Below are 72089 nucleotides of genomic sequence, written 5' to 3' on the forward strand. Positions count from 1 at the left end.
TTCAAATGCAGACACTTATAACAGTGAATTGGAATGTAACTTACGTGGTTTCTTTCAAAGAATGAACAGTCTTCAGACTCACTTCTAGGATATGTCTCAGGGCAGATCTAGACTACGTGCGGCTTCCAAAAGATATGCAAATTTGGCTCAAATTTGCATATCGTCTTCCTCCCCCCCCCAAAAGAGGCTTTTCTGATATTTGGCCTGTCTACACAGGGGCCTATTATCGGAAAAAACGCCTCTTCGAAAGCCCCCTTATTTCTCCTATAAGGAGGTTTAAGGGGGCTTTCGAAAGAGGGTTTTTCCCCCCCGATATTTGGCCCCGTGTAGACAGGCCAAATATCAGAAAAGCCTCTTCCAGGAAAAATACCCAGAAGGTATGCAAATTCGAGACAAATTTGCATATCTTCTTTCAGAAGCTGCAGGTAGTCTAGACATGCCCAGAGTGAGAGGAATGTAAACCAGTCATTAACTATGTGATAGATTAGTGATGGACAACCTAGGCTAGTGAGTGTGCCACATGAGTGACAATGTTCTACTTCAGATGCTCGGCTAGCCAGACTCTGTTCTCAGGTTTGGTGGGTAACCAAGAAGACACAAATCGCTGAATGCGAATAAATGCAAGGTTTATTAGCTATTACAGAAGCTATCTCTGTGCTAAAGCAGAAACCAAAACAGCCCCTGCCTGGGAGAAGTTTCCCACGGACAGGCTCTGGTTACCATGGAGCCTATGTCAAATACGCCAACACATGCATACTAGGCACAGCCTCTCTCTCTCTCTCTCTCACAAGCTAGACATGGGGAATTTTCTCTTCTAATATTAGGCCAAAGCCTGTTTTCTAGTTTGCAAACATGAGAACTGGGAAGATTCACTAACTCCTCGCCATACAATGGTCTTCTGGTTTTCCAACCACAACAGACCCTCCTACATCTCTATTGGCTGCAAGACTGTCATAACCAAGACAGTCTCCCAAGAGAAGGTAGTTTTGCTAACTGCATGTGCATACCTACAATTTGCAGGGAGTGCTGACTGAACCGTAGCAGAGTTTTGATTAGATGCAGAGGGAACTCACAGCTCTTATAGTCAATATTGAGTGCAACCAGCACTCATCTCACATGACTCTGCTTTACAAACCTGTCACTTTAGTAACACTGATAGGAAAAATAGACTACATGGATGGAAACCAGTGTAATCTGGCAACTCTATGCATGAATGGTAGTAAACAAAATGGCCCCCAGGCCACACAATATGAAGCTCATGGGCTGCAGTTTGCCCACCACTGACAGAGAATAAAAATTTCCTGAAGCAAAACTGAACGTGGAAACTCCAATGCATATGGCATCAAGAAGCTAATATCTTACATGCTAGCAGATAGCATTTATATTAAAGCCAATTTAAGGAGAGAACGGACCACTACATCTAGTAGTCTGACTTTGGGCATATCACTACCCACCCCCTCCCACCCCAGCACCAACATGCTAATTAACTGAAATTAGCCCAAGTATTACAAATTAGCCTAGAAGAGGTGAAACAAAAATGTAGACTAGACACTCAAGTATAGAAGTGTTCTTACTCTGCTGATGGTAAAAGAAAAAAAAAAGATTAAGGCTAGATAAAACTTAAGACTATTACTGATACCATGGTGAGGGGTGGCACATAAGGACCCATAGATACTCAACTGCTTCCCTACAAGCAAAAATATTAAAAGCTTAAATTTACAAATTAAAAGAAATGTCACCAATGAGATTCCAACTAAATGCTTTCAAAATATATGGCAGGAGTGATAGTAAAGAATTGTCACAACCATGCTAGTCAGAAAAATATCAACTATTGGTTTCCTTTTTAGTTACAACTCAAATATTATTGCTCAGACTGAGTGCAGGCCAAAAGGAGAGGAGGAAAATGTGATATTAGCTAGTTTCTAATAGTCTGTAAGTCTCTGCCACGTCTGCCAAAGAGGCAATGAAATACCGAGTCCAAATCAACAAAGCTTTTCGGAATGTAAAAATCACTTGAGGTATCATAGAACCCTAGCACTGGAAGGGACCTCGAGAGGTCATTGATTCCAGTCCCCAGCCCTCACAGCAGGACCCAGTATCATCTAGACCATCCCTGATAGATGTCTATCCAACCCACTCTTAAATATCTCTAGTGATGGAGATTCCACAACCCCCCTAGGCAATTTATTCCAGTGTTTAACCCACCGACAGGAAGTTTTTCCTGAAGTCTAGCCTAAACCTCCCTCACTCTAATTTAAGCCCATTGCTGCTTCTCCTATCATCAGAGGCCAAGACGGACCTTTTTTTGCCCTCCTCCTTTGTAACACCCTTTTAGATACTTGAAAACTGCTATCCATCTTTCTTGAAATGTGGTGCCCAGGACTGGGTACAGTACTCCAAATGGGGTCTACTCAGAGTACAGAGAAAGAATGACTTCTTGTGTCTTGCTCACAACACTGCTGCTAATGCATCCCAGAATCATGTTTGCTTTTTTTTGCAACAGTGTCACACTGACTCATGTTTAATTTGAGGTCCACTATGACCCCTAAATCCTTTTCAGCAATACTCCTTCCTAGATAATCACTTCCATTCTGTATGTGTGAAACTGATTGCTCCTTCTTAAGTGGAGTTCTTTGCACTTGTCCTTATTAAACTTCATCTTGTTTACCTCAGACCATTTCTATAGTTTGTACAGATCATTTTGAATATTGACCCTATCCCTCCAGAGCACTTGCAACTCCTCCCAGCTCAGTGTCATCTGCAAACTTAACAAGCGTGCTCTCTATGCTGTCACCTAAATCATTGATGAAGATACTGAACAGAACCAGTCCCAAAGAGACCATTGCACAACCTCACTTGTTATGCCCTTCCAGCATGACTGAACGGTTAAGAACTACTGTTTGAGATGGATTATCCAGCCAGTTAGGCACCCACCTTATAGTAGCCACATGGACCTGTAAGCCCAGCCACACCTACTCTGGGGCAGTTGACTCGGGCTTGCTAGCCTACACAATTACAGTGTAATATTGAGGTTTATTAAGGGTATGTCTACACTGTGATCAAAAACTTGTGGCACCAGTTCTCAGAACTCAGGCTCAAGCCCAAACCAGAATGTTTAACCCTGCAGCCAGAGCCCCTCAAGCTAGAATTTGCTGACCTGAGCTTTAAGACTTGTTTTTTAAATTGCAGTGGAGAGATACTGTTTGTAAACCCACATTACTTCCATACAACTCTAGAAAGTAGCAAGTGTTGTTGCCAACTGATTATTTTATGTGAAACAAATCAGAATTTCATCCACATGGGCCACAAACTGTAACCCTCAAACTCCCTTTTCAAGAATTTGGTCAATTCACATAGAAGACTAGAGTTAGAGACAGGCACCAATCAGGACCACCTATATGGTAAAGAGAGTAGCAAATTCTTGGGACACCATTCAAAGGGAGAGGGAAATCTGTTTGTCACCTTGCAACATGCAATAGTTTGATACCAAAGAAACCACTGCTTGACACTAATAATATGGCTAACTAATGCATAGAGTCCAACTTTTTCTAAGTAAACTAACAGACAATCTAAGTACTCTATCTTCAACTCTTGCCCGCTTCTATCTGAAACTGGACAGGAGATTGTTCCCTATTAGTCTCAGAACTACCCAAGTCATTTAAACGATTATGAAATCCAGGCTTCAGGATTACAATTCCTAGTTAGGTATAACCATAACTCTTCAAAATACGTCATTTGGTACAAAATGCAACAGTCCTAATGCTTAGCAACACAGACTGCCATGAGCACATAATTGTGCTCCACTGTGTTTCACTCTATTCACTGGCTTCCCACTAAGGCCAGTCCAATTCAAAATTTGTCCAGATTTATGGAAGCCCTCAGTAGCACAAGAAACACAAGAGTACTTCTCCCTCTAACCAAATCGCTTATCTTCTACTGGAACATGAGGGTTGCACTCAATAGAACTTTGTAGGGGCTGGATCTAGTGGAATTCATTCTTGCAAGAACTGAAAGCGAGCGGAAGTTTCACTTCATTTAGAATTAAGGATGAGATCCGAACCCAGGCATGCAAATGGAAATCTTTCCATTGACTTAACTGGTCTCTGGACCAGTCCTATTGCAAATTCACCTCTGGGCTTGGCTTTTTCTTAGATTTTACCCAAACACATAAGTGAACTAGTCAGCTATTTTTCCTGTAGGCTGAAAAGGGGAGGAGGGGAAAAAAGCACAAGATACAGATATGGTAGTTGACACCAGAGAAATACCTTTTACTCCGGAGGGAATTGTGTGCCACTGCACATGTGCAGGGTTCATGGCCCCTGCAGGTTTCTTTGATTCCCTGCAGAAAAATGACTTGCCACGGGTGGGGGAAGGGGGAGGAGTAAAGGGAAGATACAAGAGTGGTTATGAATCCCTCTCAGCAGTGCAGGCATGTTGGCCTGGGCACTCAAGAGTAGCTGTTAGAGAAGTAAAAATCAATGTTGGAATGGAGGCATGGGTGGGTAGTCGGACCTGAGACACACACATTCTGTACTTACAGTACACGCAGCATGGAGGGGCTGGGCTTTGGGATGTTTGAGGAGATAGATGTGGAAGAGACTCCATTCCCCTTGAACGAAGCAGCCTGCCCACCTAGTGAGTTCCTCCAGAAGTATAAAATGGGTATAATAATTGTAAGGCTCCTTTAGATTGCAGAGTGGTGTAAAGGAATGTTAGTATAAAGGACAGCAAGGCTTTATAAATACTTATGGTACTTTAGTGATTAGAATTGGTCTAAATTTTTGGACTGAAAAATATTTCCTATCAAAATGTGCTCAGAGAACTATTTGTTACTGTCCTTTCTGGAGATGGTCAGTAGCCAGCATACATTTTGAATCTGAATCCCCAGCACTCATTTCTGCTTCAATTGTCTGATGTAGCACTGAACATTTGGATGCATATATTTGTTGACTAATAGCTGGAAGTAAAGGGTCGATACTAGTTATTAGAAGGGATTTCCTCCAGTGTTCCCTACTGCCAGTCTCACTCCATTGTACTGTAGTTTAAATAGAATTTCCAAAATAAATGAAACCAGCATGAATGTATAGTGTTACGTTAAGAAATAAAATATGCAGAATCTTGCAGAGTTTTAAAATATTGCGCACAGAAATCTTTAATTTTTGGTATAGAATTTCTCCAGGACCAACCTTTTTTCCAAGGGCCCCATCAGTGGTGTGTTTTAATTCACCGATTTCTATAGAAATTAACTCTAGTTTTCCTTGATTGCGAGTGTTCATGTCAGTGAAAGATATAACTTTACACTTATTGTTCTTGGTGACGTTTATTAATGGTTCCCCATTAAAAATTCAGTTTGCTCCAAAGTAGAAAGATTGAGTATTTCAAACGAAATATCTCTACACATTGTTCCTTAAACTTTTTAAGACCGAGGAACACCGAACAATTTTTTTTTTTTTTTTAAAAACAGGGAACACTTTTTGTTGAGGAAAAATTAAAATGCCCCCAGGGAAAAGCTGTTGAACGCGCGCGCACACACACACACGCACAAAGAGGGTTGCCCTTTCAAGGGTGGCCATTCCCCAGGGAAAATTTGTTGATAACTCCCCACCAAAAAAGGCACTTATTCCTTTAAGGGCAGTCATTTTGAATTCTGTCCTCTCCGTGACACACCTCCAACTGCCTTCTTTGAGAAAAGCCGCTCTGCACAATGCACCCATGAAATAAAGATGAATGTTAGCATCAAAATTATACATTTCCAGACTTTTGCTTTATTTGGATCCCTTTTAAAAAGCTTCTGGCAAAACAATAAGATCTACAGGGGACATTACATTTAGATTGCAATCGTCAAGCCTTTAGAAGCTTTTTTATAGTAATAAAGACTTGAGATATAAAACCTAAACATTCTAGCTTCAATTTGATAGCTTTATGCTTCAGAGATCCAGCAGGGGATCTAATTAATTACACCAAATTATATACAACAACAACAAAAAATCTGTTCTCTCAAGATGATTAAAAAGATGCTATTAAATTAATATTTTCAATTTATAAAAATAACTACATTTTCTATCAAAATGCAATGGAAAGTTTGGCAATCCACATTTCTTCTAAGCATTTTTATCTTTATTCTTTAAAAGAAAAAGTGTTAAATATTTTTTTCAGAAAATAAGATGTGATTACACAACACAGCATCAGTATAGAAAATATGGATAAAGCTTAAGCACACGTGATAACAGTTTAAAAACATGTAAATGTACATAATATGGGTATTCTGAAGGAGTGGCATATGATTTTGCAATTAGTGTAGTTGTACACATTTATGCTCCACCATGCAAAAGCACTTCTAGTTCCAGAACATGCTCCAATCGTATCTGTTCTTGGTCACATACAAAACACATATGATGTATAGAGGATTCTTCAATACACTATTGGGAAGATACTGGAGAATCCTTCCTTCAATATAAAGATTTTTCTTTAATAGCCTAAAAGAATATGTCGAAGGCAAACCATCATGTGATTTAATGTGAGGCAATCTGACTAAATATTCTTGCTACATCTTCACAGTAACAAAGGGAAGAACTCCATTTTCACAGTGGCAGAAGGGATTTTGAAAAGGAAATCTAATAGCCGATTTGCATTTTTTGGAGCCTTTATATTCAGAGAAATGCTCTCCATACCTATGATAGTTTCCATTTGAATTCTCTTCAATTTCAGGATTCTGCTCTAAGAAGTCACACTGGTAATCCCATTAAGATGCTGATACTTTGAAACGACTGTGCTGTGGACACCAAAAGGGACTCCCTGAGTCTTCAATAATTCTCTTCCTGACTCAGGCCCTTCATCAGTATGTCTATATGCAATCACAGATTCCTCTTCATCAGCATCTATGAGATCCAACAGTACGTGAGGTTTGTCATAACCAGAAAACATGCTGCAGCTCTTTAGGACATTGGACTGTTGCACCTCAGTATTGGATGGCTCTGAGCTTGACTGAATACTACATAACTCTGTTTGGCTACTATTAGAATGAAAATAATTCTCTTTCACTTTTGGGCTTTGTTCATCATCAGGCGTTATTTCAGCAATGCTTTCTTGGATAGACATCTCTTCTGTTTTGTTTGATATCTCCTGGAAGATGACATCGTCTGTTTCTTCACTGCAGTCTTCAGAATTAGGGGTCTCTATTTCTTGAACTTGGTCTACTTGTTCCATCAAGTTTACCTTGTCACTTTCTGACAATACAGGCTTGGATGATGATGCGGTTATGACAGAGATATATTTTGCTTCTGGTTTTGTTTCTAAAATGTTGTGCGAGTTCAGGTTTCGTACCACAGTGACCTTAAGAGTAAAGAGGAGGTACTTTTAGTTGTACATAAATCACATGTTTAAGGTAATAATCTAGTTTATTGTGTCTCTAAATCAAAGTTTAGAAGCAAGACAAAATAGCACTTTAAAGGAATACATATGGTTATTTAACTACATTTCCTTTCAGTAATTCAATAGGAGTTAAGTGGAAGTCAGCAGCTGACATCAGTGTATAGCTGACACCAACAAACTTGTTGAATTTTAGGCGAGATGCCACAAACGTGCTAAGTCTACAACCACACGTGAGGGATCTAAAAAGCTTCCTCATTCAGATTAAAGAGGTAGTGGTATGTAAGGAGAAGAGGAAGGGAAAAAAAGCAGGGAATTCCTCTTACTCCTGTTATTTAAGCAATCTTACAAGCTTCACCTACAAAGGAAGTCAAATCCTGAAATTAGCCATTTACCTTCACCCACTTTTAGCCTAGCTACTTTGCTTGCAGAGAGCTGGTTTCTTTAGATTATTTAGGATTTGTCTACCCTACCACTTGTCAGCAAAACTTGTGTCAGTCAGGAGTGTGAAAAACCCCCCCACATCCTTGAGCAACATACATTTCCTTGGCAAAGTGTTGATATGGACAGCGCTATGTGGGCAGGAGAGGACCTCCTGTCAATTTAGCTAATGCTGATTATTGGAAGTGGCTTAATTATGACTGCAGGAGAGCTCTCTTCTGCAGGCAAAGAGCAGCTACATAGTAAATCTCAAAGCAGCATAGCAGTGCCACTAAGTTCCATAGGTAAACAGTCTCAGTTTTACCAACAACAGCAGAGCCCTAAAAGCATCCCCTTTATTTTGTTTAGGTATGTTAACCTTTCAGGCCCTTCTCACATACTGCTAAGCACCTGTTCTGAGCCAGAAAGTGGTATTTCTCCTTGAAAATTAATCCACAAGAAGAGCACCTGTGCTTTGTCTGATTTTTAACTTTCTGAAAACAATGAATTGAGAGGTGCTTTAAGGCTCTCAAATTAATTTCTTGGGACTAGAAACTGAAGAAAATAATGTAATGTTAAACTGTCATGAACCCTGCTGCCTTTCTGGCAGCAATAAACATTTGCCATTTCTTTGGAAATAGGTGTTCAAGGATTTTTGTTGTTTGTTTTGCACATGCACGTTCTAAGTGTTCTGAAAGTGGCCACTGGGTAAAAAGTTGCTAAAGGACAGTCACATAAAATATGTGAAGAGAGGCACAAGAGATAGGAGTGTTCATGTACATCAAAGTATTTATGAACTGCTGCGGTTAATCCCAAATGTATTGTACCAGAGTGAAGGATAGAGAAAAGAATCTTAGATTGCTACTTCTAGGACACAAAATAACTAAAGGTACAACATGTCAAAAGTATCGTGGTCCTGGAGTGAACATAGACTCAACTCAACTTCTGGAATCAAATTACAGTTAACTCCTTTCAGGCACTGGATGTTAAGATCTAGATATACACTACGCAGAAATAAGAACCACAAAGCTCCTCTCTTTACTCCTAAAATAATTTTATGCTTTGACATGTATTTAGTTCCTTGAAGTAGCTACAAATCCAACTCCAACAGCTCTTTTAATTGGTGGGTAAAGAGAAAATTCCATATATAAGCCTGAATATGAACTACAGGAATTAAACTGAAAGGATATTCTATAAAAGCTGTTAGCAACAAAGAACAAAAGGTAAATTTGTGATAGGTAAAACAGCTATACTACAGCTTCCAACATTTTATCATACAAGCAAAGAACTCTGCAATTTTTTTCTAACAGTAGAATGTGCCGATGAGTGAAGAAGAGAACCTTAATCATGGTGGTAGTGAGACGGGGCGTCTACCCCGCACTGGCCCTTTAAAGGGTTAAAACCCACCCCTGAGTGAGGGATGGAGTCATGGAGCAAGCATCTGCAGCAGACAGCAGCCAATTAGGGCCCAGCTGTGGGCTGTATAAATAAGGGCTCCAGGAGGGAGGAAGGGAGAGACATTGTTGCTCTGACTGGGGAGCAGGAGGGACCTAGTTGCCAGGGAAGCTAGAGGCTTCTTGATTTAGAGCAGAGCTGGGCTGGGGAAAGACTGGCCAGGCAAGCTCTTAGGCTGCAGAACCTGAAGCAAGGCCTCAGAGTAGTAGGGCTGCGGAGAGGCAGCCAGGATAGGCAAAAGCATCCATCGCTTTGCCAATGATGAGTGGCCATTTCAGACTGCAGTTTGCCCCTGTGGCAGGAGCTAGATGAAGACTGGCAGCGGGTCACTGAGGCAAGGTGGGCATAGGGGAATTGAGGGTCCCCAGGGGGCAGGACTCCAGAGTGTGGGGGCCACTACGGTAGGGCAGTACCCCGGTAGGAGGGTGCCACAGTCTGGGAGAGATGTGAGCCCTGACCTAGAGTAGTGGAGAACAACCAGTAACAGCGGGTGAGACATCAGCTAGAAGGAGGTGCTCCAGCACCAAAAAAATGCTAATTCCCTGAATGACCAGTAGGGAGCACTCTTGGTGGTGAGGCCTGCCCTGTTACAGGTGTTAACAGATGTTCAGGCCAGAAGGGACCATTATCATCCATCTAATCTAATCTTGACTTACTTTGAGTTTTCAGTGTTGTGTTATGCTGCCTTGACATTAGTGTTATATTAGCAGTGGATATTATGACGATAGAGACTTTGTTTAGTAACACAGAGATTCTTAGAGCTTAGGCTTTTGTAATTGACAGTGGAACAGACTTTTCTTCAGTTAGTTTTTGAACAAAATAAGCCTTGGCGTGCACACAGAGTTATGTCTACATTGCAGCTAGATACCTGCTGTTGGCCTATGCCAGCAGACTTGGGCTCACAGGGCTTGGGGTGAATGGATGTCAAACTGTGGTGTAGATGTGAGGGCTCAGGCTGCAAACTGAGCTCCAGAACTCTTCCTCATTCACATGATGCTAGAGCCCAGGCTCTTTAGACCGAGTCACCCGGCACAGACCAGCCGCAGGGGTCTAATTGCAGTGCAGACATACTCATATACTTACCTATTTCTCTAGTCACAAAACAAGGAAGTAACTTGAAGGAAAAAAGGTTAGAAGCAGAGGTTGTTTAATATCACCGGATAGATTTCCTGACTAAGTCTAAAGGTTCCTTATAAAACACGACTCTGACTTAAAAAAATAATTTAGCAATTAAAACAAGTAGTTTGTAGCTCCCATGACAAAAACATAAGCACTACTCTTCCCATCGTATAGGCCTGTCCAGTAACACAAGGAAAAGTGCAATTAAGACGTAAATTAAGGTTTTAAGAATGGAAACTAAATACTTGAACCTGGCCTACTGAAATTAACTCATTTAGAAAGGAAAAAGTCCTAATAAAGGAAATTCAAAGCATTGAGCTACAGTAAAAAGGCTACAGGTGTGTAAATCCAGAGCATATTTAGGATGAGACAAGTGCAAAGTCATTTAATTTAAGAATTTATACATAGCGACAAAAGCTATTTAATTAGTTAACATTGTGGCTATCTGGTATGAAATTTTGTTTACTGATTGTTTTCTCCTACATGTTGCCCACTATGTATTTCAATAAAAATACTGGCTGTAAGACGAAGCTCGTTCGATATTAAAAGGTGCTATACAATAGTTGACTAACCAGATGGTTCTACTGAACAGTTTTGCGAACTTACCAATGACTTGGGTAGTTCAATTTTTCTCTTCTTTAGTTGTTTGCAAAGGCAATACATTGCCAAAATAAGTCCAACGGCAAAGACAACAGCAACACCAATTATAATCATTTTGAAGTCTAGAAAATTAGAGCAAAATATAATGAGAGGTTTGCAATCCAGGATGTTATTTTGACGTTCACAAAAGTCTTAGAAATGGCACACAATTTTTAGAGTGATTAAGTCCATGAATTAGGGTTTTCACATTTGAGTGTATATTAATATTAAAACATATGGCTTAGTCCATGAGAATTCTTTAGAAATTGCAGTAGGGTTTTTTTGGGATCATGTTTCCTTTAATTTTGAAGAGGACGAGGAAGTACATGACTAAACTGTGGCTTTTTTTTGCTCTTCCTTAGAAAGATTCACTGTAGATAAATAACTTGATTTAAAAAAGAAAAAAAAAAAACACAACACACCCAAGTGCTCCAAAACAGGAGAATTATAGAACTATTGATTACACAAGTAATAGTATATTTGGCCCCTTAAACAGACTTGGGCCTAGCTTTCCCATTCCAGTTTAGGTGTGCCCTCATATGGAGTAATGAGGATGGGACTGTCCCAGGAATTATGAATGAGAGAATCTCAAAGACAAGAGAATTTAGAACTGAAGAGTTAAGAGAAGGATCAGAAGAAGAGCAAAGCTGGGTGGAAAGCTTCAGAGAGAGGATGCATGTAAAGAAGGGAACACTGAAAAGTTCCCTAGTTCAGCAGTGAAACCAGAACAGTCTGGTGAAAGCAGAAAGGCCAGAGGGAGGGGATTGTCATGTAAGTTTTTCCAGGCCAGAGAGGGATGAAGGCCCAGAGAAGCAAAGGGAGATACCCGCTGGTTCTCTCAACTCGAGTATTGAGGCAGAGAGGGATGAAGTCTAGAGAAACACAGAATAGTCCTGGAAAGGGATAAAACCATACCTGAGGAGGAAACAAGATGAAGTACCCCAAGTAAAGGGGTTGGAGTGAGGCATAGTGGGACACACCAGAGCTGTACCTGGGATTCTAAGCAAGGTGAGAATACTGTAGCATTATGAGATGCCACAGGTATACTTGGTACATAAATGGACTGTTGGAACTTGAAAGATTGAAATGTGCTGTTTTGACTGTGCTGGAGAATTCTGGATTACAACTGAGACTTTTTGTCATGAACTAGTCCTGAAAAGGGCTATTTATATCCTGAAAACTTATGTAGCATTACTAGGGACTCCAGGAGAAAGGGGAAAACTAAGGCTGGTGCACTAGTCATATCACAGGTTGCAGCAAGAGGGCATCCTAGGAAGGGGACACCCTAACCATGTGATGGCAAATACAGGCAGTTAGCCCCTAGGAAAAACAGGAAGTGCAAGTGCCCAAAAGGCAACTACCAAGGCATGAGGTGACCTGCAGGGACATAAGGGTGTACCCTGCCGGTGGTCACCTTAGGACAGGATCCCATTATTCACATATCAATTTTAGATCACAAGAAGATACAATTTATAATATTCATGAGATAAAGAAAATCCTATTGGTCCTCCAATAGGGAGTTCCTCGATATATTAAGGGTTGCTGGAAGAAAGTCTGGGGGATGTTCTCAAAGGCACAAAAGGAAGTTGAAAAGGGCAGTTCCCACTCCATTCATTTATAACACATTTCGGTTACCAAGCTCTAAGCCTCAGATAAAGCACAATACAATGCATCCAATAACCAGCTGGGAGAAAAAGGCTCTTTTATTTAGTCTAAGATTTTCCTTTACTTTCAGCCTGAATGTGTGCACAAAGATGTTTCTGGGGTTGAAGCTTACTGCTTACATTGTAAAGAGAAATATGGAATAGGAAAGGCTCTCTAGTGCAGTAGTTCTCAAATTTTTTGGCCCACGTCCCGTCTGGCTCAATGTAAACTTTTCCATGGACCACATGCTGCTAATGGAAACTTGTCGTTAACTATACAATTACACCTGAGCCATTTTGTTTGTGCTGTAGCTAGGGAGAACAGTTTAATTCAACCAGTAAGAAAAGAAATATTAATCGAAATTTTTAAACAGATTACAGGCAGTCCCCGGGTTACGTACAAGATAGGGACTGTAGGTTTGTTCTTAAGTTGAATCTGTATGTAAGTCGGAACTGGCGTCCAGATTCAGACACTGCTGAAACTGACCGCTAGTTCTGACTTACATACAGAATCTGACTTACATTAAGAACCCCAGGCGTCCCCAAGTCAGCTGCTGCTGAAACTGATCAGCAGCTGATTCCAGGAAGCCCGGAGCAGAGCAACTCTGCCTGGGGCTTCCTGTAGTCAGCGCTGGTCAGTTTCAGCAGCGGCTGAATCGGGACGCCTGGGGCAGAGCAGCTGGGGTGCTGCTGGGTTGCTCCAGTAGCACCGCTCCTCGGTGCTACTGGACCAACCCAGCAGCACCCCAGCTGCTCTGCCCCAGGCATCCTGATTCAGCCGCTGCTGAAACTGACCAGCAGCGGCTGAATCAGGACCTGGGGCAGAGCAGCTGGGGTGCTGCCGGGTTGGTCCAGTAGTGCCCAGAGCGGCGCTGCAGGACCAATCGGCAGCGCCCCAGCTGCTCTGCCCCAGAGTCCAAAACAAAAGCCTGGTCTGCTGGGGGGGGGGGGGGAGAGCACACTAGCTGTGCCCCCTCCCCCCCCAAGCAGACCAGGGACACGGGGAGCAGAGCCGCAGCGGCAGCGGGATGCCGCGCCTCTGAGGCTTTGCTCTGGCAAAGCCTCAGAGGCGCGGGACCCCGCCATGGCTGCGGCTTCAGTGTGGGTGCCTGTGGTCTGCTGGGGACGGTCCCTAGCAGACCACAGGCACCCAGACTGAAGCGGCAGCAGCGGCGGTTCCCCGCGCTTCTGAGGCTTTGCTCTGGCAAAGCCTCAGAAGCGCGGGAACCCGCCCGGTGCCCCTGGTCTGCTGGAGATGGTCTCCAGCAGACCAGGGGCACCGGAGCAGCTTACGAACGGGGCTTTCTCGCCCCGACCTCCGGGGCGAGAAAGCCCCGTTCGTAAGTGCGGATCCGACATAAGTCAGATCCGCGTAAGTCGGGGACTGCCTGTAAATGTTTTAAACTTTCCCATGTTAGTTTACAAAACTATTTTAAAATAAAGTAAAATACTGTGTCTAACACAAAAGGTTTCAACATTGTCTTTATTACAAGAGGGCGGGGGACCTTTTTTGGGTCTGGGGCTATTGACTCGGGGGGGGGAAAAATTAGTCAGGGACCACGCAAGTAAGATGCAAAAAAAAAAAAAAAAAAAAAAAAAAAAAAAAAAAAAACCTCCAAAATCCCCAACCCTCACTGTTGTGACCCCCAACTAAGAAAACTCACTCTCCTGGTGCTTCAATCGCCGGGGGACAAAAAGGACTGAGGTTCAGGGCTTACCACAGTCCAGAGTAACTCTTCTGGGGTTAGCGGATTTTGTGGACCCCCTACGCTTTGGGATGGGGCCAAAATGAGGGGTTCAGCGTGCAGGACAAAACTGCCGGTGAGTGGGATAGGAATGAGGGTACAGGATCTGGGCAGGGGTAGGGTATAGAAAGGGGTGAGGATGCATGATCTGAGTGGCAGGTAGGTTGCAGGAACAGGCTGGGAGTAGTGTCTGGCCGAGGTGAGGGGGCAGGAGCAAGGGAGAGGGCAGTGTGTGGTCTGGAGGGAGGATGCAAAAACAAGGGTGGGTGCAGAGTATGGCCAGTGGGGAGGCTGCAGGAGCGGGTGGAGGAAGGGGGCGTAGGGTATCTGGCAAGGAGGGAGGATGCAGGAGCAAGGGAGGATGCAAATGATCTGTGGCATGAGCTCAGTACCCAGCCAGGAAGGAAGTTGGTGCTGGCACTACAACCTCATGGGAGGACTGCAAGGTTGGAGCATCAGTGCGGGCTCCCTGCTGGCAGGGTAGGAGGTGTGGACTGAGCTCGAGCCGCGGACCACCTGCAAGATGTCCCCAGTTGGAGAACCTCTGCTTTAATAGGATCTTAAGTGGTGTAAGACACATATAACTAATCCACTGTTTGGGCTGCTAAAGTTATTAAGACTGATTTTAAAAGTGTAAATTGTGGGTAACAGCCCCGGAAAATCAATCGAGCTCCTCACAATAGCCCAGAGGTTCTCAAATTGGTTTCAGGGAGTTTTGATTACCCTATCCATTCTACCAAATGCAAGGCAGAGCACAGCATAGAAATGAACAAAAATACCATGCTATCAGATTTCACCAGGGTCTGTTATTAATGGGAATTTTTAATAAAAACTAAATTAAGACTAAGAATTTGCAAACTCTCCTTAACTCACATGCAATATGTAGGTATTATGGAACACACAGTAAAGAAGTTTAGCCAGCCTCCCCCATTTTTAAGTAAACCAAACAAGTTCAAGAGGTAAATAAATAAATAAATAAATAAATAATAATAATAGAGAGACTTGCTTTATATCTTTATCATAAGCTTATGGTTATCTTAAATTCAGAAAGGTCTACACATTTTACTGGTTATAAATTTCCACTAGCATTTGTGCAATTCCAAAGTTTGTCTTCGAACAACTAATATAATGATTCATTATTTCCTAATTACACAAGTCTAGCTGCAACTCGAACAAATTATGGAACCAATCAAGTAGATAACGACAGGCAGGGCAGAGTCTTCAGAAAAGTGGATTAGACTTTTATAAATTACCTCGTGGCTGGGTAAAAGTAACATGAATGCAACTTTCATTTGATTGGGAAAATCCTCTATCTGAAACCATTGACGAATGTCCTTTAGCTGACACACAGTAAGTGGACCTCATAGAAATGAGTGGAATGTATATGCTACATGTATTCTTCTTACATAGGTCTGTTTGAAACTCTTTGATCTGAAAGAAATGTAAAAAGTTAGATTAGGGCCTTAATCTGAATTTATAATATTGACTCAACATGTAAAGACAGCATTGCCACCTTAATGCTAGAACTTAAAATGCTAGGGATCAGACCTGTTACTGCTACAGATCTGTGCACTGAAACAGCTGTGCATCTCTGCTAACAGTTATTTGCAAGCCAACAACCCTAACTTCTAGTAGTATTAACAAAAATTAATTGCACAATAATGAGACTCCAGCTGATCCCAGGCATTTCAACGGGGCAGCGCCGTGAGAACCGGTCTCTGCTGGAGACCCCAGCTGACCCTAGGCTCCGTGCAGTGCTGCCCTATTAGACCACAGCGCCTACAGGTAAAATTTCCAGAGCATCTAAATGACTTAGGTTCAGAAATCCCATCTATGTTCAAATGCCACCTATGCCCCTAAGATACTTAAAAATGAGACTTAAGGGCTTATGAAAATTTTATCCTATAATGAAACATGTCTGTGTACTTTTTTCTTGATCTCTCTCCTAAGGACTCATCCACCATCCTTACTGAGCAAAAGAGCAACATCTTGGAAATCCAAAACTGTTCTAGTGAATTGCTCTAGTGGCCTTGTTCGCAGGAATATAAATTTTAAAATCTTCCACAGAGGTGGCCCCTAAATAGGATCTGTACCTTCAAACTATCTGGTGAAAATCTGCATTGATTTTGAAGTTAAGAATGTGTACACAAAGTAAAGTAAAGTTTAGATAATTTAAAATCCTCCAATCTAATATGGGCATTTTTTTTTGAATCGCACTAAAACATCTCCCCCAAGAAGCGATGTTCCTTGTAAACTGCGTAGCTGCCCAGCTGTTTAATGAGCCCCACCTTGAGGCTCAGAGCTCCCTTGCAGGGAGCTCAGCAGACTGACTGGGGGAGGAGCCCTCTGGCTGAGCAGCAGCTAACTGCTACAAACAGAGGAGCTCAGGGAGCAGGTAGGGAGGAGAGATAAGGAGGGAGTAAGTGGTGGGGGAGGAGAGTTGTAGGGTCGGGGAATTTGGGGAGATGAGGAGGAGGGAGGTAGTAAGTGGTTAGGGAAAGTCAGGTTTGGGGGAAGTCCTGTTTCCGGGCTGGCAGAGGTAGAAGCAGAAACCCAGCATTCTCCTCAAGCCTTCTAGGCTGGGAAGGAGAAGTGGAGGGGAAACAGATTGTATGGATTATGTGGGGAAATATGGGATGGGTGAGGTGAAGGTGGAGAGTTTGTTTGTGCTTTCCTGATTCCCAGCTAGGCTGCTGGTGCCTTCAGGTCTGAAAAGCAGGATTTTATCCCAGCTCCTGGCTGGGCCGGGGGGAGCAGATTACACAGGGATGGGTAGGTGCTGGCATCTGTGTCGGAGGGGAGGGGGGGGGAAGAGGAGAGTTTGTTTGGGGTGCCCTGACTCACTTGTTGCAGTCCAGATGGGAGTGAATGAGACCCTCTGTCTGTCTGGATTAGAGGGGAGGAAAGCAAGGTGCATGCGTGTGCCAGGACATTTGCATGATTACATTTTAAACAAAGTTTACACAGGTGTTAATGGCTTACGGTAAGAAAGAAATAAAAAGATTCTAATGGATTTTTTGGAGTGTTTCAGATATCTAAAACTAGCTTAATTATTTTTTTATATCCTGTGTTACTAATTAATACAAGATAAACTGCATGGCATTAAGACCAGATCTTTGCTATCTGGTAGAGTTCCGGTTCTTGAGCGTCAGAAGTAACAAGTAGTAGGTGTGATGCTAATTGTTTTGTAAGATCAAACCTTATCTGCAAGCTCTTTGAAACCTGGATCAATCAACAAATTCTGAAGCCATGTGTTAATTTGCTCTGGGGCTTTTACTCTTTGAGTTGGTGACAGACAAAGTAAAAGTTTCAAACCAGGAGAATTTGTATCTATTTTCACAGGTTTCTGTTTCACTTGTATTTGTACAGCATGGATCTTAAATTCCCCAAAGAAACTATATGAGCTTGAGTGAATGCCTTCTACTCTCCTTTTGGGTGTCAGTAAATAGTGTATTAATATTTGCAAGGAGAGCATGACTATTTATAGTTGACTCAGATTCGTTCATCATTTTAAAGCTAAGGTATGTGTGGATAATATGCAATATGTTTACTAACTTGAGCTGGTAGAAAGGATGATAATACATGTACTCCACGTGTAGTGTTAATTTTCTTTATTTGTTTTCATGTTAAATAAACATCATAAGCATTGCTCCTTGTTAATTATCCCTTGTTTTAATATATTTTCTTCCACCCTATGGACTGTTTAATATATATATTTATATCTAAGTTGATTTGTTTGTACTGGTGGTGTACATCCACACACTACCTTAATATCAGTGTTGCACATAAGAAATTTCACCCGCTCAAGAATGGAAAATGTAGAGGGAACACTGCCCAGGATGGCTGATTCACTGAGCATACAGAGCAGACTGGATAATATCCAGTGAATGAAGTAACTCAATGCAATAAAGAAAATTTGGGTCAAGCCTTATATGGAATCACATTCTACATATCATTGTCATGCAGTAAAATTAATATAAATTAACAGATAAACTTTGAATCCATAATGTAGTGACTCATTATTTGGGCAGGATAAGTGGAATATAGTAAGTGAGATAGTGGACAAGACATTTAATTAGGTGGATAAAAGCAAATACTGAACAACTCCTTCCATTCAATATAAGGTGCTCAAACACCACAGTGAGGGACAAGAAAAACCTAAATGGATTAGGTGTGAAAGGCACATTTAGTAAAACAGGGGCCCTATAAAAATAACGGCATGTGACCACGTGATTAAAAATTACTACAATGAATACTCAAAAGACAGGGCTGTGATTGAGGTTCCACAAATCAACATTTCAAGGATTCACTTGTGTATTAGCAATGTTTACATTAAAGATATTTCTCAGTATCCCTTGGATGTGTGTGTAATTTAAAGTAATAAAAACTTATTTGTTACTCTATCCCCTTTCTAAAGCTATGTATTTGTTTTTTTAAAAGGCCAAAAGGTATAGAATCATGGAATACTAGAACTGGATGGGACCTCGAGAGGTATGATCTAAAACTTTCAATTTCAGAGGTATGATCTGAAACTTTCAATTTAAAACATACCGGATCTTCACTGGACCGCAAAAACACCGTGTAGGTGAAGTCTTTCTTTCTTCTGACAGTGGGAGGTAGTTTCCGATATGGGTGGTGAATCTCAACCTTGATTTCATTTGTCTCAATTGAAACATTCAGAGTAGGTGCTCCTATTTTTCCTGAAACAAACGTGTACCTTCATTATTAGGCTGAAGAATTCTGAACCGGAATTCAACGACAAATGTGGGGCTAACAGATAACAGCATTCATGGTTTATTTTCAAGAGGAAAAAATTACTTCCGAAGACATACCAAAATAATGAAAACGATTACACACCTAATGGGAGGGATGCTGCAGAGGAACTGAGTCTTGGTTAAAGGAATATACTTTAGGCTAGGCACAAACCTAGCAAGAATGGTTAGTATCAGTGAGGTCTGCCAAGTGGCTTATAAAATTTAATAGAAAAATGTAAGCATATAGTTGTTTGAAAAAGTGTCAAGTGGGCAAAAATTAAAGTACTGAACAGAAAAAGAACATGGCAAGTGAACAGATGTGAAGAATGTGTAAATAGGCCTATTTTGGTTAAAGGACGGCTTTTTATTTCAATGTAGCTATATCAACTAGTAAATTAAACTGGAGCAAGCCATTTTTAAATCAAAACAAGAACAAAAAAACTGTTTATTCAAGAGTTGGTTTGCACAGATACAAAAATGACAGGAGACAACAATTTAAATGTAATCAAGGGCCAGAAAAGCCACTAAAAATCTTTTGGCAGGCCATTTTTATTAAGAGGCTTCCGGATGAAGCAGAAAACAAAGCTGTTGTGGTCCAAAAACCAGCAGCTCTTGTTATCTGGAGGGCAGCTCACTTGGCTGTTGCTGTGAGAACATGTGCCAGAGCAACAAGTCCTGCACTGATACCACAGTTCTGGGCTCTGCAAAATAAATTAGGCTCTGTGCCCACCAGGAAGGGAGCAACCCCACCAAAACTGGAGAGCTGCAACCTCCTGGCTAACTCCACCAGGTCCTGGGGAACACCCTTCTCTAGGTGGTGGAAAGAGCTCCATCCTGATAGCCATCTTCTGGCTCCATGATGGCAGAGCCTCTTGTCCCTTTCCTCTGGACACTGGAAGAGCTGCCTTCTCAGGTTCAGAATTAGGTAGGCCTGGGCACTAGGGCTGCCAGGTGTCCAGTTTTCTACTGGACAGTCCGGTAGAAAAATTCAGAAAATACTGGACATGTGCAATGTCCGGTATTTTCTGAAATTCTGGCTGGGCGCCAGACAGAAGCCTGGCAGGGGTGGGAGAGCAACTGGGAGGTGGGCTGCGATTGCCGCTGGGAGCCCTGTGGTCACGTGCAAAAGCCCGGCGGGGAGAGTGGGGGCAGCAGCCGGCACTCCCAGCTACTCCCCCCACCCCGCTTCTATTAGCAACTAGAGGGAATGCCTGCCGGGGGCGCGGCCTGTTGGACTCCGGCTACAGCCAGTGGCTGCACCCCCTCTCCGCCCATCAGCTCTGCTTCCCGCCCCACCCCTCCTGTCCAGCCCTCCCAGCCCCCGATATCCCCCAGCTCTGATGCCCACCCCTCCCTTCCTCCCGGACAGCCCATCTCGTCCCTCCTCCTTCCCTCCCCCCGCCCACGATCAAGTGTGTCTGGTATTTTGTGGGGTGTCTACCTGGTAACCCTACTGGGTACTACCACGGGAAAGCCTAGGTAATCTATGGTTACACCCCCTGGTTAGCAGGCCAAATAAAATGTATCAGAGCACCAGTTGTGGCCCAGGGCTGCCCATTGCTTGTCCCTGATTTTAGCAAATCCAGTGTAACTTCCCATATATATATTACACACACACACACACACACACACACACACACACACACACACACACACACACACACACACACACACACCCACCCCTTAAAATTCTGCCCTTGACAGAAAACAGAAAAACAAAGCAAAGCAAATGATGTATACATGAGTCTAAATCACAAAATATAGGACTATTGCTTGATGAAATCTCACTCAAATATTATGCAGGATCTACAACCACCACATAAAAATCAAGATTATTAAATTTGGAAAGAAAAACAAGCTAGGACAATAAGCAATCTCAGTAATTACCATGGTAATAGGATAAGAAGTTGCTTATAAAAAATAGTACCAATTTATGTCAGATTGGGCATTGGACACGGACCAAGGGCCTTGCAGACACACTCTCTTTTTTGCTGTAAAGCTAAATGAAATGCTATTACAGGTTGAACCTCTCTGGTCTGGAACTCCCTGGTCTGGCAGGATGACAGATGTTGCTAGACCTGAGAGCCCCAGCTGCAAAGGTTGAGAACAGGCGGGCGGAGGGGGGGGGCACGGAGCGGAGCAAGTCTGGTCAGCAGCAGCCTGCAGGGGCTGTGAGTGGAGGTTAGAGAGCCCCAGGAGCAGCTGCTGTCATGTGTGGAGCTGGGGGCAGCAGAGCCAGGCTGGTGGGCTAGAGGAGTTCAGGTGGTGCCAGATTATCGGATATGCCGGAGTATTGGGACGTACTCCAGCGGGGGGCTGTGATGGGTCTGCCGGGACCTGCACTGTGTCCGGGAATGGTGCGGTGAGGGGCAAACCCTCCGCCGTTTTGCAGGAAGGCGGGGGAAGCCCCGCGCTGCCGCCGAGTTTCTGGGAGGGGAGCGGGCTCCCCACCCCCGAGACTGCAGTACTGTAGTTAACGCCAAGCAGGCGAGTGAGGGGCAGTACTGCGGGACCAACCCGGCAGCACCCCAGCTGCTCTGCAGCTTCCCCAAGACCGCCACTAGTCAGTTTCAGCAGCAGCAGACTTGGGGAAGCGGCGCAGGGCAGAGCAGCTGGAGCGCTGCCAGGTTGGTCCCACAGTGCCGTCCCCACCCCCGTTCGGCGCCCAGCAGCACCCCAGCTGCTCTGCTCCGCGCTGCTTCTCCAAGTCCGCTGCTGCTGAAACTGACGAGCGGCGGACTTGGGGAAGCTGCAGAGCAGCTGGAGTGCTGCTGGGTCGGGCCCACAACGCCGCCCCTCACTCCCCTGCTCGGTGAGAACTACAGAACTACAGTCTGGAGGGTGCGGAGTCCACTCCCCTCCTGGAAACTCTCGGCGATGGCGCGAGGCTTCTGTCGCCTTCCTGCAAAATGGCAAAGGGTCGCTCCTCGCCCCGCCATTCCCCGGCCACCCCCCAACCCACAGTCGGTTGCAGTGCAGGTCCCGGAAGACCCATCATAGGGGTATAATCCCCTTTCCCTCTTCTCCCCTTCCCTTTCCTCGCCGGGAGCACCCATGGGGCTCACAGCAGCTCCAATTGTCCGCCTGGCCGGAGCACTTCCGAGTTCCAGTTGGTGCCGGACTATCGGGAGTGCCGGACAATTGGAGTTTTACTGTACTACAATGCTTAAAACTTTAAACACAGGACATTATGCTATGCAGTCATACTACAGTGGACTTCCAGGTAATCATTTTGGTTGATCAGCAAGTGGATAACCGAAGGCACAACGAACAGGGATAACTTTGTCTAGCATTGTAAGACAGCACATCAGGGGTGCAAAATAAGGAAAGTATGCTAGTGAGTCCATTACCAGCACCATTTCTCATTAAATATTTGGAAAGGCGCTTAGATATTCGTGAATGGGCCATACAAGTAAAGAATGCTAGTAAGCAACCTGTATGTTCATCCCAGCCCCAAGTTATTACTATGATATTCTGAACCAAATATACAGTATTGCACCAGAAAGGTTTTTATAGTCATCTTTTAATGTAGAAGAAATGCTATGAATTCACTTGAATTCATTCAAATCACGTTTCTGGATATAAAATGTATGTTTACATTTAAACTTACCATCCCGTCGCAGGACAAATTCTTTAGTCTCAACAAACTCAGACTCTTCAGACTCAATTAAAGCTTTAACTCTAGCCCAGTAAGACTGACTGGGTTCTTCTATTTCATTAGAGAGGTCACAATAATGTTTTATTGTTTTCACGCAGGTGCTGACTGTCTTATATTTCCCTAACCTGTAAAACAGATTGAAGAGTAATTAAGGTTATTTTACAGTCTTTTACAAAACAGATGTCAGAATGGAGAAATTCTGTCTTCATTTATACACATACTGAATTCCATAGGGACTGCATGATTTCACTGTGTAGAAATAAAACTTTCCTGGTGATTTAGCAAAATGAAAGGAATCACTACATGAATGCTTTTAAAGTAGAGATGTAAAAATAATTAAAAAATGTAACCATGATACAGCTAAGAATCCTAGGATATGTCTACACTACCCTCCTAGTTCGAACTAGGAGGGTAATGTAGGCATACCGCACTTGCAAACGAAGCCCGGGATTTGAATTTCCCGGGCTTCATTTGCATAAGTGGGGAGCCGCCATTTTTAAAACCCCGCTGGTTCGAACCCCGTGCAGCGCGGCTACACGGGGCACAAACTAGGTAGTTCGAGCTAGGCTTCCTATTCCGAACTACCGGTACACCTCATGGTACACCTAGTTCGAAATAGCGGGGTAGTGTAGACATACCCCTAGCTATTACATGCACTGTGTGCACTGCAGTATAAAGTTGAAATAAGCAAACCCACCCTGGGCTTCTGGTCCTGCTCCTGGGGAGGCTTCACTACAGACTTTGCAGCTAGCTTCCTAGAAGCAGAGGCCCTCACAGGCCCCTCTCCCAGGGAGCTGGTATGTAACCTGTGGTGGGGGAGCTGGGCCAGGCCTGCTAAGGACAGGGGCTGCTCCAGCTGGCTGGCCCCTTTCTGGAGTGGGACCTACTGGTTAACAGGAACTGGTAAGCGGCACCTGTTAAGGGTGAGTCATACTGGTTAACCAATTAGCCAATTAAATCCCTATTTTAAAGAAAATAAAGTATAGGCATAATGCACGACACAGACACTCACTCATAAGGTTTGATTTCCACGATAAAGTGAGGGATTGAAGGCATGCTCATGTAATCCCAGCGCAATCTAGTTACGAAGTTCAAAGATTCTATTACAACGTTTGTTGGCGAAGGCACTAAAAAAAGAAATAACACAATCAGTATCTTGATGGAGTAGATTTTGTGATATATGAGAACAATCATCAGTAATCCTGAAGTAGTCAAAAAGCAATGCATTTACAAAAAGCTGTTTCAGAAGTAATTGAAGGTAAGATGCTACTTGCTGCCAGGGCCTACATGAACAGGACAGAGCCTGGCAGATCCGCATTGGCTGGGGTAATGGCTTATGTGATATGCTACCTATTTTCCCAACAGCTGCCGGGTAAAGGTATGATGCTGTTCCTGGACCCCCATCGAAGGCTGCCTATGAGATATGATAAGGAGCATTTACTGTTTCTTTCTCTAATCACAGATGTCAACTCCTGTGATGGTTGTAGAATCCCATTATTTCCACTCTTTTCAGCCTCTTGGCTCTTGTAAGAGAGATTGTTTTATTATAACTACATTGTTTTCCAGAGGGTTCTCAATCATTTTTAGGTTAACATAAATGGGAGTATTGTGAGCAAGACACAAGAAGTCATTCTTCCACTCTACTCTGCGCTAATTAGGCCTCAGTTGGAGTAATGTCTCCAGTTCTGGGCATCACAAATCAAGAAAGATGTGGAGAAATTGGAGAAGGTCCAGAGAAGAGTAACAAAAATGATTAAATGTCTAGAAAACATGACCTATGAGGGAAGACTGATAGAACTGAGCTTGTTTAGTCTAGAAAAGAGAAGACTGAGAGGGAACATGAGAGCGGTTTTCGAGTATCTAAAAGGGTGTTATAAGGAGGAGGGAGAAAATTTGTTCTCCTTGGCCTCTGAGGATAGGACAAGAAGCAATGGGCTTATATTGCAGCAAGGGAGGTTTAGGTTGGACATCAGGAAAAACTTCCTGTCAGGGTGGTTAAACACTGGAATAAATTGCCTAGGGGGGTTGTGGAACTCCATCACTGGAGATATTTAAGAGCAGGTTAGACAGACACCTGTCAGGGATGATCCAGAGTGACAGTGTTTGGTCCTGACAGGAGGGTAGGGGACTGGACTCAATGACCTCGAGATCCCTTCCGTTTTAGGATTCTATAATTAACCTCGTCCTGTCTTACCTTTCAAGAGGGAAGCCTACTTGAAAAAAATAGGCTTGTCTCAAGTGTTTATTATACCTTCTGTTGATTGCATATAATTTTTTTAATCACTTTGGAGCAACATGCTTTTGCATACCACTATGAGGTCAGGTGCCTTTCTTTGCTTATATTCTGGCTATCCACTTGAAGTGAGCAGCAATGGTTCTAAGAGAAACATTTTGCTTCCCCTATCTTGTAATCGTTTTAAGTATCTAAGCATGGACAGAGCCTGAAAATCCACTTCCCTTGGCAAGTAGGAAGTTTTTCTAAGCAGGTGTCATCACTTCTGTAGATACAGCTTGTGAGTATCGGACCAAAGCCTCATGTAAGCTGGACACAATTTGCATGAGAAACAGATTCCAAGTTAATAGGTTTTTTAAAGTACATTTCTAGCTTTTATAATTTCAAAGAAATTTTAAAGAAAGAACCAAAGAAAAGCAATGCAGTACTGTCTTCATCAGTTTGCAAACCGAGTGAAACAGCATCTAAAACTGCTTCTCCTATATCACTGGATCACCCTCCTCTGAAATTTCATGAGAACCTGGATGCAAAATTAGTACTTCAGTGCCAGTAATCTAAGCAGAAATATCCAGTTTATCCATCATTTACTAGATGTAGTTATGGCTATTGAATTAAAGAAGGAGTGGCTGTTAACGACTGCTGAAACTGGCATCTGAAGAATGGACAATAGCAAAACTTCTTTTGATTCCATTTGGGGACCGACAGGCTTTTAAACCAGATTCAGAATCCCAGTGTCTCTTTCAATACCTCTAATATCACCCATACAGGGTGGGAAGAAATGCATCACCTCCTGTTCATGGCCCCTTAATCGCTGGCCTGAGGCCACAACCTCAAACTACTTCCCAGGCTTTCCCTAGTGCCCAAAATCCCAAAAGCTCCCCACCTAGTAGCCATAATCTCCCGTTTCCTCCTGATAACTTTTGCAATGCTGCCAATACAAGTCTCTAGAATGTAATATTAGCTCCACTTCATTTTACGCTGTACTAAAGTTTTAATGTCAATACAGCGCAATGTATTGATTGCATTCATTTTTATATTAAAGTATCTTCCCTGTCATTTTTAATTACTTGGAACTGAACCAGAATTTCCAGTAAACCAAGGATTTTGCTGCAGAATTCAGGTTGTTTACTGCAAAGTTAAACAGCCGTTCATGGTAACTTAATAGATTTATTCTCTGATTTTCATTCCATGCGTTTCCCCCCTCAGTGGGAAGACAAACTCTGTTTTACTTACTTTTATGGAATCTGATCAAATGGGTCTGCCATGCTGTTGACTTAAGCATCCTAATTAATGTGTGTCTTTATTATGCTATTACAGAAATCTGTCCAGTTAGTTAAGTTTCAGTTTCTTGTCCTTAACATTGTTAGAGATGGGAGTCTGGAAGACTGATAGAATTGGACAGGGATGAGATTGGATCTTAGAGCCGTGAAAGTGCCTCTTTGCAAACATTGGAATGGTTAATATTAAGGGTAAGAAAATAGAGAAATCAGGAAATTCAGCAGTAAATTGGGTCATGCGACACATCCTGTGTTAATATTCAACATGACCCAGTTTACTGCTGAATTTCCTGACTTCTTCATGCTTAACTTCTCACTGTTAAAAATGATTTCACATCTCAAATGCTGTTGCACTTTGTGCACATTTTCTTTATATTTAAAGCATTAATCAGAAGCTTTTATCTTTAAGTAACTCACCATGTCTATAACCAATATTGATTGGTGTCCCAGAATTGTGGCTAAGCAAGCAGAGCACAATGGGATATTATAGAAGGGAGAAATGTTTAATTATGTATTTTGTTTTTGGGGGGGAGGGGGCAGGTGCATAAAAATAATGTACAAGTTCAAGACCATGATACATTCTCTGTAATGGGTAAAACTAATATTCTGGAAAATTCTGACTAATGATCATATGGAAATGGTTGCTTTAAGCATTACAATGGTTAGCATTCCTGGCTAAACTTACTGTGAAGTTTTTGTGCGCTCTACTTGAGAATAGGGACATAACTGATTTAAACAGGATTTTAACTGGGATCCTGAGAGCGGTGGGGGTGGGGGGATCTCTCCAGCCCAGCTGGATCAGCCCCCAAACCCACTGGACTGAAGTCCCTGGCCCCACAGGGCTGGAGCAGCCTGCCTACGGTGGGCCCTGGGCAGGGGGGCTGCTCCCAGGCAGCAGTTAACCAGTTACCTGTTCACATTCCTAATTGAGAAGGCCTTGTGTTGTCTGTCCCCCCTCTCCCTCTCTATATAGTGTTTTCTGCTGGATGACAGAAATGTTCCTGCCAACCAACAGAATGATGGCATCACATTATCAGTATCATCAGCATCAACAGGCTGTCTTAGCAAGGCGAAAGTGGCCAGAGAGAGGGGGGTAAGCGAGCGTAGTGAACAGAGTGTACAGGCTCCTAGTAGTCCTTTTAGTTTTGTAGCCTTTGTTGGGCAGGGGGCTTCTAAATATTGTGAAGTGTTATCTTCAGATGAAAGAAAATGAGACAAAATGGATGAGTTGAGGTGGGGAACTGGTTTTGATAAGCTGAGTGAATAGCCTAGGACCAGTGAAGTAAGGAAAAATGGGACTAGGATGAGAAAGTAGAGGCAAGGAAGATGTAAGACAGTGCAAGTAGGAGGGGATGAGGCAGGAAGGAACAAAGTTCAAGGAAACGCAAAGAAAAGTCTGTGCCCACTATGGTATATACTCTTCAAGAGTCTGGAATGGAATCCACAATTCCCAAGTCTCACTATTCCTATGCTATTGACACAAATAGCAGGTTTCACAGATGGTAAAGTGTCTCATTCCTCTCCAGTGCTGGTCCCCCATTGGATAGCCTCGTACTCCTATCTCCTATTCTCTTAGCTCAAGAAGCTGAAATATCTGAAGTGGACTTGAATGTTCTAACCATGCAAGTGTCAGTGTAAAGTCAGCACTCAAATGTTAGGAAATGCCAGAATTAAGGTGACCTGCACAATTTTAAATTCACCTTCCATTGTGCACATAATAGGATGTGATCGTGTAATCGAAGATAGTTTTTTCACCACAGCAACCTGCCTCATTCAATGCACAAGATGGACTACTCTGGAGATTAATATATTCTTTAATGAATTTGTTCCAGAAGTTTGAAGGTGTTCTGTAGTGAACAACTTAAGGGATTTCAGGTAGAGAAAGGATGCTCTCATGGTTTTAAGCTAAATGAATGGTACCCTGAAGAACTGGATTCTATCCCTGCCCCTGCTGGTCGAGTTACTTAAACCAAACTTTGCACACGTCATTACCTCAGTTTTCTGGATTTCTGCCCTGAGGCCCTATGGTGTGAGGTGCAGAACATTCAGCAGCTGCAATTGGAGCCAATCAGAGTGATGCTTTGAACATACAAAATGCTATGTAATGCCAAGCATTCAGAAAATCTGGTTTGAGTGTCTCAACTTGGACACCTAAAATTAATAGATACAACATTAAAATAAAAAGTGTCTCAATTCCCTGTCAAATAGGAATAATACCCCTTCAATTTCACAGAGGTGTCTAAATTCATTCATGAATGTTTATGAAACCACCATATTAAGCCTAAGATGGAATTAATTCTGTCTTTATTGCTCAAACTGCTCTACAGGCAGTCCCCGAGTTACGCGGATCCGACTTATGTCGGATCCGCAGTTACGAACGGGGTTCCTCTCCCTGGTCTCCAGCAGACCAGGGAGAGGAAGCAAAGCGGCGGAACACATGGGCAGCGGACAGGGCTGTCCGCTGCCCACGCGCTCCGAGGCTTGGCTCTGCTTTGCCCCCCCATCTCCACCTGGTCTGCAGACCGGGGGGGGGGGGGGGGCAAAGCAGAGCCAAGCCGCGGAGCGCCCGGCCAGCTGACAGCCCAGAGCGTCTGGGCTGTCAGCTGATCGCGCGCTCCGCGGCTTGGCTCTGCTTGGCTCTGCTTTGCACCCCCCCCGTCCCCGTCCCCCTGGTCTGCAGACCAGGAGGACGGGGGGGGGGGGGGGGCAAAGCAGAGCAAAGCCGCGGAGCATGCGGGCAGCGGACAGCCACAGCGCATCTGGGCTGTCCCGCTGCCCCCGTGCTCCGTGGCTTTGCTCCAGACACCTGTGGTACAGCAGCTGGGGCGCTGCCAGTTGGTCCCGTAGCGCCGCTCTGGGCGCTACTGGACCAACCGGGCAGCACCCCAGCTGTTCTGCCCCAGGCGTCCTGATTCAGCCACTGCTGGTCAGATTCAGCAGCGGCTCAATCAGGACGCCTGGGGCAGAGCAGCTTGGGTGCTGCTGGGTTGGTCCAGTAGCACCGAGGAGCGGCGGCGCTACTGGACCAACCCAGCAGCACCCCAGCTGCTCTGCCCCAGGCGTCCCCAAGTCAGCGGCTGCTGAAACTGACCAGTGGCTGACTACAGGAAGCCCCTGCCCCGGGCTTCCTGGAATCAGCCGCTGATCAGTTTCAGCAGCAGCTGACCTGGGGATGCCTGGGGTTCTTAAGTTGAATCTGTATGTAAGTCAGAACTGGCGTCCAGATTCAGCCGCTGTTGAAACTGATCAGTTTCAGCAGCGGCTGAATCTGGACGCCAGTTCCGACTTACATACAGATTCAACTTAAGAACAAACCTACAGTCCCTATCTTGTACGTAACCCGGGGACTGCCTGTAAATGTAAACAAGGCCAGGAGGAACCCACTGGAGAATGAGGAGAAAACACATTGCATAGTTGCTCATTAAGTGAGCATCATCCCTCCCGTACACACCAGGGATGTGAGGGTTTAAACAGTTCACTGGTAAGTCTTACTGGTTAAGGTTAACTGGTGGGGCTGAAGCAGCTCCCTGCCTGCTGCAGACAGAGGCTCCTCCAGAGCAGCTCCTGCTGGCGGCATGCCTGGGTGCCCTGCAGGCAGGAGCTACTCCAACTAGGGTGCAGGAACAGCCCCAGCCCAAGCAGCTGCTGCCTGCGTCAGGGATCTGCAAGCAGGGGCTAGTCTGGGTGAGCTGGATCAGCCCCTGGCTGCAGTGGGCGGTATTCTAGTCCCCCCTGCTCATCTCCCTTTAATCCGTTACATCCTTACTGTGCACCTAATGAGGCAAGAGGGTTGTGGCAAAAATAGTGTATGATCATGTAATTTAAGACTATATATGTGCAAGGAGGCTGAATTAAGGTTTCACAGGCAGCCATGATTCTGGCATTTCCTAACTTTTCAGTTCTTGATTTTGTAATCTTACTATTTTTAATGTAGCTTTGTAAGTACATTAATTTGCCATTTGTATTCTGCATAGCTTACTGCAGTAAGTACTGTATTTACTGTCAGACATTTCAGAATAAATACTTCCAACACCTTTTTTTCTTGTGGTTGAGAATCTGCTGCTGTTTCCTCCAGTTTCCAGTAACTGAAATGTCACCTTCTGTCTCTTAACAGAATTACTAAACCACTTTCAAATCTTGAACATTTCAAATATTTGTGGTCTCGTTCTTAAGTTGACCAAAATGGTTTTTTACTTTCCCTTATTAGTATAACATGAAGGCTGTCTAACATATAGCCTCAAGTCGTTCTGCTAGGTTTGTGTTTGCTCACCAATCTGGCAGAGGTTGGGTTGGTTTATGGTCTACTGTGATACTGCAATCTTATTTGAATATAGGTTTTTGACTATAAAGTCAAACATTTGAAAGTTAGGAAATACCAGGAATAAAATTTCTCATTCAACCTTAATACTACAGACACACAAACTACATAATTAAACTTTTTTTTAACCACATGTTCATTGCTTTATCAGTGCACAGGATGGGTGGTGGTTTTTTGGGGAAAATTATTCAGTGTTACTCTCAGGCTTATAACTTAGGGTTAGTCCCCATATTGTCTTTGACTACCAGCATTCTATATTATGCTGGATATAGAATTATTAGTTTCTAACGCCTAACAGTTTTGTATGGTATTAATGATAATAGTATGAATGGTCTTTATAACTCTACTGAAATAAGTTATCCTCATTTTACAGATAAAGAATCTATGCTATATTTAGAAGAAACATCCACTAATTAGGGCTGTTTCCATGACTGAATACCTAACTTGAGAACTCAGGATCCCATCTTTAAAGTATTCTGCATTTTTAATAATGATATATGTTCAAAGGGCTGTACAGACACTAACCCCTGTCATTAGCTCTGTAAAGTAGGTAAACATATCAGTTTTAAATACAAGGAGACTGAGGTCACATCTTAACTCCACGGAAAAAAATCGATGCTGCTGTAACTGATCTTCTGGAGTTTGATTTAGCAAATCTAGTTAAGACTCGCTGAACTGAACTCAGTGGGCACTCCTGCCGGCATCCAATATTCCTGCTCTTGGGAGGAATAAAGGAAGCTGACAGGAGCATTTGCTCTCATCGGCCTCCTGCTTTTGGGACACTGCCAAGTTTGGCTTAAGGTAAGCTGACTCCAGCTATGTATTCTATGTAGCTGGGGTTGCGTACCGTAAGCTGAGCTGCTGGGTCTAGTGTAGGGCTGGTCTTAAATGGATAGTGAGTTATGAAATGCCACAGAATGAATCAATAGTATAATCAAAATCGGAGCCTAGGATTTCCCAACTCCACACCTTCCTCATAGAAACACTGAGCATCTGCAGTCCCCACTGACTTTTCTTTAGTTGAGTGCTCAGCAACTTTCAAAACAAGACCCCAGTTCTCAGGGCACCCAGAAAATGAAAATAATGACTGGCCACCTGTGGAAAACTTCATTTAAGTTACTGACCCAACATCCTATATGAAGTTTACAGCAGATATATGGATGGAACCCAGTTCTCCAGGATGGCATTCAGTTGCTTTCACACACTTTCTGCAGTCCTACAGATAGCTGCATTCACTATACAACACTGATTCACCTGCTGAACACTTACCAGGACTTCTAGGTCTGTAGCACAAACCTCTATCTCTTGAGCTAAAGTAGTGGTGGTCAATCTGTGGCCCACTGGGGCTCCACCTGTGAACCCTCTGGATGTCCCCTTCCCCATGTGGGGCCTATTTCCGCTCCTCCCTTCTGTCACGAATCCGGGCAGAGTTCCTCTGGGCGGCGTCCACTGGCTCCATCGAAAGCTTTGAGGAGCAGTGGGCGCTGTCCGGGGTTCTCTGCTCGGTGTCCCCATCCGGCTCCCTTATTTTGAACCTCTAACCCGCACTCCTTGATCCTTTATTCATTATTTGTCCCAAGCAATTAGTTGGACATGGGTCCAGTGTCCCTCCCATAAAGCTGGGGAGGGGCTTTTAGAAGGTGGGCGGGCTTCGCCCGCCCACCATCCCATGTTTTCAAATAGACCCATGTGCCTTTCACCACTGAAACCCACTTTCTACACCTCCTTCCTCCCTCCCAGCACTTTTGTAGGAGCTGCAAATCTCCTGATTCAGGCTCTATCCCTGTTCCACCCTCTCCCTCCCAGAGCTGGAATGCCACAAACAGGTGATTCATGGCAGCTCTGGGAGGGAGGAGGAGCAGCAAAGACAGAGCCCAAATCAAGGGATTTCAAGGAATTCTGAAAGTGCAGGGAGGGGGAGAAGCAGATAAGCGCAGGACTCTGGTGCCCCAGTGTGTGAGACGTGTGTGGAGGAAAAGGGGGAAGATAGTAGGGATGTTAGCCTGTAGTCATTTATACAATTAACCAATAAGCCTGTCTCAGAGGTGGGGGAAAAAGGGGGGGGGGAGAGGAGGTAGGAGCTGATGTCCATGGGGAGTTGGTTTTTAAACTTGCCATGATAATTGAGTAGGTGACCTCACTAGAATTGCCTTCAAAACAAATGAGTCCCAGAGGTCACTATCTAGCAACTGTTTTTTGTGTGCATTCAACACCAAAATAATATTTCTCAGTTGTCAAAAAATTCAAAATTCCCTTAATGTGACTTATGCAATACATACCATAAGAATGCTGAATTGGGATGGCTAAATTATATTTAAAAAATTAAAGCATAAACATTTATCCTATAAGAGCATATGCACTATATTATCTTGATTTCCTTTTATTTCTGATGTGTGTTTAGTTTATTTTTAAAATACAGTTTAATTTAATATTCATCCTTTTTAAAGTTCCTGTCCTAATTTTAATAAGTCTCTCTTTTTGGATCAATATGTCACTTAATTTGTTGAGTTCTTTTTGCTCTATCTAGGAAGCATTAAATACTCTCAGCTGCATTTAGTTAAATAGTACATTGGATTTAGAAAGGGTAGTGAGTAGAAAAAGTGTACTTTTGCATGTTTTGTTGAAAGAGGGAAAGTTTATATTCAAAATCCAACTGCATTTTCAGCACCATTTGGTAAGATTGATTTAAACTAATTCCTATTAATTACAGCATGTGTTTGGGTAGCACTAGGTTATGTGGCATATATACATATATATATGTATATATATATATATATATATATATATATGCAGGGCTCGACAAATTCTGGAAAACCCTACTCGCCAGACAAAAAAGGGACTCGCCACCCTCCCCCCCAAAAAGTGTTTTTTTTTAATAGCATAAATTCCTAATAAGAATAAGAACAGCAATTACTAATAAGTTATTAATAAATATCACCCATGTTATTAATAAATATCTTATAAACCTCTACCTTTTCCCTCTGCTGCCATGTCTCCTCCCTTTGCTCCATCATCTCCCCTGGTGCTTGCTGCCCCCCAACCCCTCACTCTCCCCTGCTGTCCTGACTCCTGCCCTTCTCACTGCCCTCAGCCTTCCTGAGACCTGCCCCCCTCCACCAGCCCTTCTCTCCCCACCCCCGTGCCCACTCCTCCAGTAGCCCCACTCTGATCACATGAGCTACCTCTCCTCATCCTCTCGCCTAACACCTCCCTCTACACACCTGCCCTGACTCTCTCCTCTGGTGCTGGTCCCTCCCCTGCAGGTGTCTACTCTTATGCTTCAACCCCAGAATCCCCTGGCACCTTTACCCGCCTGGTGCCTCCCCTGTCCCCCACTGCCCCTGCCCCCTTTGCTCTCTTTTTCCCTGATGCCCACTCCCTCACCACCCTCTGCTCCCATTCCCCTCATGCCCCTGTGCCCTCACACGACTTGCTCCATCCCCACCTTCCTCATGCCCACCCCTTCTTTCTAGCCTTCTCTCAGCACCTCCCCCTCCTCCCTCTAGCCCCCAGTGCCCTTACTCTCTCCTCTCCCAGCATCACCCTGTCTCCCCTCCCACTGACACCTCCCCGCCTGCCCTTTTCCTCATTATCTGCACTTGGCCCCCTGGCATTCGTCTCTTCTGCACCCCTGTCCCTTGGTGCCTTCTCCTTTCTTCTTCTTCTTCTTCTCCTGACCTCCTCCCCTCCCCTCCGCACAAGCCCCTTCCCCATATTTTTCCCCTCCCCTCCTCACAGTCCTGTCCAGCCTAGCCCAGCCCCTTCCCCTCCCCCAGGGCCAGCTCTAGGTTTTTTGCTGCCCCAAGCAACACATTTTTGGCAACCCTCCCCCCCCCCCTTTTTTGGTTGTCTTTTACACTTTTGCATTTTTGCAATGGGTTTTTTCTTTTCATTTTCATTTTTGTCCTGGCATTTTAGCCCTAAAAATAGCAAATAGCATTTTCATTTGTTTTTTTCCATAAAGGCAAAGGCGCTTCAAGTGAATTCCCCCTTTCACTCGCTGCTGGATCACAGCAGCCTTTTCCCTGCCCTGTCCAGCCCCTCCCTAAGGACAAGCACCCCATCACTCCCGATCCACAGGGGAAACAGGATGCAGGGACAGCACAGAGCCAGAGGGGTGCAGGGAACAGTGTGGGGGAGGGTGTACAGGGGCGGTGTGGGAAACGGGTGGCACAGAGCCAGAGGGGGGCAGGGATCAGAGAGAACAGGGTGTAAGGGCAGCGCAGAGCTAGAGAGTCGCAGGGAAGAGGGAGAGCAGGGGATCTGGGGTACAGGAGAGCAGGGGGGAATGGGCGGCACGGAGAAAAAGGGATGTGCGGCAGGTGCAGCGAGCCAGGTGGTCAGCTGGGAACCGTCTCTCACTGGTGAGGGGGTTGGGGCCACAGCAAGACTGGATCTGGTGGGGTGGGGCCGCACAGCCAGAGCTGAGCTGCCGCGGCCCTTTAAAATCAGGGGGCCATCCCGCCCTCTGGCTCGTGCCCCGCCTCCTTGTGCCAAAGCTGCATGCAGGCAACCCACTGCTGGGAATCACTGTGCTTCCCCCTTCCTGGCGGCGCTCCGCCCGTAGTTCAGGCTTTGGCCAGCCCGTCACAACCAATAAAATCTACTTGCCACCGGTGAGCGGGCGAGTACATTTGTTGAGCCATGTATATATGGAATACTATCTATCTGAAAAAGTGGGTTTTGTCCACAAAAGCTCATGATACTATATATCATGGTGGCAAGGTCAGTCCCACTCCTGGGTTCCAGCCCCTGGTGAGCCCACTATCCCAGAGTCTAGGTCAGGATCAGCAACCTTTCAGAAGTAGTGTGCCAAGATTTAACTTATTCACTTCTAATTTATCGATCTACATGCCGTGGATACATTTTAAAGTCAACAATAGTCCTACTTAGAGCAGCTTCATTAATAAATAAAGATGCAGATCTTATTTTAGTAACACAGGATTTTAAAAGGGTCATTAAGATCAGAGTTTTAGATATTTGCAACACTCCAAAAAAATTGTTTTAAAATTTTTTTCTCCTTACTTTGGGATACACAGGCTTAATTCCTGGCTCCATCACAGACTTCTTGAGTAAGCTCAGGTAAGCCCCCAAAGGTACATCTACACTACAGCTGGAGGTGTAAGTTACAGCTCAACAAGACATACACACACTACCTTTAGCTGAGCTAGTGCACTGAAGATAGGTCTGCACTGCAGTTAAAAACTCACTGCTGTAAGGTGTGAAGCGCACACACCTCCTGGTAGCACTAAGGGGAGCTGAAGATGCACCTGAGTGTCTGAATGTTAACACTGAGCTGGTTGAAAATTTTTAAAGGGTTTTTTTTTCTCCTTTTAGGGAACAGAAAAGGACTCTTTTCAAAACTCTCATCCCAAACTGTTGACATTGTCAAAATGGTTCCTCTTGTGCTAAAAAATGCCTTTTCACTGACTCAAATTTCAAAGTCTTTTATAACTAGTTAGCACCAGTTTTTCGAGGAACATTTTGTAAAGGGAAAATGTCACTAACTTCTTTGGGGTGGGGGGAAATAGAAAAGATGGATGTTTTGAAAAAATAAAAAATGGGTCCTTTTGGCACACACTGAGTTGAAAACAAATTCCTCCCCCCGACTATGAAAACAGGTCGTCATATTTCAGCCAATTCTGGTAACATGGAAAAATCATGAGTTATGCTTTTGTTGATAATTCCAACAAGAGCCTTTAGCTTTGTTTTTTAAATCTAGATCCAGACATACAGAGATATTTGGGTGCCTGAATAGGCAGATACACATGCCTAACCTGATTTGCATGCCAGAACCCCCCACCCTTCCAATTTCTAATGCCCATTAAAAGTCAAATTAAAATAAATGCAATTCCCATTAGGAACCTGTCTCTTTAGGTGTGTATAAATTTAAGACTTTAACACCTCTTTATCTTGTTGCTCCCTTTCAAGCACTGGAGCACCTCCCTTTAGCAGCTGTTTGACAATGCCCCACCCCCCGCTAATCAGCTGAACTCCCTGTCTGCACCAACCTGCTGCAAGCCACAGTGCAGACTCCCTGCTGTGTACGGGAAGGCTAGGACTGAGCTCCTGCCTGCGTACCAATGAAAACTGGCTGGGCGTGCCACTGATGGGATGCTTGCCATAGGCTGCTGACTCCGGTCTAGATATTGCGGACTGGGCTCTGCCTGCCCTTGATGGGGTTGGGCTTCAGGTTTTCCAGCTACAAGGGGGTGGGGCAGGTGCCACTTGGTCTACCTGGGCTGGATAACTAGCCCTCCCCAGCTGGAGTCTCAGGCTATTTGGGGAAGGAAGCCCAAATGCTCCCTGTCCGAGCCCCTCACCTTCCTCTGTGGTCTCTGGCAACATTGATATTGTCTCTATTACAAGTTCATCTCTGCATCTACTCTCTCTGCTCTCCCCATCACAGCAAAGGCTTTTAGAAGGTCCTGGTGCAGCCTCAAGTGAAATCAGGGGGCCCTTAACTGATTTATAGCTGCCCTGCCCCTGATAACTCCCAGTCAACTGTTTCTGGCTGCCCTGAATTAGGTTCTACCTAATTAGGAGAGGGTTTCCTGCTTTTTAGAGTAAGGATGTTGATTAGTCAGTTAACTGCAATTTAAGTAGTAAATGGGGCTCTTGTATATTTCAAAGGAGGAATGCAGAACTCCAGGTGCACCCCCAGGGGCCAGCAGGAAGTCCGGCTGACTCCAGGCCGCATGCAGGTGCCAGCTTTGAAATGTACAAGAGTCCCCCACTGACTCTTGATGACCCCCAATGATTTGCATTGCCTATTCAATTAGTTGATAAGGGCTCCTCTGCCTTTGGAGTTCCAACTGGCCCAGGCTGCATGTGCTGTTCCAGGGTTTGGCCCCAGACTTCACACGGCACTGCTACTTTCAAGCACCCCCCCTTTCACTTTTTCCTCCTTGATGCCTCTTGCTGGGGGGTGGGGGGGAAGAAGAGCAACCAGCCTGTCAACTAGTTGTACACATCCCTATCTGATCCTAGAACATCTGGGCTACGTCTAGACTGGCCCCTTCTTCGGAAGAGGTATGCTAATTTCGAACTTTGGAGTAGGGAAATCCGCGGGGATTGAAAGTAGGAATAAGAGATCCTCTGGAAAAGGGCTTTATTCCGGAGGATCGCGCCAGTCTGGACGCTCTTTTCCGGCTTTTCCCCAAGCCGGAAAAAAAGCGGCGGCCATGTTTATTTAAATCCCGCGGGGGATATTTAAATCCCCCGCGGATTTCCCTATTCCAAAGTTCAAAATTAGCATGCCTCTTCCGAAGAAGGGGCCAGTCTAGACGTAGCCCTGTGGTCTAGCAATTACCTCCAGCCCATTCCGTTCTGGCCCATTGCTGGACCAGAGAGTTCTGGTTTATAGAGGTACAACTTGTGTTAGGTGCAACTGGAATATTTAAAACAGAGATGGGGAACCTCAGGCCCTGGGGGCTTGCTGCAGCCCCCAGCTTGCTTGGATCCAGACCCCAAGGCTCAGGGCTCCCTCCCCCCCAGCATTGGGAAGCCCGCACCCATGCTCCAGCCCCCCCACAACTCCACCATGGGGCTGGAGCACACTTGCCTGGACCTCTCCCAGGGCCTGGTGTGTGAGAAGGATGTGGAGAGTGTCTTTCTCCTTCTAAGTAAGAGGCTACTTCAGTGAAAGTTTGTTTTGCTTCTTGTGGGGGGGCCCTGACAGATTCTCTGTGAGTCAGCAGCACCAACCCATAAAAGTTTCCCCACCCCTAATTTAAAAGATCATTTAAGCGGCTAAGAATGGACAGATTGCAAAACCATGCAACAAGGTTTACTGCCAGAACTGAGCCACACCTATTTCGGTCATTTTTAAATAAAAGCTTTACCCGATCACTACTAGTACATATAAATTATTCTTAAAACCTGTCAAAATGTCAATTATACAATGTTCCCACAACAACTAGTCTCAATCAGGCAATTGTTTTTGGCTTCTGGCAATACCCAGAGTTGTTGCTCTTATTTGCTGTACTTTAGGAGCCAAAAGTTCCTCCTAAAATGGAAACCATCTGGAAGCAAGAGTCAAAAAAAGTCTTCGATTTTAGTTGCATTGTTTGTAGCCAGGAAATCTGAACAAAGCCAAGGCAATAACGTAAGCGAACAGGAAATAGGGATAAAGAGGTGGGGAATACAAGCAGGAAAATAAATAAGCAGTACCCCCACGTCCTAAAACACAGCTAGGCACACACACAACTTACAATTTGCTAACTGTGACCTACCAAACCCACTATGAGACAGAACCTTGTCTTCGCTACTTTGCAACACAGAGCCTCTTGAACAGTCCTAAAACCCACCTCAACCCCTCAGAGTCCTTTCTTGCCCCAGAGCCCACCTCAACCACACACCCCGTACCATCATTCCACCCACCCAAAACATACCCCTCTCCTGTCCAAACACCCCTTCTCACTATCTCATCCCCCACTTTCGTGTCAATTACCCTCCCTTACAACAGGGCACTGCTGTTGTTCACAGCCCCAGATTCTGCAGGCAAAGGGATTACTAGACCGCCCCAGTGTCCCTTTCCAGAGCAGCCTGCGTGGCTGGGCTACTCCTGGCTGGGGAAGGGGGCTGAAATCAGAGCCCAGGGGCCCCTTCGGGCTCAGGAACCAGGGGGCCGAGACAGACCCACCGTCTGTCTGCTTTTTAAAAAGTACCAGATTCTTCTACCTTTCTTAGAGCGGAAAAGAGCCCGGTGGGACTCTGGGGCTCACAGGGCTGGCGAGTGACCGCTGCCCCCCCCCCCCTCGCCTGCCCCACTGCCCCCCTCTCGCCTGCCCCACCACCGTCCCCTCCTCCGGTACCTATTTCCCAGGGCTCCCCGGAGCTGGCCAGGCTGCAGGGCAGCAGCAGCAGGAGGAGGAGGAGAAGCGGGGCGGCGGGCGGCGCGGGCCGCATCCTGGCGCGACTGGGACCCGCAGGAGCGCAGCGGCCCCGGCGCCACGTCCGCCTTCCAAGGGGCCGCGCGGCCGCACCGAGTCCCGGGCCGGCGGGGAAAGCGGCGCGCGCCCGCTGCTGCTCACGTCACTTGCGGGACAGGCTGAGATTCCAGCGCGCGGGGGCGGCCCGCGGCCCAACAAAGGGACCCGCCCGGCAGAGCGTCGGGCCGCTCCCCTGCCCGGAGCCGTCTGCAGCGCAGCTGCGCTGCAGTGTCTGGCCACGGGCCTGCGCACTTCGCCGCCGCTCTCCCTCCAGGCCACCAAGGAATAGCCTTTGTCACTAGCGCCGCTCCAGCCCCACGCGTGCAAACTTCCTGCGCCTCCTCCAGCCCATCAACAGCAAGCGATGTTCCTGCAAAAAAAAAAAAAAAAAAAAAAAAAAAAAGGGGGGGGGTGGTTATTAAGTCATCCGTTTTGGGCTCTTCCTGATTGGTCTCTTCCTCGTCCTCACTACCGGTGGTAACTGCCATGCGGCACATTCTCCCCAGTCGGTAACAAGCAGTGCTTTTTTTGTTTTTTTAAAAAAGGTGCTGGTACTCCAACTGGGCTGCGTCTAGACTGACCGCTTTGAATTTGCGCAAAAACACTGACAAGCTAATGTAAGATTGTCAGTGTTCTTCCGCAAATACAGTGACTCTCCCATTCCGGAATTGCGCAAGAGGGCCAGTGTAGACAACTGAGAACTGTTTTGCGCAAAAAAGCCCCGATGGTGAAAATGGCGATCGGGGCTTTCTTGCGCAAAACCGCGTCTAGATTGGCATGGACACTTTTCTGCAAAAAGTGCTTTTGCGCAAAAGCATCCGTGCCAATCTAGATGCTCTTTTCCACAAATGCTTTTAACGGAAAAACTTGTCAGTCTAGATGTAGCCCAGGGGAAAAAGTTGTTGCGCTCTGATTGGAGGTGCTGGTACTGGTAACAAGTAATTTTTTTTACAAAAAAAGCACTGGTAACAAGTAATTCAAAGCCAGACATGGCAATTTTTAGGCCTTGCTGCAAGAGCTCTTGCCAGAAGACCCACCTGAGTTCTCAATTCATATTGCACAAGCAGGAAATTGCACAAATGCGTAAGAAACGCTACTTGACAGTATAAAGCTTTTCAGTTTCTCCCAACTTCTCAGTATCAGCGGGAGCCCTGTGAGTCTGTAACTAAAAAAACCCAGCAAATAGTCCTGCAGCACCTCAAAAGAAGTAGGTTGTGCCAAAGAAAGCTCATGATACCAATTACATTTTTGTTAGTTTCTAAGGTGCTGCTAGACGATTCGTTGTTTTTTTAAGTTCTCTCAGTAACAGTTCATTCTGTGCCCTCCCAGCCCTACTTCTGCCCTAGACCTGCATTCATCAACTCAATCATACATCCATGTATGGAGGTTCTTCCCTTTCCTCAAACCCAGGGCCTGTGATGCAGGACAGGTCCAGGAGCTCTGTGCAACCCAGACTTAGGTGAAGATGGATCAGCTGCAGGTGTTGTTGCTCTTTATTCACACAACCATTCCCCTAACCTGGTGTTGCAGTCTGGGAACAGTAGTAAAAATTGCTGCACCCCTTTAACCTCCCAGCTGTGTTGGCAGTCTGTTGGTTTGCAGCCCCAAGTGAAGTTTCGGTTTACGCTGGGCTCAACACATGGCCCACAGGTAGGAGCCTAAACAAAAAAGTAGTCAATATAATGGTCTTCTGTTGATATGCGTTTTAGTAGTTAAATTCCTGGACCGTCATTGCTCATTAAAAGTGCTGTCATATGGGTGAAAATTGGGTAAATATTGCATTTTATTAATATCAGGAGAACTGACTCAAATGGGGCCTGCATGTTGGGTAGTCTTGCCCTAATCTTTGTATTCATGCCTGTCAGTATGAAAGGAGCTATTTTCATATATATTTGCATGTACAGGCAACCATACTTATGTTGCAGCCCTTGGCATGTGCTGTGAGTATCATTATGACCCCCGGAGCTTCCACAGTTGAGTAGCCCTGCTTTAACATGTGGCAGGAACCCTATGTTCCAAAACCAGTTCCCAGCCCAGTTTGTGGGAAAACGTAGGTACCCAAAATGGAGTTCATTTTCATGTGGCCTTGCTGAGTTACAGCAGCCATTACTTTATAGACCATCTGAAACAGGAGGGCTATTTTTCTCTAGCAGCCCATGGTCTTTATGGATGAGCCCTTAGCACTGTCTAGCTTCATCCCTGTGGAGGTTTTCCAGAGTAAACACATTTGAACGATCTATAGTCAATATTCAAAACTTCAGATACAAAAATGATACATGCATATACAAATAGGATAGTCATATTTAGCAAATCATAACTTTTCTAATGATACCCCAGGTCTCTTCTTGTACAAAGTACATCATAATTTTATCATACAGCTATGAAGAATATGGGGTGTAGTATCACATATCCAATCTGCAAATAGTACCCTATTAATCTGGAAAACAAATTGTTGCATAGACAACATTCCTTAGTGTAGATGGAATACAGTGGTCCAAATTGTAAAAGTTGTTAATTTAACAGTCACTGTCCAACATTAAACAAGATTCAGCATTTGGTTTACAGAGACCTCAGCCTGCTTAGTACCTTGGCAAATAAATCATTACAATATTTTATTAAAGATACAGAAAAGGAAAACCAACATCCTTTGCAACACAAAGTATTAAATAGAACTTTCATTTCAACAACATCTCTTGTTTTCTTTAGCTGAAGACAGCTGAATGACATTTTGCCCCTTCCCCCCCTTAAACAGAATTTTAGATTATACCAAAGATAGTAATACTTCTCCTGCAGTGGGGGAGGGGGAAAGAAGGAAGTTAAGTGCCTGTGGGGGGAGGGGAACTGTTGATGTTAACAAATGCAGCTGCTGTCTCTGGTGTTAACTCTTACTTGCAACTTTGCCTGTGTTTTTCTAGCAGCACAGTATGTGGTCTTAATAGCCACTCTGGGACCTGCTAAACTTGTACCTGTTTAGGACGTTACTTTTAGTTGTCTGTTTCTGGTCACTGGCTTTCAGTACTACTGCAAAATATATGGTTGGATGATTAAGCCAAACTTAGGAAGGAAAAATGTGAGCAAGGAAAGAAAAAATAAGACGAGAAAGGAAAAGAACGCACAAGGGGGAGGGGAGGGAAGTCTGACAAAGTCTCTCATCCCAGGCGGTGGTTGGGATTCAGCCACAGCAGGTAAAAGTGATGTTATCTGTGTTCCTCTTGTGCCCCAATATGGTCAGATTATCTCTCAGGATCAGGATGATAAAGGCCTGGCGTTCCAGGAGACAGTGGGGGTGACAACCATAACACCGCAACTCACTTCAGTAGCCAATTTTTCTCCCCAGCATCTTTCTTAAGGACCCTAAAATGCAGTGATGGATCCATTATTTTAGTCACCAGTCAAGCCTAATATCTATAAATCTGACATTAATTTTGATTCATTATTTTTCAGGTTCACTCTAGTAGACTACTAGGGTGAACAGATGTCCAGTTTTAGACCAGAACACCTATCCAAAAGGATCCTGGTGGCTCTGGTCAGCACTGTTCACTGAGCTATTGACTGTCCACTGCATGCAACACAGTGAGGCTGGCAGGCTCCGTCCTAGCCATTGCACGTGGCAGCTAAAAGTTCAGAAAACAGCCGGCATGTCCAGCTACTAGCCTTAAGGGAGGCCGGGGGGTGGGGAAGGTCTGTGTGCTGGCCCACCCTGTGCCTACAGGTGCAGACAGAGCTCCCATTGGCTGGGTCAAGGCAGGGGAGAAATGAGAGTGACTAGTGAATGCTCAGCATGCAGCTGTTGAGGGGTCTTAGGATGCACGCCACTCTTGCTGCTGCTCAGACCTCTACTCCTTGCAGTCCTTGTGTGGCTGAGCTTGAGCTGTGGCACATGCCCTATAGTGAGCTGCAGCCTGTCAGTTGCCCCATCACCAGCACCAAGGAGTTCAAGGTATGTGTATCTCTATCTCCAAGTGCTGGGAATTGGGCTGCATCTCTCACTGCGTCCCTCCCCTTCCCATTCTCCTCTCATTGAATCCCTCTCTACCCCACCCCTTTTCTTTCACTGCATCCTTTCCCCATCTTATCCTCTTCTGCCCCCCACACCTACCCTTTACTCCTTACATCACTCTCCCACTGATCCCATCCACCTCTCAGAGCCACCACTCCCATTACCCCTAACAATCATGCACCCCATTCACCTCCATACACTGGTGCATTTCCATTATGTCTATGTATACTTCTGTGCCCCTAACATCCTCATGCACCTGTAGCCTTTAATGTTTTCCATTAAAAGCATTTTTGGAAAAGCGCGTCTAGATTGGCAGGACGCTTTTCTGAAAAAGACTTTTGCCCGAACGGGAGCAGCACAGTATTTCCGCAAAAGCACTGACAATCTTACATGAGATCGTCAGTGCTTTTGCGGAAATTCAAGCGGCCAGTGTAGACAGCTGACAAGTTTTTCCGGAAAAGCGGCTGATTTTCCGGAAAAAACGGCCAGTCTAGACACAGCCGTACTGTATGTGTGTAAGGGCCTGTGTGTCTTTGTGGAGGGAGGTGTGTGTATTGCCACATATGTGTATACCTGTGAGAATAAAATGTACAGCCTCTATGACTTTTATTCATTTTGCTGACTTGTGCACAAAAATTGATGACATAAAATATATATTTGCTTCATAAAAAGATTTTAAAAGAGAAGGGAATTCTAAAATAAATGTTGTTGACTAGTAATTGCAGAAGAGCCAGTGTATCAAACTTTTCTCCCCACTTTTGTCTAGGTACATTATACACTTTTTGTTGCAGACTCTCTCTTTTAATGTGTATGTCCAGCATCTTCCACTCTGGAGCCATGATCATAATAAGAGGCTGTTGCAGGGACTGGGTGGGGGGAAGGCTGCCGTGAAGCAGCCTATTTCTGCAGTGGTCTGGGGCTAGCCAGGGACAAAGGCTGGTCCCTGGTAGTAGCCCCTGTCTAGAGCAGCCTCTATCTGCAGGCAGCTGATACAGAGGCAGCAAGGTGGGGGGAATGCAAGTAGTCAACAAGATTAACCAATAAGCCTAGGCTTATCGGTTAATCATAGGGTCAACTACTTGTTTATATCCCTATTGTTAAGAAGGCTCAATTAAAAGGCAAACTCCGTAGCTGAAAGTGGCTTGACTCAATTCCTTGAGCTACCTCTACTAATATTACCACAGCAACAGTGGTGTTTAAAACCATGTTAGTTGACTGTAGTTATTGATAGCAGTTACATCTCATCCAGTAGTCAGTTATGTCTCGTGAGATAGTCCTACAGTAACCCGCACACCTACTGGATGTGGTGCATTGTCCCATGTAGTGGCACTTAGACCACTCACAGGGTATGTCTACACTACCCTCCTAGTTCGAACTAGGAGGGTAATGTAGGCATACTGCACTTGCAAATGAAGCCCGGGATTTGAATTTCCCGGGCTTCATTTGCATAAGCGGGGAGCCGCCATTTTTAAAACCCCGCTAGTTCGAACCCCGTGCAGCGCGGCTACACGGGGCACGAACTAGGTAGTTCGAACTAGGCTTCCTAGTTCAAACTACCGTTACTCCTCATTTCACGAAGAGTAACGGTAGTTCGAACTAGGGAGCCTAGTTCGAACTACCTAGTTCGTGCCCCGTGTAGCCGCGCTGCACGGGGTTCGAACTAGCGGGGTTTTAAAAATGGCGGCTCCCGGGCTTCATTTGCAAGTGCGGTATGCCTACATTACCCCGCTAGTTCGAACTAGTGGGGTAGTGTAGACATACCCACAGAGAGAAAGAATGAATGTGCTCTACAGCCTCAGCTGTGAATCTGCTGCTTTTTAGCTCAAGCAGTAGAGGCTCATGCATGAAACTCCAGAGGTCCCAGGTTCAGTTCCACCTGTCAGCATTACGCTAGTCCTCCACAGAGAGCTCACTTGAAATTCAGTGTTGCAGTGAGTCTCACAAGTCTTGGGTTTAAGCAGGTCACCAGTATTGTGTAGTAAGATGAGGCCCTGACACAAAAGCCCATGTAGCACAGACATGGTTTGAGGTCTAGCTAACAATGGTCAAGACTTTGCTAATATAAAGCTAAGCTGTGAGCAAGAGATAGGCCCCTACTCACAGAACTTGGCATATACAGGGCTGATAGTGTAAAACACTAATTGGTAATAGGCACAGGTGTAGAGCAGTAATTGGTACTAGGTACTGGCTATAAAAGAGTAATTGGTACTGGGTACATTTGAGAAGGATGGTAACAACACCTCATTAAAAGGACCTTGGTACCCACATTCCCCACAGATAATAGGGACATACTGACCCAAGTTCAAGAAAGGGCCTAAAATGATAGCATGATGTATAGCGATGTTCTAATGGAACTACCAGGTCCAGGGTGGTATCTAAGTAATGTCAGAGGGTGGCAACCTGATACGTCAGGAGTGATGTGTAACTTGTTTGTACCTGTGAAAGACTCTGCCTCACACTGTATATAGAGTTGTGTCTTGGAGGGGCTGTCTGGCCTAGGGAGCAATGGGACCTCCTATTAATTGAGGTGATCCTTTGTGGGGGTTACATATGTGTAGAGGTTCGGTAGAGTCTACTGACAACTATTACTATACTTTGTTTGACAATAAACCTGTCCATGTACCTTAAATCCTTATCTGATTTTTGTGGTGTTTGTGGGCTCTTTTGGTGTCTGCTGTGTTGAGTATTTGTGCAAAGTCAATAAAACACAAAAGTAGTTCACACGTATGCAGCTGCATGGTTATCGTCATTGACGGAGCAGGAGACCTGTCATGGCACCACAGTGGTGACTTCTGACGACTACAACTTGATTCTTGGAGTCAAGTAAATGTTTCAGTTAAAATCTGAAATTATTGCAAATGATCCAAACATTTTCTAATCCTTGTTGTTGCAAAGAAAAGCTTTTAAAAGGACAACTTGGAAAGCTAAAACCCAGAAAATAAATAGTAACACTTATTTTTTAAAAAAATCATTCTTTCTCAGGGTGTTGACTCTTGATTTTTTTTGAATGCGTGCTGGTATAGATTCCTGGATAGAGGTTTTTCAGCCTGGATTAATGGCACAAATTTTCCTACCATAAAGTGACAAAGGAAATTATTAACATTGGGCTTTGGTTGAAGCTCTTAAAAATACATGAAGTTAAAGTGCCCAGGTACACTGTGTGGACTAACTGGCTCAAGGACCAGACATGACATGATTGTACAACTTCAACCCAGGAAAAACTTAGCATTAGGTGCTCAAAATAATAGTATGGATGTTGCAGCTCAGGCTCTCTCAAACCTAAGGAATCGGATGTGGTTCAGAGCCTAAACTGCAGCCCATACTGCCCTAGTCACAATGCTTTTTTTGAATGCTAGCTTGAGTCCACCAAGGCTGTGTCTACATTGGCAAGATTTTGCGCAAAAGCAGCTGCTTTTGCGCAAAATCTTGCCACCTGTCTACACTGGCCGTGAGTATTTGCGCAAGAACACTGACTTTGTAATGTACAAAATCAGTGCTTCTTGCGCAAATACTCTGACGCTCCCGCTCAGGGATAAGCCCTCTTGCACAAGTATTCTTGCGCAAGAGGGCCAGTGTAGACAGCAATGTTAATTTCTTGTACAAGAAAGCCTGATGGCTAAAATGGCCATCCGAGCTTTCTTGCACAAGAGAGCGTCTACACTGGTACGGATGCTTTTGTGCAAAAGCAAATCTTTTGCGCAAAGGCACATGCCAGTATAGACGCTCTCTTGTGCAAATACTTTTAACAGAAGATTTGTGCAAAATCATGCCAGTGTAGACGCAGCCCAACTGTGTATCTGTCCATCCTCACAGGAATGCTCACTCCCAGTTGCAGAGTTATTTTGAAATAACAAATTTATGTATGTCTACACGGCAAATCATTATTTTGAAATAATGTTGAGCTGGAGGACTTCTTACTCCAACTCCTGTAACCCACATTTCACAACGAGTAAAGGAAGTCAGAGGAAGAGTGTTCTTCCTTCGACTTCCTGCTGTGTAGACAGCATCAAAAGCCAAATTAAGCTATTTTGACTTCAGCTATGCAATTGATGTAGCTGAAGGTGCATATCTTAGTTTGACTTTTGCCCTGCTGTGTAGACATACCCTTAGATAAACAAAGTGTCGTGGGCCCACCAGCAGCTTACCCAGGCAGGTCCATTATCCAACTTTGAAAACTACTGTCTTAATAGATTATACTCTTCTTCCTGCTTAGACTCTGTCTCAAGGACTATGCCTTTCCATTGCTGGGTCCCACATTTCTCAGGGCCATTATTCACTTCCCTGAAGTCCCACTCATCTAAAGGGTATCCTTTTAATAGGTGTCCCTCTATCCTACATCCAAACCTCAGAGTGGTCCTTCCTCTGTAGTTAGCTGATATGTCTCTCATTGTTTAGGGGATTAGCAGGGGGATCCAAGCCTTCCCCCGGCTACAATAGTTCTGCATGTAGCTGCACTCCATTAATGGACACTCACTTGATGTGCCAAGGCTTTTTGCATTGGTAACATGCTACCAGGATTTTCCTAGGTTTGGGGACTGGTAGCTCTTCTGAAAGCTTTATTGTGACTCCCTCTAAGGCTACCCAGCATTCTGTCTCTTGGAGCCTCTTCCCCCATCTCTAGTTCAGGGCATCCTCTTCTTTTGCCTTTCCCAGTAAGACAACTCTCTTGTTCTGGCATGCTGTTCAGCCCCTTTGGCCTCCAAGTGGGCCTCCATTTTCTCTTGCACCTCAGTACATGGAAGATGGCTGAAAATGCCTTCTCCAGCTTTGGAACTATAACCAGTGAGTAGTAACAGCTGGCCCAGCTTATATATACAGGAATGCTCCTTGTAGAAATGGCAAAATGCAGGACAATGTAGCACTTTAAAGACTAACAAGATGGTTTATTAGATGATGAGCTTTCGTGGGCCAGACCCACTTCCTCAGATCAAATAGTGGAAGAAAATAGTCACAACCATATATACCAAAGGATACAATTTAAAAAATGAACAAATATGAAAAGGACAAATCACATTTCAGAACAGGAAGAGGATGCGGGGGGGGGGGGGGGGGGGAGGAAGGAAGGTAAGTGTCTGTGATTTGACGATATTAGAGGTGGGGAGAGTGGGATGTTTGTGAGTTAATGGTGTTAGAGGTGATAATTGGGAAAGCTATCTTGATAATGTGTAAGATAGTTCAAGTGTTTGTTCAATCCTCTTTGGAGAGTGTTGAATTTTAACATGAATGACAGTTCAGAGGATTCCCTTTCAAGTGCAGATGTAAAAGGTCTTTGTAGCAGAATGCAGGTGATTAAGTCATTGAGAGAGTGTCCTTTCTGGTTAAAATGGCAAGAAACTGTTTTTTCTTTGTGATCTTGTCTGATATCTGTTTTGTGGGCATTAATCCTTTGGCGAAGTGTCTGAGATGTTTGTCCAATGTACATAGCAGACGGACACTTTCGACACATGATAGCATAGATTATATTTCTGGATGCGCAGGAATATGTGTTCTTGATCTTATAACTCACTTGGTTAGGTCCAATAATGGTATCAGCAGAATAAATATGTGGACAAAGCTGGCAACGGGGTTTGTTGCAAGGGAAGGTACCAGGGTTGGTATTAGTGTGGTATGTCCTGTGGTTGTTGGTAAGAATCATCTTGAGGTTAGGTGGTTGTCTATAGGAGACTATGGGTCTGTCTCCCAGAGCCTCTTGGAGTATGGTATCCTGTTCCAGTATAGGCTGTAGTTTATTGATAATGTGTTGGACAGGTTTAAGTTGGGGGTGGTAGGTGATGACAAGTGGTGTTCTGTTGTTGGTTTTCTTGGGTCTGTCTTGAAGTAGATGGTTTCTAGGTATTCGTCTGGCTCTTTCAATTTGCTTTTTTATTTCTCCGGGTGGGTAGTTGAGGTTTATAAATGCTTGGTAGAGATCCTTGTAGAAATGGTGACCCAGAATCACTTTCTAGACACCTTTTGGACTCAATCCTATTTGGTTGATTCAGTGGCAGATTTTACTTCAGTCTCTAAGCCAGGCTGGGCATTGCTCACGGCGTGATATGCTTTTGGGTTGTTTCCATCAGACACGCTGCCACACTGGCTGCCAAAGTTCACTCCTTCCAGGACTGGCTGGGAGCACTGGGGGCTTACTCAGAAGTGTGGAGAAAGGTTCTAACTCTACCTGCCCAAGCCAGGCCTGCCTAAAGTACCCTCCCCAGATCCCAGAAAACCTCCTGGTGATGGGCCTCCTGTCACTGCTTTTGAAAAGCAAACTGCCTCCTACTTCTCTCCAGTAGCTGCTGGAGAGCCTGTTGGAATCTGCTCCTGCTGTTCCTCTTCTTGCTGCCTGGCCACTGTCACCAAGCATAGGCTGTCCACGTTTCTTCCCTTAAAACAAACACCTGACCCCAGCCAGGGGAGACATGACAAACCATGCCCACTATCACTTCCACCTTGTCTTCCGTAGCTGTTTTTGTTGACTCCTCTACTTCCTCAATTTCTTCTCAGTTGGAAGGGCTGACCATCTGCCTGCATTCTCTGCTAGATGCAAGCTGGTACACTCCCTGTCCAAAATCACTACCCTAGGAAAAACTAGCACTACATCCATGCTTTTTTTTTGGAACTCTTCCCCATGGCCTCATTTTGCAAAGCAACGCAGCCCTGACCAACATCACCCACAGAGGCCTTTTAAAACCCTGTGCCAATTGCTCTCCAGCTGAGCTCTCTCACCCTTTATAGAAACTTCTGACCCCTTCTGATAATCAACTGTTAGATGGCCACAAGACTTTGTGACCCTTACAGAGAAAGAGAGAGAGAGGCAGGCAGACGCCGCTCTGTTACACTAGACCCCCTTATTTCAGCTGGAGCAGAAGAGTTATTCTTGTGTTGCAGAAATGAGGAACTGATAGAAATGTAATTGGGAGTGGAGGGAACTGTTTCATTCATTTATAACCCTTCCTTTGCTGCATTTCTGCAGTTTCATGTGAGAAATTTTTCTTTTAGGCCTGGACTAAACTTAGATATTTTACCATCAGCTTTCTTGATAAGGGGTTGTGGTTTGTTTGTTTTTTTAACTGAGATAGTTCTAATGTAAACAAGGCCCGGTATTGTGGATGATAGACTCAAAAGATGCTGCAGTGGTATACAAGTACAGGCAGTCCCTGAGTTACGAACGGGGCCCTCTCCCTGGTCTTCAGCAGACCAGGGAGAGGAAGCAAAGCGGTGGAGCACGCGGGCAGCGGACAGCCCAGACGCGTCTGGACTGTCCGCTGCCTGCGTGTCCCGCCGCTTTGCTCCCCGTCCCCCTGGTCTGCAGACCAGGGAGACAGGGAGCAAAGCAGAGCAAAGCCGCGGAGCACGGGGGCAGCGGACAGCCCAGACGCGTCTGGACTGCCCGCGTGTCCCGCGGCTTTGCTCCCCGTCCCCCTGGTTTGCAGACCAGGGAGACGGGGAGCAAAGCAGAGCAAAGCCACGGAGCACGCGGGCAGCGGACAGCCCAGACATTGACATTCCATTCTCTGAAGAGCTTATCTAAATAGACAAGACAAATCTGGGAAATAGAAAGTATTGCTGGGCAGAGACTGAGAAAAATGTGCAGCAGCTTCAGTGTTAATGGTAACTTATTCTAACAGTTTTTTCTTTCTTCAGTGATGAAAGAAACCAACAGTCAGTGGTTCTTACCATTGTCCTATTGCTTCCTTCCATGTTACATTTTGCTGTGAAGACAGCATGTTTCTAATGTGCTTATGTGGTATGAGATTCCACTGGTTGAACAGAGCCAGAGAAGGAACTCAGGAGAGCAGTAAGCCTCATGCACAAATGCTTCAGTTCTTCTGCTGTTCAGTATTATTCATAAAGGCTATGTCTACACTACAAGGTTTTTGCACAAACCAGGCTTCAGGACGGAGTGTCAACACCTCAAGTGTGCTTTTGCGCAAGGAATCGGCAGAACAGAGGGCTTTTTGTGAGTTATTCCTCTCCTCACGAGGAATAACTCCTTTTTGTGCTACAGCTCTTGCACAAAAAGGCAAGTGTGGACACTCCGGAGGGGGTTTTGTGCAAGAAACCCCTAGTGGAAAAAGCACAGGTGCTCTGATGGCCATTCTACGAATGGCCATCAAAGCTTTTTGTGCAAGAGTGTCCATGCAGTGTGGACACTCTCTCGCGCAAAAGCACATCACTTTTGCAATGCGCTTTGAGGTCTGGACGTGCTTATGTGTAAGAAGTTTTTGTACAAGAACTCTTCCACAAAAGGCTTCTTGTGCAAAAACCCTGTAGTGTAGACTAAGCCAAAGTGAAAGTGTTAAGTGCACTTTGTCAACTTTTCCAGTAGGCAGCAAGTAATTATATTTCCTGTTTGCAAACCAAGCATTTAACTGCCAAAATGATTTGTCTAAATTTCACAGACAGAAGAACTGCTAAATCTCAAGGGCCTAAAAAGCATCAAGTCCAGTTTGAGGGGAAAAAAAACTTCTCATGTTCATTATTGGGGTGGGGCAGAGGTGGCAGGTCTTATATTGCAAAATAGCAGTGGAGTGTACAATGTTGGCCTTAATGCATCGACTGTGCCACATTCCCTGTTCGCTACACTTCTGTAAACAAACAAAGGCTTCAGGGTCTTTTGTGACTGAGGATTTTTTTTTTACAAGTCTTTTTCAGTGTGAATATTCCAATGAAAGCCAGGATTCACAATACTTTAGTTAGTCAACAGAAGACTTTCACATTCTCTAATTTTGGTTGCCTCAGGATTTGAGTCCCAGTCTGAGAATCCTTAAGACTTAATTTCAGAGGTGCTGAATCCTTGCATCTCCTAAAACCCAGAGGCTCTCAAATACGTGGAAACCATTAAAAAATTTTGGCAAGCGTGTCTTGACTACACTGTCTATTACAGCAAAATTTATCTCAGATCCAGACTCACCAAAACATGTTCCTATTGGATGTCTTTCTACATTAATGGCTAATGGTATCTAAAAGGGTGTCACAAGGATGAGGGAAAAAAATTGTTCTTCCTGGCCTCTGAGGATAGAACAAGAAGCAATGGGCTTAAACTGCAGCAAGGGAGGTTTAGGTTGGACTTTAGGAAAAAGTTCCTAACTGTCAGGGTGGTTAAACACTGGAATAAATTGCCCAGGGAGGTTGTGGAATCTCCATCTTCGGAGATATTTAAGAAAAGGTTAGAAAAGTGTCTATCCGGGATGGTCTAGACAGTAATGGGTCCTGCAATGAGTGCAGGGGACTGGATTCGATGACCTCTTGAGGTCCCTTCCAGTCTTAGTATTCTATGATTCTATGATTCTTTCAAGTTCCTAGTGAGCACTGAGTCTTTCTAAATGGGTATCCTCAATGGCATTCCCAACAGAGAGCCCACAGGTAGAGTAGGAATGGAAACAACTGAGATGCTCAACTCTAGATTCATTCCTTTTCTAGGATATGGAATCTGGAATTTTGAATCATGTACTACTGCTGACTTGTTTTTGCTAGTGTAGAGAAAAGTATCTACCAAGCACCTTGCACAAGCATGCCAAACGTTCAACAGACATGAACCGGCAAATTATTGCCAAGTACAGATATTAATTCTCTCTTCCATATACCTTAGAACAGAATCAGTATCCCTAGAAATACTGGAATTGCGGGCTTATCATTCTGGGCATTGTACAGTTTATCTACACACGCAGCCCTATAGCTGGAGAGCAATTACTTATACCTAACAATCTGATATGGTTGAATGCTTATGATAAACAGTATCAGAAGGCTTTTCTGTGGTGGGTGTACTGGTTACTAGTTACACAATAAACAATTGGAAATTATAAAAGACCAACTGAGTGTAGCCCTATCAAAATAATGAAGCCTATTGAAATAAAATACACATGATGCTGTGTAATTTTAAACAATTAACAAAACTATCCAAAGCCCAAGATTTGGTGGTGATGGGGGACTTCAACTATCCAGACATATGTTGGGAAACTAACACAGCGAGGCACAGGCGATCCAATAAGTTTCTGGACTGCATTGGAGACAACTTTCTGTTTCAGAAGGTTGAAAAAGCTACCAGAGGAGAAGCTGTTCTGGATTTGGTTTTAACAAATAGGGAGGAACTAGTTGAGAACTTGAAAGTGGAAGACGGTATAGGGGACAGTGATCACGAAATAATAGAGTTCATGATCTTAAGGAAAGGTAGAAGGGAGACCAGCACAATTGAGGTAATGGATTTCAGGAAGGCAGATTTTGATAAGCTCAGAGAACTTGTAGGTAAGGTCCCATGGGAAGCAAGACTGAAGGGAAAAACAACTGAGGAGAGTTGGAAGTATTTCAAAGGGACGTTGTTAAGGGCCCAAAAGCAAACAATTCCGCTGTGTAGGAAAGATAGAAAATATGGCAAAAGACCAGCTTTGCTTAACAAGGAGATCTTGCACGATCTCAAAATAAAAAAGGAGTCATATAAAAAATGGAAACTAGGACAACTAACAAAGGATGAATATAGGCAAGCAACACGGGAATGCAGGGGCAAGATTAGAAAGGCAAAGGCACAATATGAGATCAAACTAGCTACAGGCATAAAGGGAAACAAGAAGACCTTTTATAAATACATTAAAAGCAAGAGGAAGACCAAGGACAGGGTAGGCCCACTGCTTAGTGAGGAGGGAGAAGCAGTAACAGGAAACTTGGAAATGGCGGAGATGCTCAATGACTTCTTTGTTTCAGTCTTCACCGAGAAGTCTGGAGGTGTGCCTAACGTAGTGAATACAAGCAGAGAGAGGGTAAGTTTAGAAGATAGGATACACAAAGAACAAGTTAAAAATCACTTAGGAAAGTTAGATGTCAGCAAGTCACCAGGTCCTGATGAAATGCATCCCAGGATACTCAAGGAGCTGATAGAGGAGGTATCTGAGCCTTTAGCTATGATCTTTGAAAAATCATGGCAGACAGGGGAGATTCCAGAAGACTGGAAAAGGGCAAATATTGTGCCCATCTATAAAAAGGGGAATAAGAACAACCCAGGAAACTATAGACTGGTCAGTTTAACGTCTGTCCCAGGGAAGATAATGGAGCAGGTAATTAAGGAAATCATATGCAAACACTTGGAAGGTAATAAAGTGATAGGGAATAGCCAGCATGGGTTTGTGAAGAACAAGTCATGCCAAACTAATCTGATAGCTTTCTTTGATAAGATAACAAGCCTTGTGGATAAGGGAGAAGCGGTGGATGTCATATACCTAGACTTTAGTAAGGCATTTGATACGGTCTCGCATGATATTCTTATTGATAAACTAGGCAAATATAACTTAGATAGGGCCACGATAAGGTGGGTGCATAATTGGCTGGATAACCGTAGTCAGAGAGTTGTTGTTAACGGTTCTAAATCCTGCTGGAAATGGATAACAAGTGGAGTTCCTCAAGGGTCTGTTTTGGGACCCGTACTGTTCAATATCTTCATCAATGATGTGGATATTGGGATACAGAGTACGCTTATTAAGTTTGCAGATGATACCAAACTGGGTGGGGTTGCGACTTCTTTGGAGGATAGGGACATAATTCAAAATGACCTTAGCAAGTTAGAGAATGGTCAGAGGTAAACAGGATGAGGTTTAATAAAGAGAAATGCAAAGTGCTCCACTTAGGAAGGAACAATCAGTTCCATACATACAAGATGGGAAGTGACTGTCTAGGAAGGAGCATGGCAGAAAGGGATCTAGGGGTCATAGTGGACCACAAGTTGAATATGAGTCAACAGTGTGACGCTGTTGCAAAAAAAGCAAATATGATTCTAGGTTGTATCAACAGGTGTGTTGTAAGCAAAACTCGTGAAGTCATTCTGCCGCTCTACTCTGCACTAGTTAGGCCTCAGCTGGAGTACTGTGTCCAGTTCTGGGCGCCACATTTCAAGAAAGATGTGGAGAAATTGGAAAGGATACAGAGAAGAGCGACAAGAATGATTAAAAGTCTAGAGAACATGACCTATGAATCCAGGCTTCATGAACTGGGCTTGTTTAGTTTGGAAAAAAGAAGATTAAGGGGGGACATGATAGCGGTTTTCAAATATCTAAAAGGGTGTCACAAGGAGGAAGGAGAAAATTTGTTCCTCTTGGTTTCTGAGGACAGGACAAGGAGTAATGGGCTTAAAGTGCAGCAGGGGAGGTTTAGATTGGACATTAGGAAAAAATTCCTAACTGTCAGGGTGGTCAAATATTGGAATAAATTGCCAAGGGAGGTGGTGGAATCTCCCTCTCTGGAGATATTTAAGAACAGGTTAGATAGACATCTGTCAGGGATGGTGTAGGTGGAGCTTGGTCCTGCCTTGAGGGCGGGGGGCTGGACTCGATGACCTCTTGAGGTCCCTTCCAGTCCTATTATTCTATGATTCTATGATTCTATGCTTCTATGCTTGTTTTTTTTCTATGCTGATAAAGGACAAAGTCCTTTGGTAGGGAGGCTAGAAAGGAAGAATAAATGCTTCATTATTCCTCTTCCTTAATACAGCAAAACTGAATAAAAAGTTGAGTTGAATATCAGGAGAAACCTCATGACCTAAAAAGGATCAGAAATAAACTTTTTCTTTCATACGGATCCCTCTTTGCTGGTCAAAACACATGAGGTCATCACAGGAGCTGGAAGTGTATCAGTGGTAATAGGGGGCAGAAGTTGGACTCGTGTAGAGCTGGATCTAATGTTAGAAGTTTGTGCTGCATCTACAGGAAGCACAACACAACAGATGTAGCCCAGGTAGATTTAGTCCAGAATCTGGAGGGCACCACATGACAGGCCAAAATACCATCTGACTGCTCTGCCTTATGGTTTGTGCTGAGCTGAACTGCAATCAAAAATTCATGTAACACCTTGAGCTGTAGGCCTGCCCTTTATCCAGGGACAGGAAAACCAAGGCAGCATTAAGGGTTAGTGCCCTCATAGTGGAAGTATTGTGGAGGTTGATGTATGTTTCTGCCTCCCATCCAGGGCCGGCTTTAGGAAGTGTGGGGCCCAATTCAAACAGCCCCTTTAAATCCCCAGCTACAGGGCAGAGTCCCGCCTTCCCACCAAACCCCGGGGCTGACTCCCCCTCCCGCAGTGCAGGGAAACCCCTGCGCTCGACTCATCCCTCCTGCTGCGCAGGGAAGCCGCTGTGCTCCTCCTCCAGGGCCGACGCCCCCTCCTGCAGCGCTCCCGGTACACCAGCACACTTCTGGCTTTAGGGCGCGGGGCCCTCTTAGGAGCGGGGCCCGATTCAGGGGAATTGGGCGAATTGGCCTAAAGCCGGCCCTGCCCCCATTCTCCAATGTTTTACAACCCTCCAATATATCATGGAAGTGACATGAGACCATTTAATGATGCATGGGTTTGGCTGGACACCAGGGAGCCTGAAGGAACAACTGTCCTATCCTTGTCTTTTTTTTTCCACTCAGCCCAGAGGCTCCCACACTTTCAGCTGCCAGGGCCACATCACTCAGTCTTGCTCTTATGATGGGCTGGAGCAGGTCAATTATAGAAAATAATAGATATAGCTTGTACATAACTCTAAAGATGAAAGACTATTCCTACTCTGAAGTGCTTACAGTTAACATAGACAACACAGCAGAGCGTGACAAAAAGTTGGTAAATGGGGATAGTCATTTTATCTTAGGAGTGTGCACAGTGAGGTAGGAGCTCAGGGAAAAGCAAGAGGGGAGGAAGAAATGGTGGTGTAACGGGAAAGAGGCTGTCATGATTATGAGGAATAGTGATAGAAATGTAGCCGTGTTAGTCTGGTGTAGCTGAAACAAAATACAGGACTATGTAGCACTTTACACTAACCATCTTGTTAGTCTTTAAAGTGGTACATAGTCCTGTATTTTGTTTCATGATTATGAGGGTTAGCCAGCAGCCTGGGGATTAAGGAGTTAACTACACCTAGCCAGGTGGAGTGACCAGTAGGAATGTAGGTGGGACTTTCAAACAGGTACAAAGGAATTTGGGTTTTTTTCCTTTCTCCTTTTGTGTCTCTGGGTGAGTCCTCTGAGGCTACAGGGAGGGACAAGCATGTCATTCTCTCTCCAAGAAACAATGCTTCACTTTCTGTAAGTAGGGTAAGGTTTAGGTAGTTTCGTTAGGCTTTATTGTTAAGGGTTGGGTATAGGATCTGATATCTGGCACTGCTTAAGAGATGTTTGGCTTTTCTTTTTAACTAAGTTCTAGCCCATGGTGTAACTCATCCATGAGTATATTTTGTTACCTTTCCATCTGATCCTTATGCTTGCAACAGGAATATTGTTGTATTAATAAAAGTTTTCTCTTTATTAACTTGGCACTGGTTACTTGTGTGTCCTGATTTTTATAATAGGGGTGAGATTTCCCAAATGATCTTTCCCCTACTCTTGTTATTAATATTTGGGTGGTGGCAGCGGAAGTTTTATTCCCAAAATCTAGGTTTTTTTAGATTTTGGGGAAAGTTTTATACCAAAGCCTGGTAGATAAGGCTTTGGGGTACACTTGCTGGCCCCCACTTCTGCATTTATCATGCCAGAGTGGGGAAGGAGCCATGACAGAGGCAATGAACACAGAAGATGAGATGGGCAATGGCAAGGTACCAGAAGAAAGAAAATGGAGAAGATTCCCTCTTACAGATTTAGTTTTGTCTTTGTTGCATCAAGTCCTGGAGTGTACTTTCTGTAGGAGGGCGTCTAGACAGCTGTGCTATTTCAGTATACTTCTGGTATCCTGAAAGAGTGTTTTCTGTGTCTTGACAGCGTGCCCATTATTTTAAAATAGCAAATATTTACAGAGTTCTTAAGGTGAGAGGTTTCAGGGGACTGTCTAGAGAGAATTGGAATACAGTATCTGAGGGTACTACATTGCCTGGGCCATTTTATTGAATGTACTAGTAACACGTTAGAAATTTGGATCTGGTTTTAGATAAATTAGGTAAGAGTGATATAGTACCAAGTAAAGAATCACTGTTACTTATATCTGTGGCAGCTAAGGTGCTTCTGGAACCAAGAGAAGTTGATCTTCTTTTTTCCTAAGGGGAATAGCTAGAGGATATTCAGAGAGTAGATTGCTCCTATTTTGCAGGGGTATTTATAAGGAACCCATATTTTCAAAAGTACTCACTATTTTGTGTGCCCCAGTTTTGGATTATCTTACCTGAGATGCTTTGAGTAACTTTTCTTAGGCTCTGAGGACCTGTGATGCCCACTGAACCCCAAAATGGAGGTGTACTGCTTGCTCAATATGCCCAAGATTGTGAGTCACTCCATTATGGCCCTGCCTTCAGCATGAGGGATTCCTTCTTGGGGCCAGGCTGCTACCAGCTCTTCAGCCACTCAACCGCTTTCCTCAGTGCTCTGCCAGTCCCAACTTGGCTTTGCAGGTTAGCAATAGATGCACTATAGCCTTGGAGTGTCTTTGAAAACATTCCCCTGTAGTGTCCTGCTCCTAATACTGTTCTCTTGCAGTAATTACCAGGTTCAATATTCCCAGTTGTCTAATATACACACAATAGCTTGTTTGAGTCAGCTGAGTCCAGTGCTGTTTTATCCCACAGCTGGTAATTTGTTTACAGTGAGAATACAAGTTTGTTAGTGAAGGCTGAGATTATAAAACATGGTAAGCAAGGGTAATAAGAACAGTAAGTTGCAAATACAGTAAAAAATACAGCATGCTTGTATTCATCTAAAACTTAACTTGAACATACTGCAATCCCTAGGGCTGTGTCCAGACTCAGGGTTTTTTTCGGGAAAAGTAGCCTTTTCCCGAAAAAACTTCCCCTGCGTCCAGACTCAAGCCGCGTTCTTTCGAAATTATTTCGAAAGAACGCGGCTTTTCTTTCGATGGCGGTAAACCTCGTTTCACGAGGAAGAACGCCTTCTTTCGAAAGTTCCTCTTTCGAAAGAAGGCGTTCTTCAATGTAAATAGGGCTTCCTCGAAAGAGAGCATCCAGACTCGCTGGGTGCTCTCTTTCGAAAAAGCGGATTGCTCTTTCGAAAGATCCGCCTGCAGTCTAGACGCGATCTTTCGAAAGAGCCTCTTTCGAAAGAAGCCTGCAGTCTAGACATAGCCTTAGTTTCAAAGAGTCTCTCACAGAAGCTTTTTCTGCAAGGCTTGCTGGCAGTGAAACCAGGATCCAAAATGTTTGTGAATCACTCCCACCCCCTGTCAAGCGTGCACTTTAGCAAAATGAAATAAATGGCTATTTTGCTGTTCTCCCTCTGTGTCTGCTGATGACTTATACCTTGATACAAACTCTCAGGATGTACTGTCACTATACACACAACTTTTAAAATATTGTTAGTGCATATTTTCACAATGATGTTAGGGACTAGCGTGCCACCAGCTTTCATCTGATATCTAATGAAACGCTATTAATGGATGAAGACCATGACGACTGTGTAGTGAGTTTGTTAGGCTTGCTGGGATTTGCTAATACCGTGATGAAACTTTTGCCAGTTTTCACCAAATGGCCTCTGGGTCACAGGAGGCTCACTTAATGAGTGAAAACTTCTGCAAATGCTGGTCTGCCCCTTATTGAAATCCTACTCCCAGTTGTGGGAGCGGGCATGTCTCTCATAAGCAAGCCCTAGATACTGATTCCAGTTGAAATTTTCATTCTCCAATTACAAGTTTAAGCATGCAGATCTCATAATTAGGGAGAAAATGATGGTTAAAATAAGGTTTATTTATAGATAAATGGTTGTCTCACATACTGATTTGGATGTTTTTATTAGATCTTTTAATACATATTGTAAGGCATTTTGCAGTAGTTCAATACTTGTTTAAGCACTTATTATTTTTGCCACTGTATATCTGGAACATGGACTAATTGCTAAAACACAGGACTAGGTTCCAGGAGTCACGACATCTATGACTCTGTCATGTCAAGCAAGTCATTTATGTTCTCTGCATCTCCATTTCCCCATTTACAAAATGAGTGTAACAATACTCGCTTCCTTGTTCTCTGGTTAAATTTGACCTCAAAGCACTTCATAGACAGAAGTTGTTGTGTAAAGACAATGTATTATACTAAAATAACTTATGCCTAAGTGGCTGTAAATTTGCAGTTGATCTGAATAATCAAATATGTAGCTGTTAGAGAAATCCAAATAAAATACAATAAACATTCAAAACAAGCTTTTGAATAAATATTCAAACATTGATAAATATTTCATAAACATGGTTACCTGATACACAGAGAGTGGTGGTTTTGCCATCACTTGATGTCTTCATATTAAGATTGGCTGCTTTTCTGGAAGATAGGCATTAGCCAAACAAAGGTTAACTTGTTCAACATCGGACTAACTGGTGAAATTGCATGCTCTGATACACAAAAGGTTGAGCTGCGTGATCTAATGGTCCCTTTGGGCTTTTAAGATGCATGAAATACTTCTGTGTTGAACTACAAATCAACATATTACAAGACAGAAGCCAATGCAAAAGAGGAAAATTACTCCACATATTTTAAATGCATAATTGCATTGTTCTTGAGAGTAAATAGAATGAATATTTAACTTATAAAGATATAGCTAATGCTTCAACATTAAACCACTTTCCTCAAAGTCAAAAGCACCTACTACCCTAAAGCAGAATATATTAATTTTATATAAAAGCTTCAAAAAATGAACTGGAAACAATTCACCAGTATCATAATTAACACTAAGCAAGATAATCACATACCCATTAAAAATGACCACTCATTATATATGTCACTTCTAAGGAGTTACTTGGTAAAATAAAGCACACAGCTTGATAATTTATTTCACCAAGGGTACATCTACACTGCATGCTTATTTCAAAATAAGCTATTCTGAAATAGCTTATTTAGAAATAGCACATCTATGCTGCAGGGAAGCCTCAAAATTAGTCCGAGGCAGGCTTCTCTAATGTAGACGTGCTATCTTGATTTAGAGCCCCAATTGGGGAAGAATAACTTCAAATGGCCCTCGTGAGGGGCTATTTCGAAATAGCAGCAATGGAGCTTCTACCCACGACTTACTTCAAAATAGCTATTTTGGAATAGGGGTTATTCCTCTTAGAAAGAAGTTTACAGATTTTGAAATAAGCCAGCCGTTATTTCAAAATTATTTCGAAATAACGGAATGGCTGTATAGATGCTCGCATTGTTATTTCAAAATAACACTTGTTATCTCGAAATAACGGTGCAGTGTAGACGAAGCCCAAGAAAGAAATCCCTTATAAGCCTGGGGTTTATAAATAGATCAGATAGTTATGACAACCTAAGAGTATAATGTTTGGTTGGTTTCATGAAACCCAATATTTGATCAATTTTAAATCAAAATTAATAGAACAAATTGCTGAAGGGAAAATTCTTATGAACTGCTCATAAATAGTTTTCCATATCTGTCACAGAGGTTGCAGAAGTCATGGATGCTATTACTTCTGCAGTGACCAGTATGGCTGACCTGCAGAAGTGCCTGAGCTGTGGTCCTAGGAGCAGCAGCAGTTCAATGGCTCCTGGCAATGGTCCTTGTGTGGTCAGAGCAGTCGCCGGTCCCCTGGGCCTCCCCCCACTGGCAGCAGGCTCTCTGGGGTTCCATCCGGCAGCTGGTGCCATGGCTCCCCCAGAAGCTCCCTTTCAGCTGGTGTTGTGGGGTTCTCATCTTCCCCCCAGAATACAATCAAGGCTATTTATGGTATAAGTCAGAGAGTGAGATTTGTTTCCTGCCCGTGACCTGTCCATGGCTTTTCTCAAACATATCTGTTATAAAATCACAGCCTTAGTCATAACTAAACAGAGTTAAGAAACAGATGGGAGCTCAGAAAGGGAAAAAAGAGATTTTGCAGATATTTTAGGTTTTTTCATGCAGTGCTTTTATAATATATTCCCATAGGAGGAGGCGGGAGAGAGGAAAGAACAAAACTCTGAAAAGGAAACTACAACCAAGATGTATAACACACATAGCCTTTGTTATCATAAGAACGGCCGTACTGGGTCAGACCAAAGGTCCATCTAGCCCAGTATTGTGTCCTCCAACAGTGGTCAATGCCAGGTGCTCCAGAGGGAATGAACAGAACAACCATCAAGTGATCCATCCCCTGTCATCCATTCCCAGCTTCTGACATCTTTTGTTGAATGCTGTGCTTTTTATTCATCATTGCTTTGTGTTTTGTGTGCTAAGATGTATACAGAGCAGATGATAAACACTACCATTCTGATTTAGAAGCATTTTACACCCACTTTGCACAGAGATAAAATGAGTACGTTAATAAAGGAGAATCAGGTCCATCTTATGGAGATCTATTAACCTCTTTCTCAAGATATTAATCTCTTCTCAAAATAGATTTTTTTTTAATCCAAACTTTCCAGTGGAAAAACAGAGATGTCTGGAAGCCTAGATCCAGACATTTCTGAACTTTGGGAAACCCAGTTCCAGTTCTGAAGTCATATTTCTACAAAAAAAATCATTTCTTGTCTCAGAATAAGCACAAGAAATTCTATTCCATGGGGTAATTTCTTCCATAAATTGTAGGTGCCTGAAATTAGAGGTTTCCAATGGAGGTGTCTTCTCAACAATATGTGCTACAAAATGTATGTTGTAATGTGGGCAAAAAAATTGGTGAAGTGCTCAGTAATGATGAGGACAGGTCAATTATTCAGACTGATCTGGGTGATTTGCTAAATTAGGCTCATTTGAACAACATAGTGATAGAAATGTAGCCGTGTTAGTCTGGGGTAGTTGAAGCAAAATGCAGGACAATGTAGCACTTTAAAGACTAACAAGATGGTTTATTAGATGATGAGCTTTCGTGGGCCAGACCCACTTCCTCAGATCAAAATGAGGAAGTGGGTCTGGCCCACGAAAGCTGAGGAAGTGGGTCTGGCCCACGAAAGCTCATCATCTAATAAACCATCTTGTTAGTCTTTAAAGTGCTACATTGTCCTGCATTTTGCTTGAACAACATATGTTCAGCTACTTCCAAGATGAGGGACAGTACCAAGAATACAGTCTTACTGAAAGGGACATGGATGTTACGGTGTCATAACCAGCTGAACATGCGCTCCTAGGCTGTGTCTAGACTACATGCCTCTGTCGGCAGAGGCATGTAGATTAGGGTTGTAGGCAAAGGTAAATGAAGCCGCGATTTAAATGATCGCGGCTTCATTTACATTTACATGGCTGCCGCGCTGAGCCGACAAACAGCTGATCAGCTGTTTGTCGGCTCGCCGCTAGTCTGGACGTTCCCCCTGTCGACATCAAAGCCCTTTGTCGGCAGCCCCGTTATTCCTCGTGGAATGAGGCTTACCGGGGCTGCCGACAAAGGGCTTTGATGTCGACAGGGGGAACGTCCAGACTAGCGGCGAGCCGACAAACAGCTGATCAGCTGTTTGTCGGCTCAGCGCGGCAGCCATGTAAATGTAAATGAAGCCGCGATCATTTAAATCGTGGCTTCATTTACCTTTGCCAAACAAACAAATCTACATGCCTCTGCCGACAGAGGCATGTAGTGTAGACGTACCCCTAGTGTAACAATATGATCCTTGCCCCTGCATTTACAGCCATCCTGGATAGCATGGTGGTACTACCTTAGGGTATGTGTACACAGCAAAGCTAAAGTTGAATTAAGCTATGTTGACGTAGCTGAAGTTGAAATAGCTTAATTTGGATTGAGGCACTGTCTACACAGCAGGAATTCAAAGGAAGAACACTTTTCCTTCAGCTTCCTTTACTCCTTGTGAAATGAAGGTTATAGAAGTCAGAGTAAGAAGTTCTTCAGCTCGCTATTATTCTGAAATAATGGCTTGTAGTGTAGACGCACTCTTTGTTATAATGCTGCTGTATAGACATACCCTTAGTGAGACTATTACAGGAATGCTGTATCCAATTCTAGTGTCCATGGTTCAAACAGGCTATTGGAAAAAATTAGGAAAGGATTCAGAAAAGAACTACAGGTTGAACCGTTCTTATTCGGTACCCTTGAGATCTGACCGGTGCTGAACCAGAGAATTTGCCAACCCATGGGAGGTTAATATTATCTAGCAGCATTACAACACTTCCACTGTTTACTGGGCTCTTTGAAGACATTTAGGGGTAAGTTAGAGCTAAATAACAGCACAGAATACTGACAGCCAGGACTGGTGGCTAAAAACAAACTTTATGGGACCACAGGAAACGTGGCCATGCCCATGATAAGTGGACATCCAGCTAACTAAAATCATGCCAGACCACTGATGTTGCCAGACCAGAGAACAAGAATGATTTGAGATCTGGAAAATCTGCCTTAGAGAGAAATAAAAAGCTCAGTTCATTCAGTTAACCAAGAGAAGGCAAAGATGTTTGGATTATGATTAGGTGTATCTGCACAGGAAAAATATTTATGATAGTAAATAGTTCTTTGATCTAGCAGGGAAACACATAACAGGATCCAAAAGTTAATGAAGCCAGCAAATTCAGATTAGGAATAAGGAACACATTTTATTAGAATAATTAACCATCAGGACAAACTACCTAGGAACATGACAGAAAATCTGTCAAGCTATTAAAATGAAAACTGGCTATATTTCTAAAAGATGCTATAGCTCAAAAGAAGTTATGAGGTTGATCAGGGGAGTAGACAGCCTGTGTGGGCTGGTGGGCAAGGGGGAAGGGAGAACCGGCTCCACATTCCAGAAGGGGTGGGGTTTCCAGTAGAAGCGGCAGAGTCAGCGGTAGAAGCCCTTCACGTTGCCTGGAGCACAGCACTCTTCTCTCCCCACCCCCAGCACTCAGAGCCGCATGCAACACTGCACTCTGGCAGCATTTGAAATGGCCCAGGACTCCACCTGCCATTGCTGCTGCGCACCATGCCCCTTTGAATCACTGGGCCGCAGGGCAACTTCTCCCTTTTCCCCACTGTCTTAGGCTGGCCATAGGTTGGTGCAGAATTATTGGGTAATATTCTATGGCCTGTGCTAAACAGGAAGATGCACTCTAGATGACCACAATGGTCCTGTCCAGCCTTAAAATCTAGGAATCTACAAATGGAGTTTAAAAAATAATCATGAAGAACACACAGACTGAGACTGCATACTACGTGCAAGAATGTTAAGTAAGATGGGAAGGCAGTGACTGTTACTTCCCCAAAAAAGTGTTGAAATAATTTCTGTAAATAAGCTGAACCACAGAACTAAGAAGATGAAATAACTTGTTCCAAACAAGCCAATACTAGATTTGTGACTTGAAAGCCAGCGAGCAAAAGACTCCACTAAGAGTTAAAAAATTATTTTTCCTGCCTCCCCCCCCCCAACTCAGCCCAGAGAGGAGTTACTGCCAGCCTCTTCCAGTAGCCCAGCTGGGATTGTGCATGCCTCCCCTACAGCGGTGCCTCAGCCAGCCCCTTTAAAATGCCTGTCTGTCTCCTGCAGAGTGGAGCCGGCTCTTACCAGAGCTGCGCACTGTGCCCATCCACTTATTTTCACCTCTGAGCAGACACTGCTGGTGTGTGTGTTGTTATCATTACTGTCCACGTGTATTCCTGTGCAGTTTTGTGTTTCCCCAAGCTTTGATTGTATGACTGGCTAGCTTCCTCTGGGGTAGGAAAGAGCTGACTGCACACATCTGTGGATGCCAAGTCATCTTTTGGCTTTGGATCCCTGTCCCCCTCAATACTCTTATCCATGATATACTCTTCCTGGCTCCGCCCACTCTCGGCTGGCACAGCCCCACAAGTATCTATAGAAGAAATCCCGGAGTGGAGGTGGGAGTCACCTCCACTTATTGGGACCAAGTCTTTGTAGAACCACTAGGCTATGGGCACAGCACTGGAGAAGTAGTTTGCCTCCTGTGCTTTGGGGTAGGCATTTCACAGCTTCTTCACTTTGATCCTGAACTGCAGTGTGTCCTGGTCATGCCCCTTTCAATTATGCATCTTGATTTCTGCTCATAGCTGTCATAATCCCTATGACTGGAGTGCATCTGGGACTGCACAGGCTCCTTTTTCCAAATGCTCCAAGCAGGGTATCTCGGTGTGTGGAGCAGGCGTGGTCACCTGGAAAGATGCACTGAATCCAACATGTGTTGCCGAGCAGACAGGAAGGGGACTTTCCAAACGATCAAGGAATGTAAAGACTGGGTCTGAGGGCTGGTCACCTGGCAGCAGGGCAGTAAAGTTCAAACCAGTGACCAGAGAGGCAAGAACAGGCATTGTGGGACAGGCACTGGAGGCCAGTCACAGTTCTGTAGAACACCAGGTATCCATAGTAGCACTGTAGCCACTGTGCAGAAAGCTACCTCCAGGAGTGGCCAGAGGCCGTCTGCAGCAGCTGGCATCCTAGGCAGGGCGGTACAATCAGCACCCCTGCCTGCATGGCTGTCAATGGCCGTGACGTCATCATCGGGCGCCCGGGCCAGCGGTGCCCTAGGCAGCTGCCTAGCTCGCCTAGGCTCACGGGCCGCCCCTGACTACCTCATTGAGGTAGTTTGCATAGAGTGCAGTATTTGCAGTGTTTGTGTGACTAGGCCCTGGTCTGCACTTGGGAGTATTATGAAATAACACCCTTTATTTCAAAATAACAAGCAGAGCGTCCACACAACCAAACCCGTTATTTCAAAATAACTGGCAGATTATTTTGAAATAATAACTCCTGCTTTCCATGAGGAATAATGCTTATTTCAAAATAGTGCTAGTGTAGACACATCCACATTATCGAAGCCTGCGTTGGACTAATTTCGAGGCTTCCCTGTAGTGTGGACACAGTATTTCGAAATAGTTGTTTCAGGAGATATTATTTCAAAATAAGTTATTTCAAAATAATTTCCTAGTGTAGACTAAGGATGTTAAGGACTAGTCGACTCTCCAATAAGCAAATGCTTATTGGCTAGTCAGTTGACTAGTCGACTCCCTCCCTTGCTGCTTGTATCAGATAGAGGCAGCAAAGCGGGGGGAAGCGGGGTACTTCACAGCGGCAGTGCCGCACAGCTGAGCCCAGGATCAGCTGTGTGGCATTGCCCTTTTGAAATGCTGAGGTGGCGTTTCAAGGCGCCAGTGTTGGTTTCCATGCAGCATTTCCGTGGAACCTGGGATCAGCTGGGAAGTCCATGGCTAACCCCAGGTTCTGGGAAAATGCTGTGTGGAACCCACAGTCAACGGAGGAGTCCCCAGCTGATCCCGGGTTCCGCTGAAATGCGGACTCTGAGTCCCCTGCTGACTCCAGGTTCCATGTTGTGCTTCCGCTTTCAAATGCACAAGAGCCCTCATAGCTGGCCCCGGGCTGCATGCAGAGTTCCGCATTCCTCCTTTGAAATGTACAAGAGTCCCAACATTTCAAAGGAGGAATGCGGAAGTGCCTATCGACTAGTTGCCTATCAACTAGTCGATGGAAATTCCATTAACTACTCAACCAGTAAAATAACTGATAGTTAACATCCCTAGTGTAGACATGCCGTAAGTTCCATGCCAGTGTGAACACCTCAGAAGTTACAGTGCAGTAAATAAATCAGCCCCCAATGTTGTAACTTATCATTGTAGACAAGGCCTGAGTGAAATGCAACAAGTAAGCAATCAGTATTAAAGGGGAAAATAAGATGTTTAAAAAATGCTTTCAGCTCTAATAATCTATAATGTTAAGAGCCAGTTTCTTTGTGCTATTTAAAATATTTTTAACTTGTCAGTGCCCTCTTCAAATTCACAGTACAAGAGACATTGAAAACATGTTTGTTGTCCAGCAGGCCTCTACAAATCTTGGCTTCAGTTGGGTAGATGGAGTTGAAAGTGAAGTTTCATCTGGTATAACATCTTGAATCATCTGGGTAAGAGCCAGACTTCATTTATTTTATATTCTGTGTAGCTTGGAGACAGTAGAAGAAGAATATTTGAGGTGACTGATCAGCTTCTGGCTAGTTACAACTAAGTTGTGCACTGATGGCATATCTTCTCTGCAATCATGCCTGCGAGTAGCCCATGCTGGCTGATTTGGGCTTGTACGGCTCAGATTATGGGTCTCTAATAGTTCAGCATAGATTTTTGGCCTGTGGGCTGAAGCCTGGGCTCTGATACCCCACAAGGGGAAATGATGCCATTTTTTCCATGTAGCATGGCCTTGTACAGATGATGCCATATTTTAGAGCACATCCATTCATAAAGAAATACAAGCAGAAGGCCTCATCCCATAGCTTTGAATGCTAGAAGAGGAGAAATAAAAATATTTGACATGAAGATTGTTCATTTCTTTGGGCCTGTGAGAGTTCAAACGGCAAAGAAACCAACCGAAGCCAGAGATTCCTAGGCATTATCTTCTGGGTCCACCCTGAAAGAGCTCTTCAACTCTATTACTTTTAGGATTTTAGATGGTCACTCTTTATTGCACAGGTACTGACTTTTTTATTGCACAGGCTCCACGTCTCATTTCAGCAGAACCCGGGATCAGCTGCCAGCTGACTGTGGGTTCTGCTCGGCATTTCCCCAGAACCCAGGGTCAACTGGGGACTCCCCAGCTGATCCCGGGTTCCGTGGAAATGCTGCATGGAGCCTGGAAGCAGCTGGGGAGTCCTCAGCTGACCCTGGGCTCCATGAAGAGCTGCTGCCTTGAAACGCTGCCTTGGTGTTTGAAAAGGGCAGTGCCGCACAGCTGATCCTGGGTGGTGGTGCTGTCGCTTTGAAGTATCCCGTCTTCCCCCCCCACCCCTCTTTTGCTGCCCCTATCTGATAGAGGCAGCAAGGGAGGAGAATCGATTAGTGGACTAATTGACTGACTATCCGATAAGCATTTGCTTATCGTATCGTTGACTAGTCGACTAGTCCTTAACATCCTTAGTTTAAGGCCCTTAGCTTGCAATCCTGCAGCCACTTATGCATGTGTGTAACTTTACTCATGTAGCCACTCAAGCAAGTGGGGCTATTGTGTGACCAAAGCTATGTACGTGCTGAAATGTTTTCAGAGTGAGATGGTAAATCTTCATATTAAGTATAGATCTAGCTTTTGATCTGGAATCATGCACACTAATAATTTTAAGTTAAACCTTGGCTACATACTTCAATTCAGGAATAGGGTCTTATTCAATATTAATGAAACTATCTCTGAAGCTCACGATAGATTGAATTTATTAGACATTGTAATAATACCACAAATCCACTTGGAGTCACTCTAACACAGCAACCAGTCCAACTATGGCATTCCATTCAAACTATTTGCTGTGCAGGACACAGAACTTTATGCTGGGGAGAAGAGGAAGAAGGAGGAAGAAGGGAGAGGGAGAGAACTGCAACCATTTCGAATGGACTAGAACTTCATCTTGTTAAATCTTCAGCCAAGACTTTCCGTGTCGTGTGACCACAAACATAAACAGAATGTTGTACAGTAAGCAAGGGTGTGGGGCAGTTACACTGGTTTTTTGGATTATGTTTGGATGGACTCATTATTAAAGTCTTCAGCGTTATCTATTTAGGACAGACATTCCATTAATTTTTTTAAAAAGTACTTGCACAACTTGTTCAGTGAAATCCCGAAATAGTGAACATTTCTAGTAAGTCAAGCTAAAGCCACCCCCCATATTTGTAGTAAAGTAAGGAGTTCCATTTGAGACTATATTCTGGCTTCAAAGGAAGATACCTCTATCTAATGAATTGATCTCATAGATGAAAGTTATCAGGGATTTAAGGAATAGGTGACTATACGCCCAACAGGTTAAAATAAAAGATTTGGTTGATTATTAGATGCTAATTTTAAAAAATACCCATGTGTGCACTGTTAACCACTGAAGCTAATCGGCCTATTCAAATGCTTATTCTTAAATGTGCACATATCTTTGCAGAATGGAGCCCATGATTAGGAGCAGGCTTCAGAAGGAAGAAAAGTAACATTTACATTCTTAATTCAAATTCATGAAAAGAACAGATTGAATATAATATAAACTGAAAATAGCTAATGGTATACTTTAACTTGGTATCCCCCCTCTCCCAATAAAGTTTAGGACTCTTCTGGTATGTGAGAAATTTCCTTTGTACAACTAAAATATTATCCATGCTAAGTAAGGTGGCAATTTTTGCAAGTCTTTTTTTTAAACAATTGTTTTTTTAAATTTTTAAAGATTCTATTCATTGGATAGAGAGGGGAAAGGCAAAATACATTTTAGATGAAGTAAACAGTACCAAAACTGTCATCTTTCAGTTTCTTAGGGGATAACACTGGTGGTTTTAATTTCAGTGTCTTATTACAGACAAGAGTCTTTCAATGTACAAGGACTGAATGTGGATTTTGGAGCCAGTGGGAGTTTTCCTCAACAAGAACTGCTTCACAGCGTAATCTTCTGTTGTTCATTCTCCTCCACCCTCATCTGCACTCCTATTTTATGTTTTGTATGTCTGTCTTATGCAACTGTGTACCGTATTCCTTCATTTCTAGCCACCAGCATCTTTTTCTCTAAGGTATTCTAATTTGAACAGTATAGTTGTTTTCAAACAACAGCATTAAAAGGAATTCCTATTTGTATCAAAATTTGGAGTTTCAAACAATGTTAAACCAATGCTGATAAGGAAGTGGCTATGGTCTGTTTCAACATGAGCTGAAAAGTGATTCCAGAAATAGCACAACAATTACTTATTAATGGTGGATATGCATATTCTGTACTATGCAGTATGGACCCAATCCTACTTTTCTTTTCCTATTAATAGTAATGAGAGTTTTTTTATTCCTGTGCAAGGCGATTGGGCTTAATTTTAAATACCAATGTTTTTGATGTATAAAATTAGTTAATATAAATAGGAAGCTAAAACATATTTCCTCTTCACTCCTTAGTCAAAATAATTCAACTGTGACTCTGATGTAAGTTAAATTCACATATTTGCTGTTAAACCCTTTCAGCATTACACTTGCTATGAAGATTAAAATTACACCATTAGTTCCTTTATGTACTGAAAATTAAATTTAAAAATACGAAATTAATGTTCTTCATAAAACTGACATCTTTTAAGCCTTACTGTTACAGTGCAAATAGGCTGAAAAGAAGCCCATAATTTTATTTTGAACACTTGTATCTTGTTACCACAACAATATAACACATACAATTACATGTTATTAACACACATGATACAAAGGATCTTACAGTATTATATAGAGTGACATTGTGCAGATTTTCACCTCATTTCTTGAATTATCATTTTTAAAAAGACTTAGCATGTCACCATATAAGGACTCAAGCCAACTCCCTTTAGCAACTGGAAAAATCTCTCATTTACTTCAACAGGAGTGTTATCAAAGCTTTAAGATAGCAACTGACAATATTGAAATCCTACCAAACATTTTTTTTCATCGCTGTATTGATTTAAAAAGGCTATAGATGAAAAGCCTAATTTGTCTTTTCTAAGTTGGATGAGTTTAACTGTTTTGTAAAATTTGTTCTTTATAATTACTTACCCTAATGGCTATTGCAAGCATTAGAGATCGTTTTTTTATCTTTTTTATCTAAAAAGGTAGTTTTTTATCTTTATTTAGTCTTCCATAGCACATAGTTTATAATCTACCTTTACAATAGAATATCATGTGTTGCAGTGTATAAATCAGCATAGTATTAGGAAGGCATCTGATGCAGTATTTATTGATTGCTAAAATTTCTGACTTAAAAAAGTCTGAGTTTGTAGTAATTGGAAGATTGG

The 72089-nt window shown here is 43.9% G+C and overlaps 1 protein-coding gene across 1 annotated transcript; it reads right to left on the reverse strand.

The window, feature by feature from the left end:
• Window positions 1-5742: 5742 nt before the first annotated feature.
• On the reverse strand, window positions 5743-39924 carry IFNGR1 (interferon gamma receptor 1). The gene is made up of 7 exons (XM_075924263.2): window positions 39446-39924; window positions 23814-23928; window positions 22754-22926; window positions 18941-19089; window positions 15643-15820; window positions 10969-11084; window positions 5743-7332 (listed from the first exon to the last, which is right to left on the reverse strand). The coding sequence occupies exons 1-7, from the start codon at window positions 39537-39539 to the stop codon at window positions 6718-6720; spliced, it is 1440 nt and encodes a 479-aa protein (XP_075780378.2). The 5' UTR covers window positions 39540-39924; the 3' UTR covers window positions 5743-6717.
• Between the last annotated feature and the right edge of the window lie 32165 nt (window positions 39925-72089).

This window comes from Pelodiscus sinensis, chromosome 3 (assembly GCF_052426305.1).
Source record: "Pelodiscus sinensis isolate ZL-2025 chromosome 3, ASM5242630v1, whole genome shotgun sequence".
NCBI lineage: Eukaryota > Metazoa > Chordata > Testudines > Trionychidae > Pelodiscus > Pelodiscus sinensis.

Coding starts and splice junctions, on each gene's coding strand:
- IFNGR1 (XM_075924263.2), bottom strand. CDS start 39,539: ATGCGGCCCGCGCCGCCCGCCGCCCCGCTTCTCCTCCTCCTCCTGCTG. Junction 15,821..18,940: donor TGCGGTCCAGTGAAGATCCG/GTATGTTTTAAA, acceptor CATTTCTTTCAG/ATCAAAGAGTTTCAAACAGA. Junction 11,085..15,642: donor TACTTTTACCCAGCCACGAG/GTAATTTATAAA, acceptor CTAATTTTCTAG/ACTTCAAAATGATTATAATT.